Below are 72,089 nucleotides of genomic sequence, written 5' to 3'. Positions count from 1 at the left end.
CATGCCTAACCTTAAATTTGCGTTTACCCATGAAATGGCGACATACTTCAGTACCTTATATTTTCTATAAGTTATGCTTCAAAAGCCCTCTATAGATCATCAGTTTAGTGTTACAGAGGTCTTGTACTAGAAAAATTGCTTTCACTCTGGCGTGCTCACCGATATGTAACATGTGTATTGCAATTAACGTTTTCACGTGTAGGTGCCCCCGACACGTATGTTTACATTTGTTAATGCGTATATGTGTGGGTGGGTGGGGGGGGGCCTTAAAACATTTTTTAGAGAGGATTATATGTGCTTGGGTGTAACTTTATTTTTTTGCAAAAAAAAAATGTATTTATTTATTTTTTTTTTTTCATTGCATGTCTGCTTTGGGCTCCACTGAATGTATTGCAATGCAAGGTGACAGGGTGACCCAGAAGTGACATCATACACATTGCTTTCCAGGTGACAGCAAGAAGGGGAGGAGAGCGGATATGTGTCTGCTGTACTCACTCGCCGACACCCGTCATGTCGGTCCCGGGCTCACAGATGGGCAGGTGGAGCCCGGAAATACATGGCGGGGCGCTGGTACCGAGGGTGTGGGGGAGGCAATCAGACGGCACCTCAGCTGCCTCTCAGTTTTACACACAATTCCGGTGGTTGCGGCCACCGGACTGTGTGTGAAACCCCCCCCCCCCCCCGCAGTCAGGTCCCTACAACGTATGCACCTGGCAGTGAAAGCATTAAAAAAAATTCATCCTCCAGGAAGGGCGCCTGTAGGCACATGCCTACAATTCCTATTTGAAAATCTGGTCCTGCCAATGCCCTCTCCACCTGTCCATTGTATCACCGCTATCTCACTCCCACAAACGGTATGGCGTCCTCAGGTGCATTTGGCACGCACTCCATGCGTGTATTACACTTACCTCTTCTTCTTCCATACCTGTGTACAGGGTGGTGACCTCTGCAATGCTGATCTGCTCCCGTTGTTTAGGGAGATGGCCCTGCTCATGGAGAGAGTGCCGACAAAAAATCCTCCTGCAAGAAACTATCCCACTTGTCACATATACTGTAATTCTTCACAACATTCTGATAGAGAAATACTTTGTTAACCTTAGTAACCACCGTGTCTTCACACTTTATGAACCCTTATACTGCTGTCTTTATAACCCAATGTGTTTACCTGACCCAAGCTGTAGACTGTGTGTGCCGAGTACTGGCATTACACCCTTTGAATGACTTCAGACAAGCCAGAGGCAACGTTTCAGAAACTTTACCTAAATAATGGGGCACAACAGTTGAAAAAAGGCAACAATCTTTCCCTAAACTAATCCCTAACACCCTAGGCTTGTCGCTGCCCCAGCATACCTGAACAGGAAAGAGTCCATGATGGTGGTATCCAAGACTGGCATCTTCAGGACAGACTGCAGGTCCCAGCAACCCCTCTATGTTGTAGAAGGCTCATAAATTCAGATGCACATCAGCTAGCACTCCGGGTTTGGCATTCTTTAGCAGGCTAGCAGGCGGACTCTGGCAACGGTACCATGAATAGGAGCAATAGAAAGCCAACAGCAGTGACCGCAGACTCGCATTCACTTTCAGCGCTCTCAGGTCCAGACCCCTGGCCCTTTTATAATGCACAGAGCCAGTGGGTCGGACCCAAAAGCCCACCAAAAAAAAAAAAAAGGGAAACACACTTAACACTAACCTTCCCCACTGGGGCCGCATATCTCTACCTGCCTACACATATACAGTATGTTTTCACATTTTGCATTCCAGTCCCAAGCTGAGCAATTGGAGAGGGTTGAGGAAAGACCTGGCAACCTAAATCAGAAAAATTCAGAAAAAAAATTATATTTTCAGGTGTATCTGACATGGTGCCAGAGAGCTGGCCTAAATAAATAGTTTTTCTCCAACATCCTTGCAGATGAAAGGCCAATTCTTTGATTTGCTCATAAGGGCCAAGAAGTTTACCTCTGGCAAAAAAAAATCCTCTCCTGCCTGTGTCAGAAAATCCTTGGTAGCAGATCTTGAAGAGTTTAAAGTTATAACACAACACTGTGCACCAGACTGACAAGTAAAAACCAATACTCAAGCCAGTCCTGTACATAGTTTTTGCAGTTGCTGCTACTTTTTGGTGAACTTTGTCAAGGCTTACAGGTAATCCACTATTGCTGCACCAGCACCAAGGAATCATCTGTGCTCTAAACACTATTCAATTGTTGTACCTACTGTGCCCAATTTAAATTGTGATTTGCACCATATTTAGGGCCTGTACCAATGGGTTTTAGCACTGTGTCAGTGGCATCAGTTTGGGACACATCTGTGATTATTCAGAATTCATTGAGAGGTGATTTGACCTGTCGTTGACCTTCTGATATGAATTTGACCTGCTTCAAGCAGATTTTGCATTTCTATAGACTTGTATGGAAATACAAACCTGCTTAATGTGATCAAATCCTATTAACCCAGGCACCAAGAAATGGTGATATGCAGACCAGATAGGACAATACAGCCTTGTATCAGATGGGGGCTCATGAATCTGTGTCCTGTGATAGAGACCTATTTACCCATACGGGATAAAACAGATGTTCCAGAGGCGTAACTAGAACCTTCAGGGCCCCGATGCAAGAAACCATGAAGGGCCCCCCAGACCCCTGGCCGGGGCCCTTCCCTTTAAGCCCGGGGCTCTTCCCACTAATCCTGGGGCTCTTTACTCTCGTTGCAGGGCCTTTTATTATGGTCCAGCAGCAGGATCCCTTCACAAGTTCTGCAGTGGGCCCCCTTCCTGCAATCTTGGGGCCTCCCCACAGTGGTGCAATGCCAGGGCCCGGTCGCAAGTGTGACCTTTGAGATCCTGGAAGTTCACCCACTGGTTTGCTACCGGGCCCCCTGGAGCATGGGGCCCGGTAGCAATTGCAACCCCTGCAACCTCTGTAGTTACGCCCCTGAGATGTTCCATACATCCGTGTGCAGGCAAGTCAGTTGGGTGTCAGCAGATGAACAAACACAGCCGCTGCTCCCAATGTGACAATCTTTATGTTGGTCGCATAGCACTTCCATGAAGGTAATTTTGTACATTTTGTGCATAAATAAAAACTAAAGAATAACCACTATACCGAAGTCTCAATAGGGGGAATTAAAAGATGTCTGAGGCAAACCATGTCTCAAATAGAGCACATACAGTTGACTTTTAATTTTCAAAGTGGTGTGGAAAAAAAATGAAAGATAGAAATGGTATGAGCAATGGCACTTGTCTCAGACACTTTTTATTAATACCCCAGTGTTTCTGCTTGGATTTAAACTGGTTGGCATTTTGTAGAGCGGAATTAACAAAGAGTGGTGCAAGAACAAGCTTGCGCCACTTTTTTAAACATAAGAAACTAAACTAAGAAAAGGGGCGCAATGTTAATTAGGGGTAATAAGTTCTCTGTTCTGCCTGTGGGCAGGGCCAGCTCACCCTGCATGTGGGGTAGCTTTTGCGTGTGTGTGCATGCTTATCAAAGCCTGGGCCCATGCGGGGACTGTGCTCATGTGAGAGTCAAACACTGAGTTTCCTGAAGTATTGTGTGCAGTAATAAAAGTACGGGGTTCTCTGAGAAGTGCTGTCACGTGTTACTGCACACTGTTGCCTAATGTATGTTGCATATCGGAGGGACACCACTGATCCCATGCCCTCTTCACCAGTCAAGCGTATCTCTGTTAAATCACTCTCAGTGACACAATGGGGTCGGTCCCACTGTGCACATAGCAAGGACCTCATGCGTGCACTTGTTAATTCCTTCCCGTACCATGTGGCCAGGCTAAGGGCCTCTGTAGTGCAGGTTCGGTCCTGGTTGCTATTGGAGACCGACAGTTGAGGAGGGAGCATGATCACAAACCCCCTCATTACCAGCACCAGGCACCCCGTCCCATGGCTGGCTGCAATGTACTTTGAACTTGTTCTTAGTTACCCATAGCAACTGCATTACTTTAGAGTAGACCTTTTGTAGTGACTATGCTTCATATCCTACATGTTCTTTATTGACCCTGGTTCTTTCATACACCAGGAACCATCATGCAACCCTTTAAATGACTTCAGACCATGCTTAGAAGAACAGTTGATCCAACTTTTACATGAATTATCTGAAAAACACAGTCCAACATGAACAGAACAATTGAATGTCTGTAGCTAACTCTAGCAGACTTCCTAGGCATACCTCCATAAGGTAGAGATCCATGTTTGGTGCTTTCCAGCGGCTGGTAAATCTCTGGAATCTTGGTGCCTCAGATGGACTGCAAGGTGCAAGCAGTCCTGCTCTGTAGCAATCACATCTCCTTTTTAGGGGGAACCGGTAAAGGGCCCCAGACCTTTGCCTTGCCCCTTCTTATAATATCGGGTCGATAGGCTGGGTCAAAAAACTGGGTCTAATAAACTGTCAAATTGCATGACAAGTCGCATTGGTGTGAACTGGGGCCTAATAACCTTTAGACAACCTGCCTACATGTCGTGTGTGTGACAGTCAGCATAGAGAACAGAGCTGGAGCCGCTCTCCCAGAAGCGATCGCACCTGACATCATCTGTTGCACCAGGGCATGGGTCAATCCATATACAATGCTTTTTATGGTCCACCATAGAGCGCCATAATATTTGTTTTTTGTATTCACATACAGTGCTTAGTGGATTTTGAGTAACATGTTGGCTTCTAATATTTCTTGGAAATGTCATTAGCAAGAGTCCTAGCCCACTGAGCTAATACCCACATGTGTAGCTACCTGTAAGCGTTCCCGTTTTTATAGCCTAGGTCCTGTGTATCAGCACACATTTCAGGGATGAGGACAGAAATGGCCATATTTCCTGAGAGCTTGTTAAAGTGAATAGAGGGCAGAGGGATTAGAGCATCGGTCAGGTTTTTATTGCTCTCTGTGTCCCTATTAGTGAGAGTCACTGTCTATATCTGTCCTATTTACCATTATCACAGAGAGAGAAAGTAAAAAGAAAATACCAAATCTATGGCTGTCCCCAGAACAGGAATAGAGAGGAAATCTACCAACAGGGACACTAGTTCTGGTAACCCTGGTGAAAACTCCCCAATGGGAAAGAGATGGCAAAAAAAGAAAAGTGACAGGGGTTATAGTCTATCCAAAGTTGAAAAAAGTTTTGTATTTAGTTCTACTTGAACCACTTCTGGATCGGAAAGTTTTACCCCCTTAATGACGAGGCCATTTTTTGAGATACGGCACTGTGCGGTCGTACAAAACTGTACCCAAATAAAATTGATGTCCTTTTTTTCTGAAAAATAGAGTTTTCTTTTGGTGGTACTTGATCACCTCTGCGAATGTTATTTTTTGCGCTATAAACAAAAAAGAGTGACAGTTCTAAAAAAAAAAAAAAACAATATTTTTTACTTTCTGCTATAAAACATTCCCAATAAAAAAAATGTAAAAATCAAATTTGTTCATCATTTTAGGCCAATATGTATTCTGCTACATATTTTTGTAAAAAAAAATCCCAATAAGTGTATATTGATTGATTTGCCTACAAACGAAAAAAAAGATTTATGTCATTTTTTTTTTTTTTTTACTAGTAATGGCGGTGATCAGTGATTTTTAGCAGGACTGCGACATTGCGGTGGACAGATCGGACACCTAACTGACATTTTTGATACTTTTGGGGGGACCAATGACATTACTACAGTAATCAAAGCTAAAAATATGCACTGTTACTGTACTAATGGCCGGGAAGGGGCTAACACAAGGGGCAATCAAAGGGTTAAATGAGTCCCTGGGGGTGCTTTCTAACTGTGGGGGGTGGGCTTGCTGGATGAACACAGAAATATGTGTTCCTAAATAAGAGGAACACAGGATCACTGTGTTCATTATTGACATGGGGAGCGATCACAGGTGCCCAGTGAACATGGCGGACGCTGGACCTGCTGATTGGCTCTCCCTGTGGCCAATTGGCGCATGTGTGCGCCTCCGGCGGTGTGCTCGCGCCCCCACTAGCTGTCCTGCGAAACGACGTACAGATACGTTGTTTCGTGGGAAAGAGCCGATCTGCCACACTAAAAATACGGCGGCTGGTCACTTGCTGACTGCAATACATACGGTATACAGTATATACATCTGCAAGTGGTTTACCAGGGGTTTTTGGCTGAAGCTATCAGCCATAACGCTAGGGGTGCACCAATCTGACTTTTCCAGTCCCGATACCTGGCTTTGTGTATCTGTCGATACCTGATACCGACCCGGTACTATTGTTTTGTTATAACAACTGTGCATTTGCATTTAAATCTAAAATATGTAATCAAATTCTTAAATTAAAATGAATAAAATGTAGCCACAAGAAAAAAAAAAACCAGTTTATTGCTTGAGCAAACAATAGTAATCAAACAGTAAACATGTAAAAAATATAAAGTGCAAAATCCTGCAAACAGGAATATAAAATGCAACATAGCAGCTAAACCTGAGAATAAACTAAAAAGTTGGTCAAACAACAACTTGATCACACATACAAATAGCATTGTAAACATGTAGTCCACTGTCACACCACCATCACAATTTGTGATGGTGGTTTGACAGTGACACTGGACTACCTGTTTACATTACAATGCTATTTCTTTGTATGTGTGATCAAGTTGATTCACAAACATGACCTGTGAATACTCACTTAATCAGCAATGGCAAATTATTTCTCATGAAGACAAGCATTTCTGCTCTCTCTGCTGTAAGTCTATTTCTCTTTTCATCCCCAATGTTGGAAACTGTGCTGAACACTCTCTCACTTTCTACACTAGTGCAGGAGGCACAGAGGTATTTTGTGGCAGTGGTAGCATAACAAGGTAATCTGTATTTGTTGACTCCCTAGAACTGGTATGGGTTGTCTGAGGCAGCGATGGTTTTCTCTGCAAACTATCCATGCAGTTGGACTGCAGGGCTCGAGCTGCTTGCTGCACCGGGATCTTCAAACTCCTCCATAATTTGGTCAAACTCTTGCAAAAAGCTGCTCGTTGCTGCTGCTGCTTCCACCGGAGGGACCTTGTCTTGTGGTTCTGTGGCCTGTGATGCTCCAGCTGTGCTGCTCTTCAAGTCTTCCTCTGTCAGTGCATCTTTTGCACGCTTTGCAGATTGTGCACTTGTAAAGTATCTGAATTTCAGATTCTGAAACAGAAATAAAACATAGGTTAGGCTAAATATGAAACACCTGATGACACTAAAAAACCTGAGGCTGATAAAAGTAATATGTATATATATATATATATATATATATATATATAAATTATATAGGCTTACATTCTTCAAATTCATATATATATATATATATATATATATATATATATATATATATATACATATATACTGTATATATATATATATATATATATATATATATATATATATATATATATATACATATATACCGTGTTTCTCCGAAAATAAGACCGGGTCTTATATTAATTTTAGTCACAAAAAACACACTAGGGCTTATTTTCAGGGTAGGGCTTATTTATTTACGGTATGTACATTGAACAACATTTAAACAACATTTCTTCAAATACCGGTACAGTCATCTTCATTTTCCTTTGAACCATTGGTCCTAATCTCTAATTTACAGCAATATATGGTACAGTAGCTCTCCCTACCATAAACAACATTTATTCAATTACAATCATGTCATCTTCTTCTGGAATATCATCATAACTCTCCAAACCCTGATTGCCAGCCTGAATTTCTTGCATCTCCATTTCCTTTTGAACCATTGGGCCTAATCTCTCATGTAAAGCAATATAGCTCTCCTTAAACGAGTACTTCTTGTCCATGTAGCCTGCTCGTAGTGCTTTGGCAACACAGCTGTCAGTGATTTTATCCCATGAATTCTTCACCCATGTCACGACCTCTAGCAGTTTAGGCTTCACAAAGTTTCCACGCTTATTTCTGACCAATCTATTTTCAGTGTATTCATTGATTTCCGTGCGCAAATGGTCCTTGAATGGTTTGTTTATTGCAATATCAAGAGTTTGGAGATAAGCAGTCATTCCTGCGGGAATCATTACTTGATCTATTCTTCTCTCTGCAAGGAAGTTCTTCATGTCTTTTGCGCGGTGAGTGCTGGCTGAATCCCAGACTAGCAGACCTCTTTGGCCACCTCTCAGAACAAGTGGCAGCATTAAATCGATCCACTTTCTTATAACTGCTTGTGTGCACCAGGCTTTTTCAGTTTCAAGAACATAAATGCCTGAAACGCGTTCAATCTTATCTTTCTTGCCCTTTGCGATAATTAGAGGTGTGGCTTTTTTTCCATCCAGACGAATTGCCAAAACACAAGTAACACGTGCACTTTCATAACCAGTGGAGGGAACGTAGATTGAGGAGGCTCCCCTCTGATCAATTGTCGTTTGAGATCCTTGGCCAATATACACTGCAGTTTCATCCATCGCAATCATGTTTGGAGAGTTGGTATTTAGAAAAGTCTATGCCATCAATAAAGAACTTGAATGCAAGTGCACGTTTAACAACTTCATTATCTTCCAGCTTGAACAGTGTTGTCGATCTTCTTAGAGACAGTTCATATCGCTTAAGGAAGCCATCCAGCCAGTGGTGTGATGCTTTGAAATCTTCGGGGGATATGTCGAATTGTGGTGCCATTTCAAGGGCAAATGCTTGAATATCAGCCCTGCGCACAACCAAAGCCTTTGCTCTCTTGTCAGCAATCCATTCACAGATGACATCTTCCAGCTCAAGATATAATGGCTGGCGACCTGATCCACACTTGCGCTTCTTAGCATTTCCCTCGTCCACCTTTTGACTGAGGTTACCATACTCTGCTCACCATTTTCGGACCATTCGGAGATTTAACTTCATCTCTTTGCAAAAAGTGGTCAGATTCTTGCAGTGGGAGTCCTCCACGATTCCTTTCTTGTACTCGACAGAATAGCTCTTTCTCTTTGCACTCATCTTGTCTGGGGATCAAAATACCGTACTGTATTAATACCGTATACAGTACGCATAACGTGCGCAAAACGTCTCAAGATTGTCTGGCTGGTTGTTGCTTTAAGAAAAATCCTGTTCCTTTAAAGCATGATAAACAACACTGTGTCATTTATCCCTCTCTATTTTCTAAAAAAAACTGTTAAAATCTAAAAATTATGTGTCCTGTCTTCCCCTCAGGCAGCAGCAGACATCAGCCGGGAGGAGAGAAGAGGACCTCTGGCGGGGCAAACAAGTTTTTCTTACCGTACATATACCGTTTCATTAAAAAAACATTTTCACGTACCTTGCCTAGGTCTTATTTTCGGGGTAGGGCTTATATTGCAGCCCACCCCAATAATCCAGCTAGGGCTTATTTTCGGGGTAGGGTGTACATATATATATAACTGTAATCAGCCTCAGGTTTTTTTAGTGTCATTAAGTGAATTTCTAAATGTTTACATTTACAGCATGCCATCTCATCAAATAGAAGTGTTATTGTGGAGAGTAAAAAATGTATGATATAGACCATTCTCAAACTTTTTTGTACAGTTCTGGCAGTGCGGTCTTGCGTGTTCCAGTAGGCGACGGAAGCCCTCATCTTCAACAACTGACATTGGTTGAGCATCTAAAACAATGAATTCCAAAACTTTCTGTGTTATTGCTGATGCTTTCAAACTTTCCATCGGAAACTTTTCGTGTCGTTAAAATGCATCCTGCAAAGTTATATGAATAAAGCCGCCACACGAAAAGGCTTCTTCCAAGTAAATTTCTTTATTCCAACATGGATAGCGGTGACAACACGACAATGTCATGTTGTCACCGCTATCCATGTTGGAATAAAGAATTTTACTTGGAAGAAGCCTTTTTGTGTGCCGGCTTTATTCATATAACATTTGGTTTGGACGTTAAGCCTGAGCACTGACACTCTTATCTTTATCTTCCCACAGTGCGGTGGAGCTAGGGTGAGTTATTGTTCATCCTGCAAAGTTAGTTGCTGGGCTGTATTGTCCACTCCATTTGTTTTGTTGAGCTGCAGGAATTCAGCGTGCTCCTTAGCATGGTGTTTCTGGATGTGCTTGATTAAATTGGTAGTATTGAACTTTGCAGTAATACCACCTCCCCTCAAAACATTAACTTTGCAGACATTGCAAACAGCCGTCGAACTAGTTGGCGTGGCAAGCGTGAAATATCTCCACACAGCCGACTCTTTGGCTCGCTCCATGTTCGACACACACCTGAAGCTGACGAATGACGTAGGTTCTGCTGCAAATAAACCTGGATCGGCCTGTGGATCTGTTAATTTTTCTGATCCCAGATCCAGCTATTTTGTCAGTATCGAGGCCGATATCCGATCCTAACATCGGATTGGTGCATCGCTACATAACGCTGGTATTTTTTTTCAGCTTGAAAGTGGTCTGAGCGGCTCATTAGCCACTAAATCACTTTCAGAAGCGTCGGGAGAGGCCTTCCCTCACCACCTGCCACTAGCCAGTGTTTCTCGTGCTTAACATTTTCACTGACGCACCTGAGAAACGATCTGGCTGGTCACAGAGGCGAACAGAGACCAGATCATCTTTGATCAACTCTATTGCCTTGAAGGACCAAAGCGATGTCATAACGTCACATCCGGTCTAGGGTGGAAGTAAACATTTTTTTTTTTTGTAAAGCAAAAGATCAAATACATTTTTTTGTTGATATTTTGCTTTTAAAGTTAAAGGAAAGATTTTGGGTCTTTTTGACACCAGATCGCTCCACAAAGAAGACCTTATTTACTTTACTATCCTAATTTTTGTTGCATGTTTACATTCCTTGTAATAGGAATGAAAGTGATTAAAAAAAAAAAAAAAAGAAATATACTGTATGTAAAATTAAAATTAAAAGAAAAAAATAAATTTAAAGCACCCCCATCCCTCTGTGCTCGTGTGCAGAAGTGAATGCATACATAAGTCGGGCACACATATGTAAATTATGTTGGCAACACACATTTGAGGTATCGGCACAAACATTAGAGCGAGAGCAATCATTTTAGTGCTAGACCTCTAAACAGGTAACCTATAAACTTTTTGAAAGCATCACCTATTGAGATATTTAAGTACCCTAGTTTGTCGTCATTCCACGAGCGTGCACAATTTTGAAACGTGACATGTTAGGTATTTATTTACTGGGTGTAACATCATTCTTCATATTTTACAAAAAAAATTGGAGTATATATTGTGTTTTTTAACCACTTTAAGACTGCTCACTGTGCTGCTACTACAGCACAGTGGCAGCCCTGGGTCCAGCGACGTAGACCTGCTATCTCTGCGGCACTTGCACCGTCTCTCTTCCCCAATCATCGGGGAAAGAGTGAGAAAATCCGCCTGCTTGTGTAAACAAAGCAGGCAGATCTACTCTGTGACAGAAAGGGACAGATCACAGGATTCAGCATAGCTGAACCTGTGATATCTGTCTCTGTCACAGAACCCCCTCCCCCCACACACGTCAGTAAGCATGAGGCACACATTTAACCCCTTGATCACCAACAGTGTTAACCCCTTCCCTGCCAGTGTCATTATTACAGTAACAGTGCATATTTTTAGCACTGATTACTGTAGTAATGTCACTGGTCCCCCCAAAAGTGTCAAAAATGTCAGTTAGGGGTCTGGTCTGTCCGCCGCAATGTCAAAGTCCCGCAAAAAAATCGCAGATCGCCGCCATTACTAGTAAAAAAAAAAAAACAATAAAAATTACAAATCTTTCCCATAGTTAGTAAACGCGATAACTTTTGTGCAAACCAATCAAAATACGCTTATTGCAATTTCTTTTACCAAAAATATGTAGCAGAAAACAAATTTGCCTAAAATGTTAAAAAAATTTGATTTTTAAATTTTTTTTTGGGAATCATATATCAGAATGTGAAAAATATTGTTTTTTTTTTCAAAATTGTTGCTCTTTTTTTCAAAAATTAAAAATCGCACAGGTGATCAAATACCACCAAAAGAAAGCTCTATTTGTGGGGAAAAAAAAGGATGTAAATTTCATTTGGGTACAGCGTCGCACCATCACGCAATTGTCCGTTAAAGTAATGCAGTGCCGAATCGCAAAATATGGCCTTGTCTGGAAGGGGGTAAAATCTTCCGGTCTTAAAGTGTATAAACATACGCTCATTGAGAATTTTTTCGTCAAAGACATGTAGCTAAATACATTTTGGCCTAAATATATGACAATATTAATATCGCAAAAAAATAAAAAGCACAGAGGTGATCAAATACCACCAAAAGAAAGCTCTGTTTGTGGGGGAAAAAAAAGAGAGTAAATTTCGTTTGGGTACAGCGTTGCATGACCGCGCAATTGTCAGTTAAAGTCATGCAGTGCCAAGTTGTAAAAAGTGGCCTGGTCATTAAGCAGCAAAATCCTCCGGTCTTAAAGTGGTTAATCATTAATATGTTTTTTCCCAAAAAATGCATTTGAAAAACTGCTTCACAAATACAGTGTGACAAAAAATTGCAACGATCACCTTTATGTTCCCTAGGGTCTCTACTAAAAAAAAATATTTACAGTATATATTATGTTTGGAGGTTATAAGTAAGTTTCTAGCAAAACATACTGATTCAAACTTGTAAACAAAATGTTCCAGAAAAGGCTTGGTCTTCAAGCGAGCAATACACAGATATACACTAATACATTGTAGCTATTTGTGGCTCTTTGAGCCCACAAATACAGTGTATCTGTTTTTTTTGTTTTGTTTGTTTGTTTATTTTACACAGGTATTTGTAAGTAAGGCTACATTCACACCTGAGCGTAGCGTTTTTCGCGCGTTTTTTTACCGCGATTTTACCGCGATTTTTGCAGCGTTTTTTACCGCGATTTTACCGCGATTTTTACCGCGATTTTTGTGCAGGCGTTTTTAGATTGAATAGAGATCAATGGAAAACGCCTGTAATCTGCCCAAAAAGAAGCTCATGTACTTTTTTGAGCGTTGGGCGTTTTGTAAACAGCGTCAAAACGCTCAGATGTGAACAGGGGCCATTGAAATGAATAGGATTTGTCTTGTTGGGCGTTTTGAGAGCTGATCCTAGAGCAGAAAAACGCCCCAAAAACGCCCCAAAACGCCTAGATGTGAACGGAGCCTAAGTTTTCCAGGTTAGACAGTGTACCCATCTACAAAGATATACAGTAGTATCTGCTAGAGATGGACTGAACACCTCCCACTTCGGTTTGCGCCAGAAATTTTGAACATCGCAAAAGTTCGGAGATGAACAAAGAACCCTATAAAAGTGCCCATTTCGAAGGCTTATATGCAAGTTATTGGGCATACAAAGGGTATGGGGTTCTAGGTACTGCCCTGGAGGACATGTATCAATGCAAATTTTTTTTTTAAAAAGATAATTTTTAAATGAACAATGATTTAATGATGCCTAAAGTGAAACATTAAAAATTAAGAATTCCTTTAAATATTGTGCCTGGGGGGTCCCCTTAATCTGCCTGTAGAGTGGCACATCTGTACTGTATATAGAACCTGTGGCAGCAAAAATGCCATTTATAAAGAAGAAAAATGTAATTTTCCTTGCAAGCTTTCTCTATTTTAGGCCTAGGGAGATAGTTTGTGTGTGAAGGCCACAATTTAATGCACTCGGAACAAGATTCAAGATTTTTGGGATAAATTCTGGTGTCTGTTTCGCAGACTTTTGATAGAAGTAACAGGTGCAGAAAAAATTGGGCTTTGGGTGTTGGTGGTGCCTTCACATCATCATAACCCAATAGAGGTACTGCTGGTCAAAGCAAGAATTAGCAAACAGTGGAGGAAAAATTGGGCTTTGGGTGTTGCTGGTGCCTTCACACTGTAACCCTACATACCCTTACTCTTGATGAAAGCAAGAATTAGCCTTGCTGTATAAAAATTGAAATTATATGCACCTGTCAAACAGGTACAGAAAAATTCACCTTTGCTTGTTAATTGTGCCCATGAAACCTATACCAAAAAAAAAATGTATTTCAGATAAAATCAACACTCACAAAGCTAGGCAGAGATGCCACATTCCAAAAACACTTAATCGGCCACATCGGCATCAAGTGCTTGATAGTTGCTGCTAATCCAGGACGGTTGCTAACCAATAAAGATCCTTCTCCTTGATGCCACAAAGTCTCAGGTCCTTTCGCAGGCTATGAAGAGAGAGGGAGCCCATGCACCGTAAGTTTGCAGGAGGCATGAGAAGCAGACATCTTGGGGTCACTGAGGATTACAGTATCTAGAACTGCCTCCTCCCAGCCACATACTACTTCCAAGGGCTTTGGGGCTGGAAAACCCGCTCTTAAGGTTTGACGTATGTCTTCCTCTGCTTCAATGCCTCCAAAAATGCCAGAATCCTGAGCCTGTCCTTGTGCCATAGTCACACAGGTACTCGTTGATAGGCCTCTGCTGCATGTGCATCCGCTGCAGCATTGCCAATGTTGAGTTCCACCTGGTGGGCATATCACAAATCAGGCGATTTATGGGCAGGTGGAATTCCCCTGAATTTCAGCCAACTGAACACTGGCTGTGTATGACCGCCTGAAATGGTTGCAGACTCTTCTGGCCTGCCTTAAAAGATCTTGCAAGCCTAGGTACCTGTTTAAGAAATGCTGCACCAGCAAATTGAGGACATGTGCCAGGCATGGTACATGTGTCAACTTTCCCTGTAGAAGGGCGGACAGAAGGTTAGTGCCATTATAGTACACCACCATTCTTGGCTCAAGCTGGTGTGGCATGACCCACCTATGGGCCTGCCTCTGCAGAGCTTAAAGTATCTCTGCTCCAGTTTCCTAGATAGACCAGCTGAAGCACTGCATGGCATCTTTTAGCCTAACTCATTGAATAGCCCCTTAAACGCTTAGAGGGTACTTGTGGTTCATAGGACAATTTAGCAGAGGAGGGCATGGAGAAGGAGAAGGAGGAGAGCATGGAGAAGGAGGAGGAGAAGGAGATGGAGCTGAAAAATCTCACATCATCACCACCAGCTGTATAGAGATGTGGCAGAAAATAAAAGCTCCAGCACTGAGCCCTGTCCTGCATCCTTCCTAGTCGCAAGCAGAGTTACCCAGTGTACTGTGAATGAAATATAGCGTCCCTGAGAATGCTTGCTGGACCACGTGTCAGCGGTAACGTGGACCTTGCTGCTAGCTGCCTTGCCCAACAATGCCACAACATTGCCTTTCACGTGATGGTACAGAGCTGAAATGGCCTTTCGTGCAAAGAATTAATGACTGAGAAACTGCCATTGCGGTACAGCACATTTTGCAAATTCACTGAAAGGGGCAGAATCTATCAGATGGAAAGGCAGGAGTAGTAAAGCCAGCAATTTGGACAAGCTGGAATTTAGACACTGGGCAAGTGGGTGACAGGGATTGTATTTTTTTTTTCCTCTGCAGCAGATGGGGCAGAGAAATTTGCTATACTCTACAGCTGGTGGTGTGCTGCTGGCAGATGTGTTGCAAGGAGTTGTCTTAGCTATACCATCATCCCTGTCAGTGTAGGCTGCTGAGAGGTCATAAGATATATCAAGGGTAGACCTGAAAGGTGAGGAGTGAGGAGGAGAAAAATTGCATCCCCTTTTGTGTGGCTTTCAGTTGCTCCTGCTGAGTCAGAGTGGTGGGGGGTTAAATGCCTTGTCAAGCATGTGGTACCCACATGGCTGGTGTTTTTTCAATGCTTGATCTGCTTGAGGCAAAGTTTACAATTTGCAACAATGCGAATGGCTGCATATGTGCTAAAAAAGGCCCAGACAGCTGATCTGTGGGAAGTGGGTCGGAAGGTAACAGCTCCACAATCTAATGGAATAGGATGGCTGCTCTCTACTCTTTCATGATGGCTGCCTCGTTGGAGTTGTGCCTCATCCTCACTTTCCTCCTCTATGCTGTCCTGCACCCAAGTCACGTCAGTGGCCTCATCATTATCCCCTCCATCCTTATTATCACTGGAGCCAACTTGGCAAAACGCTGCAGCTGGGGGAACATGACTGCCAATATGTTGTTTATCAGTGTTCTCCCTCTCTGTAAGCTCAGGGTTCCTACCTTCCTTAACCTCCAAACCAACATCGGAATCAAGAAATGCATCGTCAAGGGGCAAGTGGCTGATGCTTACAACTAAAAGCATGATGCTTGGGCAATGGCAGGAGTAGCTGTGGATAAGGATAGCAGAATAAGCTGCTCTGGCAGCTGTGGGGGACTGCGCAACAGTCTCTGCTTTGGTGATAGAGGATAGGAGTATGAGGATGGTTTAGTAAGTCCACCACCTCCTCTGCATATTGTGGCTGGATAGCACGGACAACATCACTAAACAGAGAAAACGGGGCTCTGCCTAAGGACGGACCACATCCACCTTTGCATGTGGACACATACGCTGCTGGCCCCCTCCCAGTGAAATGGGAATGTCTGCCTCTCCTTGTTGGCCACCCAGCAGGGCCATGCAGAGACCTTTGGAGGGACAGGTGTTCAAAGTATAAAAGGGTCACATGGAACAGGGCTTTAAATAGAGCTGTGCTAAAAATATCAATAATACAGCAATGTATCGTGACACATTCCTTCCTGATACTTGTATCGATACGAATGATTCTGTATTGATAGGGCAGAAAATTGCTGTGATGCATCTTTGAAAAAGAAACAGAACAGAAAAGACTATTTTAAGTTTAAAAATTTGAAAATATTTTATGTCTTAAGTTGTACCAACCTGAAGACTTTTTCTTCTCTATTATACAGAATAATAAAGAACAGCTGTTATAGTAAACTCTGTGTAGGACAAAATCAACTTGGCCCATGTTTCGTACAGAAAGGTATAGTTTTATTTAATGCCATGTCATAATTAGACTGGGCACTTGGGCAGTCATTCACAAAAGGGCTTTTAATTACAAAAAAAAGGAGAGTAAATTTTGCCTTGACAGACATCCCAACCTGCAAAAACGAATTTCAGGGATGTGGCAAACTAATTTCAGGAATGTGGCAAACTCATTTCAGGGAAGTGGCACTCTGCGCCCTCCGTGCCCCCTTCCCCCACCAATTTAACACAACTAGAGGATGATCAAATTAAATTGTAATCAGTATACAGAGGTTTACTTCTTCTGAGAGAAATGAAAGGAACACTCTTACCACCATAACTACTTCAGTGATTTGAAGTGGTTATGGTGGTAGGAGTCAGAAACACTGCACATGCTGGGATATTTACAATTATGTGCTTGGGGCTAGTTGCAACCCTAGCACATGTGACTTAGGCAGCCAGAAAATGTCATGTCCTTGTTCATACATGTATGAACAAGGACATGACATTTTATTATGACAGGACACAACTAGGTATTAAAAACTTATTGCAACAATTTACACACGCTAATGCACAGACCAATCATGTGAAAGAGGCCTAAGGCTGCTTTCATATGGATGCACTGTGGTTTACCTGCTGGCTGGTACTGCTGGCTGGTACTACTCATGGGTACTGCTGGCGGGTACTGCTGGTGGGTACTGCTGGCTGATACTGCTGGCGGGTACTGATGGTGTGTAATGATGATAGCAGGTACTGATGGCAGTTACTGCTGGCTGGTACTGCTGGTGAGTACTGCTGGTGGGTACTGCTGGCTGGTACTGCTGGCAGGTACTGCTGGTGGTTACTGCTGGTTGGTACTGCTGGCGGTTACTGCTGGCTGGTACTGCTGGTGGTTACTGCTGGTTGGTACTGCTGGCGGGAAATGCTGGCTCCTCTGAGACACATCAACACTGGAGTATGAGGAGCGGCACTGGAGAAAGCATGCAGAGAGATGCATTTGATATCACTCTGCCTTTGACAGTGCGGAGCCAGAACTATACAGGAAGCATCAGCTCCGTTCTGACTGGGGGGATACGCTGACAGCTGACAACCGAGAGATGGTGCAGCACCTCACTGGAGACATGGGATGTCTGCCTTGACAAAAGGGCACTTTGGGCATCAAGGGGCAAAGGGGCAGGTGCTCAAGCCCCCTCCCCCCTCTGCATGTGCCTGCCTCCCAGACATGATAGGGGGATAGGTGAGGGTGTATTACCAAAATGTAACAGAGACAGGCAAATGTGTAATTGGTTGCACTTTATCAGTGAAAAGTTGTGTTTGGTGCACTTTATCTTAAGGACTGTCGCTAACAGATATGTCAAAACTATAAAAAAAAATAAAATAAAAAAGGGGGAACAACAGCACCAAAGGTCAGGAAAAACTGCAGCTCACAATATAAAAAAGGGGGCAGGCACGGGACAAAAAAACAAAAAAAAAAATAACACGCAGCAACCCAAAAAAAGTATTATGTATTGCGGTGTTAACCACTGCACTACACAGATACACTTCACTGACACACTACATTATACTGCAGTAAAACCGCATTGACACACTTCAATATACTGCAGTAAATCTGCACTGACACACTACAATATACTGAAGTAAAACTGCACTGACACACTGCAATATACTGCAGTAAAGCTGCACTGATGCACTTCAATATCCTGCAGTAAAACTGCACTGACGCACTTCAATATACTGCAGTAAAACTACACTGACGCACTACAATATACTGCAGTGAAACTGCACTGACGCACTTCAATATATTGCAGTAAAACTACTCTGATGCACTTCAATATACTGCAGTAAAAGTGCATTGACGCACTACAATATACTGCAATAAAACTGCACTGATGCACTACAATATACTGCAGTAAAACTGCACTGATGCACTAGAATATACTGCAGTAAAAGTGCACTGACGCACTTCAATATACTGCAGTAAAACTGGCCTGACACACTACACTGACATACCTCAATATATGGAAGTAATGCTGCCCTGACATACTACACTGACGTACTTCAATATACTGCAATAGAACTGAACTGACCCACTACAATATACTGCAGTAGAACTGCACTGATGCACTTCAATAGACTGCAGTAAAACTGCCCTGACACACTACACTGACACTACAGTAAAACTGCATGGTCGCACTACACTGACATTGCACTATCACTAAATTTCACACTACACTGACACTCTACACTCACAAAAGAATCACAATAGCGCATTAACTCGCTAGTAGCAATGAACAGAGCTCTGTTTTATCTATCTCCACTCCAACATCACACTGCAAACGGTTCCTCTGTGAAGGAACCTTTTTTGAGCCATGATTGGGCAAAGTCATCATGACTTTCTTCAATCATAGCTCTGACATTGCTCTATGCCCTGGTTGGGCAAAGCCTTAATTGCTTCAGCCAATCAGGGCTTTGAATGCACTGTGCGGTGCACAGTGCATTGTGGGGCGTTTGGCAGGCCGAACAAACGGTTGAATGCCCTGCCAATTCGGGTGTTCGCCGAACGGGCGAACAGCCAATGTTTGGGCTGAATATTTGCTCAGCTCGAACAAACTTTTACTGTACTATATCCTGATTACCTTCTTAACCTCTTACAGTGAAGTTTAATTAAAAGCATTCCATATGCAAACATTTAATCATAAAAATCCAATGGCATATTACATAGTTCATCTTACAGCCCCCATGTTGTACTCCAAGCTGGTCATTTACAGTGATGAATTATTCTGACTTTGTTATATAGGGACATTCATACATATTTGCAATTTTTACTATATACAGGTGCATCTCATAAAATTAGAATATAAACAAAAAGGTAATTTATTTCAGTAATTCAATTTAAAAAATTCATATGTAAGCATTTAATCATAAAAATCCAATGGCATATTACATATTTCATCTTACAGCTCCCAACGCAAGCACGTGACATGGTGTCACTGTGCTTGATTGGCCAGCAAACTCGCCTAACCTAAACCCCATAGCGAATCTGTGGGGTATTGTCAAGATGAAGATGAGAGACACCCAGGGCCGGTGCTTCCACTGGGCAAACTAGGCAGCCGCCTAGGGCGCATTGCCACCTAGGGGCGCAGCCATGTCTCCGCACTCTCTCTCCATCATGAATGATCCTTGTGAGCTGAGGGGAGGGGTGGCCGTGGGGGAGGAAGAAGGGGCAGTGGAAGATGCCAGGTGTCTTGGGCAGTGCGGAACTACTAGGCCCTGGCTTTCCACCACTGTTAGGGGGCCCAAAGAGGCAGGAAGTGAGTCCACCAGAGTGCTGCCTGAATGATAATCCTCTCCAGCTGGAGCTAAGCGGCCTTAACCCCGGGCAGGAAGTGACTCTCTGCACTGAGCTGATGGGCAGCCGTTTATTTCCCTATGTCGGTATTAAGCAGGGAAGTGAGGAGAGCTGAACCTGAGCCAGAGCTCGGCACTGGAGGGGGGAACCATTACTGGAGCAGAAGCGACGAGGCACCGTAAGGGTCTGAGGAAGTTGGCGATGAAATAAGTGTGTAGCTCTCCGAATGCTGCTTTTCCCTCCACCAGGAGCCAGTTGGAGCTGTGGTGAGCACTGTGGTCCAGGAGAGGAGTGTCCTGGGAGAAGGAATCAGCAGGATCACAGTGAAGGAGGGCAGAGTGCGGGCCACTCTCTTCATACTGCCCAGTGAGTGTGCCCAGAACAAGGGAAGGGGGTCCCTGGGTGTTACATGGAGCATCCCTGGTATGAAAGGGAATCGGGGTCATCAGGTGTGCCATGGGGAATCTGAGTCACCAGGTGTGACATGGGGGATAGGGGGTCACTGGGTGTAACAGGGGTTTGGGGTCACCAGGTGAGCAAAGAGGCATTGGGGTCCCTGGGTGTGCCACGGGGGAATTGGGTCCCCAGATGTGACACAGAGAAACATTAGGGTCCCCAGGTGTGACATGGATGAACATCAGGGTCCCCAGGTGTGACATGGATGAACATCAGGGTCCGCAGGTGTGACATGGAGGAACATCAGGGTCTGACATAGAGGAACATTGGGGTCACTGGGTATGACAGCATGACATGGAGGAACACGGGGTCCCTGGGTGTGACATGGAGGAACATTGGGGTCAGTGGGTATCACTGCATGACATGGAGGAATATTGGGGTACCAGGGTGTGACATGGAAAAACATCAGGGTCCCTGGGTGTGACATGGAGGGACATCAGAATCCCCGGGTGTGACATGGAGGAATATAGGGGTCACTAGGTATGAGAGCATAACATGGAGGAAGCATCAGATCAGGGTCACTGGGTATGACATAAAGGAGTTTTTAACAATTTCCCCTTTTTTTTTTTTTTCTTTTTTTTTTTGGGGGGGGGGGGGGGGGGGGCGCAAGTAGCTGGTCTTGCCTAGGGCGTAAAATGGTCTAGCACTGGCCCTGGAGACACCAGACCTAACAATGCAGAGGAGCTGAAAACCACTATCAAAGAAACCGGGCTTCCATAACACCTCAGCAGTGCCACAGGCTGATCGCTTCCATGCCATGCCGCATTGATGCAGTAATTCATGCAAAAGGAGCCTTGACCAAGTATTGAGTGCATACTATACTGTACATGGACATACTTTTCAGAAAGCCAACATTCCTGTATTAACCACTTAAGCCCCGGAGGATTTGGCTGCTAAAAGACCAGGGGGTATTTTGCGATTCGGCACTGCGTGACTTTAACGGACAATTGCGCGGTCGTGCGATGCTGTACCTAAACTAATTTGACGTCCTTTTTTTCCCACAAACAGAGCTTTCTTTTGGTGGTATTTGATCACCTGTGCGATTTTTTGATCATGCGCTATAAACAAAAAAAGGGCGTCAAATTTTTCACATTTTTTTTATATGAAATTCCCCCCAAAAAAAGTAAAAATCAAAATTTTTTAACATTTTCGGCAATTTGTTTTATGCTACATATGTTTGGTAAAAAAAATTGCAAAAAGCGTATTTTGATTGGTTTGCGCAAAAGTTATCACGTTTACTAACAAAGGGAAAGATTTTTGTTGTTTTTTTTTTTAACACGTAATGGGGACGATCTGCGATTTTTTTTTGCGGTACTGCGACATTGGGGCGGACAGATCGGACCCTTGACTGAAATTTTTGACACTTTTGGGGTTACCAGTGACATTTCTACAGTAATCAGTGCTATATATATGCACTGTTACTGTAAAATTACACTGGCAGTGAAGGGGTTAACTTTATTTGAGAGGGAGGGGCTGTGTGTGTCCCTAGGGGCGTGATTCTAACTGTGATTGGCTGTGGCTAGAGCTGTAGGAACACTGATCAACGGTCCTACATAGTAGAACCGTATGATCAGTGTTTCTACACAGGGGAGAATGACAGGCAGCTTGTTTACGCATCGGGTCCACCAGTCACGCACGGGGGGGGGCGTGACCGCGCGGCGCGCGCTCGCTCCCCAGAGCCTCACAGGCTAGTGACGTGCCAATACGTCACTCTGCCTGTGAGGGGCTGACCGCCGCAGTATATGTACTTGAGGCGGTCGGCAAGCGGTTAAAAATCCTTTTTTTTATTGGTCTTATGTAAAGTTCAAAAGTTGGGAGGTATGGTTATATCCATCACATACTCTATCTAACATAGTAGAACTATATGCAATTATTATTATTTTTTTTTATGTTGGATAGAGCAAGAGAGGGTTATAACCCCTGTCAGATTTTTTTTTGCCATCTGTGTCCCATTGCAGAGATTTCTCTTCACTTCTTGCCCCACAGCTAAACAGGAAGTGAGAGGAAATCCATCCCTGCAAATTAAGGGAATTCCTTGGGGAACCCCAGATTACCAGAACTAGTGTCCCCATTGGAACATTTTCTCTCTATTACTTTTCCGGGGACAACTGTTGGGACTTTCTTTTTACTTTCAATGATAATAGTAAATAGGAGAAATAGAGAGGTTGAATCTCCTTAACGGGGGCATAGACCGCAACCCCCCCCCCCCCAAAAAACAAAAACAAAAAACTGACAGGTATTCTAATCTCTCTCTACTCTGTCCAAAACTAAGAAATATGTTTTTCCTTAAGTTATACTTTAAGCTTAAAAGTATATTCTGGTATTATGGAAATGAGAGCTAAATAGTTTGGTAGAAGCCAGCCCTATATATACCAAATGGACACTAGAACCGTCCTTAACGGAGAAATAAATTTGGGCTCTTAAACGGTAACTTCTAAAAATCTGTCACAAATATAGTTTGTTTAAAAAAGTCTAAGCCCCCATTCACACTAGGGCGACTCACAAGGCGACTTGTGTCGCCCCAGGTCGCCCCAGGTCGCTTGACATGACCAAACCAATGTAAATGAATCAGTGCCGTCTTAATTGCCGCTATTAAGGTCGCTCCGACTTCAGAAAAGGGTCCTGTACTACTTTCAGGCGACCAGTGATCCGACCTGTCCCATATACTTCAATGGGAGTCGCCTCCTTATCTTAATTGAAGCGACCTGTAATCCGACTTGTCATCCGACTTTGCTAAAAAATGGCAGTGAACAAGAAAAGAGCATAATTTTCTTGCAGGCATTAGCGGTCATTTTTTTAGGCAGGCATGTCATTTTTTGGATTCCGTTTCTGGGGGGTCTAAAAAGTGTCCCTGTCAAGTTTCAGCTCTGTAGCATGTCCAGAACCCCTAAAAAAAATTCATTTTTCTTTTAATTTTTTGTAGTGTCTTTACCAGCTGTCTTTTATTCTTGCAGGCATTCATCAGCGGTCATTTTTTTAGGCAGGCATGTCATTTTTTTGGATTTCGTTTCTGGGGGGTCTACAAAGTGTCCCTGTCAAGTTTCAGCTCTGTAGCATGTCCAGAACCCCTAAAAAACAGCATTTTTACTATATTTTCAGGGATACGGCTTCTCTGCGGCTGGCTTTTTTTCTTGCAGGCATTTAGCGGGCATTTTTTTATGCAGGCATGTCATTTTCTGGATTTAGTGTCTGGGGGGTCTAAAAAGTGTACCTGTCAATTTTCAGCTCTGTAGCATGTCCAGAACCCCTAAAAAACAGCATTTTTACTATATTTTCAGGAATACGGCTTCTCTGCGGCTGGCTTTTTTTCTTGCAGGCATTTAGCGGGCATTTTTTTAGGCAGGCATGTCATTTTCTGGATTTAGTGTCTGGGGGGTCTAAAAAGTGTACCTGTCAATTTTCAGCTCTGTAGCATGTCCAAAACCCCTAAAAAACAGCATTTTTACTATATTTTCAGGAATACGGCTTCTCTGCGGCTGGCTTTTTTTCTTGCAGGCATTTAGCGGGCATTTTTTTAGGCAGGCATGTCATTTTCTGGATTTAGTGTCTGGGGGGTCTAAAAAGTGTACCTGTCAATTTTCAGCTCTGTAGCATGTCCAGAACCCCTAAAAAACAGCATTTTTACTATATTTTCAGGAATACGGCTTCTCTGCGGCTGGCTTTTTTTCTTGCAGGCATTTAGCGGGCATTTTTTTAGGCAGGCATGTCATTTTCTGGATTTAGTGTCTGGGGGGTCTAAAAAGTGTACCTGTCAATTTTCAGCTCTGTAGCATGTCCAGAACCCCTAAAAAACAGCATTTTTACTATATTTTCAGGAATACGGCTTCTCTGCGGCTGGCTTTTTTTCTTGCAGGCATTTAGCGGGCATTTTTTTAGGCAGGCATGTCATTTTCTGGATTTAGTGTCTGGGGGGTCTAAAAAGTGTACCTGTCAATTTTCAGCTCTGTAGCATGTCCAAAACCCCTAAAAAACAGCATTTTTACTATATTTTCAGGAATACGGCTTCTCTGCGGCTGGCTTTTTTTCTTGCAGGCATTTAGCGGGCATTTTTTTAGGCAGGCATGTCATTTTCTGGATTTAGTGTCTGGGGGGTCTAAAAAGTGTACCTGTCAATTTTCAGCTCTGTAGCATGTCCAGAACCCCTAAAAAACAGCATTTTTACTATATTTTCAGGAATACGGCTTCTCTGCGGCTGGCTTTTTTTCTTGCAGGCATTTAGCGGGCATTTTTTTAGGCAGGCATGTCATTTTCTGGATTTAGTGTCTGGGGGGTCTAAAAAGTGTACCTGTCAATTTTCAGCTCTGTAGCATGTCCAAAACCCCTAAAAAACAGCATTTTTACTATATTTTCAGGAATACGGCTTCTCTGCGGCTGGCTTTTTTTCTTGCAGGCATTTAGCGGGCATTTTTTTAGGCAGGCATGTCATTTTCTGGATTTAGTGTCTGGGGGGTCTAAAAAGTGTACCTGTCAATTTTCAGCTCTGTAGCATGTCCAGAACCCCTAAAAAACAGCATTTTTACTATATTTTCAGGAATACGGCTTCTCTGCGGCTGGCTTTTTTTCTTGCAGGCATTTAGCGGGCATTTTTTTAGGCAGGCATGTCATTTTCTGGATTTAGTGTCTGGGGGGTCTAAAAAGTGTACCTGTCAATTTTCAGCTCTGTAGCATGTCCAGAACCCCTAAAAAACAGCATTTTTACTATATTTTCAGGAATACGGCTTCTCTGCGGCTGGCTTTTTTTCTTGCAGGCATTTAGCGGGCATTTTTTTAGGCAGGCATGTCATTTTCTGGATTTAGTGTCTGGGGGGTCAAAAAAGTGTCCCTGTTAAGTTTCAGCTATGTAGCATGTCCAGAACCCCTAAAAAAAAATCATTTTTCTTATAATTTTTTGTAGTGTCTTACCAGCTGTCTTTTTTTCTTGCAGGCATTTAGCGGGCATTTTTTTAGGCAGGCATGTCATTTTTGGGATTTAGTGTCTGGGTGTCTAAAAAGTGTACCTGTCAACTTTCAGCTCTGTAGCATGTCCAGAACCCCTAAAAAACAGCATTTTTACTATATTTTCTGTAATATGGCTTCTCTGCGGCTGGCTTTTTTTCTTGCAGACATTTTACGGGCATTTTTTGGGTGTCTTTGGAGGCATGTGCTTCTTAAAAATTATAGGAAAAAAGTTCTTTTTTTTTTTTTACGTTTCTGGACAGACAAACAAAGCTATGTGAGACACACAACACTGCACACATGGGAAAAAGGAAATATGTAAAAAAAAAAACACAGGAAAAGGAAATTAGGTCACAAGACATCAGATTGTGATTGGCCAAATAAAAAGTTGCCTCGCGATTAGGTCGCGTCAAAGTCGCGCTAAGTCGCGCCAAAGTCGCGTCAAAGTCGCGCCAAAATCGCGTCAAAATCGCGTCAAAGTCGCGCTGGAAGCGACGCTACTTTAGTGGTAGCGGCAGTGTGAACCAGCACTAAAAAGCATTTATTTATTATTTATATCTAGTATCCAGTCAAAACAACTGGGCCATATAAATCCCAAACAATATTGCACACACAGTGACACCAACATATGGTACATCAAGACCAAGTACATCAAAGAAATGCCAAAAAAAAAAAGGAATCAAGAAATGCCATTTCTTTGCATGATTAGATGATGTACCATATGTTGATGTCACCGTTTGTGCAATATTGTTTGGTATTTATATGGCCCGGTCTTTTTGACTGTATACTACATATAAATAATAAAAGCTTTTTATACTTTTTAAAACAAACTATATTTGTGACTGATTTATGGGCGTTACCATTTAAAAGCCCAAATTTATTTTTCCGTCAAGGACGGTTCTAGTTTCCATTTAGAATACTTTAAAGCGGAGTTCCACCCTGGATTTTTTTTTTTTTTTTAATACCCCCGGGACAGTCAGGGCTAGTACATTCCACAATGGCTAGCCTCTGATCTGTCCCGGGTTGCACTTACCTGTTAGGACAAATACTTACCTTGCAAACGTCTTGTCCAGCGCTGCCATCTCAGATGTGGGCAGCTTGAAGCCAGCGAGATCCCCTTCGGCGTCTTCTTCCGCCTTCTTTGGTCCCACGATGCTCTGCGCCGGCCCCGACGTCACTTCCGGGTCGCGCGCGTCATCCCTCTACAGCTTCTGGGCATGCCCAGAAGCTGTTTAGAAGGGGATGATGCACGCGACCCGGAACTGACGTTGGGGCCGGTGCAGGCGCAATGATTCCTGGGAGCTATGACGTTCAGCTCCCAGGAATCATTGCAGAGCCAGGAAGTGACGACGGGCCGCGGCCGAGGAAGGAGGAAGAAGGAAGTAAGGTAAGTATTTTTTCTTCGCTACGAGGTAAGTAAAAAAAAAAAAAATATGCGATTATCCATTTCTTTTTCAGGTGACCCGGAGCGAGAAGATGGAGGTAAGTATAAAAATAGGGTGGAACTCCACTTTAAGCTTCCTAACACGCAATCAGTTCTGCTTTCTGCTGCTCTACTCTAATGTTAGCACGTAAACATACACAATGGCCGACACAAGAGTAACCACAGATCTATCCCTTGAAGAAGAAGTTATGTTATTTCAAAATGCATCGGGTTCCAATCGCTGTGATCTCTTGCTCTGACCAACATTCTGTATAACTGGTATACACTGCTTGTCAATTTTAATGAGTTATTAATTATTTTTTTTCATAATAAAATCCATTATTGTTATATTGTTGTTTGTGAATGTCTAAAGTGCCTTCAAAGTCCCAACATCAGGGGGATCTTCTTTTTCTTTATGGCAGACACAAAATACCACATCTCTGTCCCTTCTCTCCTTTCAGTCTCCTCGGTGGCTCTCTGCTACTTATTACAATAAATTCTCATGGAACAGATAACACAGCTAACTGTGCAATTTCCCAAATAGCCACGAGATGTCGCTCTGTTATGTGGAGTCCGGATGTGCTGATGATCCTCTCTAGCTCTGTTGTGATTGTCCTGAACACGTGTCTTCATTTCGGAGCCATTTTCCTGAAGCCAACTAAACGAAGGTGAATGGTGTACGGTCTACATAAAAATGGCAGCCACGAGTTTACTTTGGATTTGAAGTAGGTTTGTTCTCTAGTGAAAGCAGCGATGTATTGGGAAGACATGTAAAGATCATCACAATCTGGAGAGGAGATCTTCAGCTTCGTGAACTAAGGAGACGGAAATAGTTTGTAAGACTTTTTCTGTTCATACATTTATCTCAGCGACCCTGTGGCTGGACTTTAATGTGTATAGAAATGGTGTGTGGCTAGACTAGAGATCTTCATTTGATCAATGCAACTTTTTCTCCACGTTCTATCAGACTTAATACATGCTGACACTAAATTAAAGGGGACCTTCACTTCCATTTACATTATTACTTCATTTTACTTATCCCCTCCTCAGGTAATCTTAAAAAAATCATTTGGGTGGGGGAAATATATTTTTTGGTGCCGTACACCTTACGCTTCTGTCTTTCTGGGCGCCTGGGACATGTGACCTGGTATCCCAGAAGGCTTTGTAGTACACGCTGTGCATGAGCAGTGGAGCGTTATCAGGGGCTGAATAAATAACCAAAAACTAAATCATCGCAACCCCCTATATGCGAATATTGTGAAATAATATATACAAAAACTGTCAGCTATCACAAATCATGTTTTTTCATCACACAACAATATACTTCAAACCATAAAACAGTGTTGCGCCAAATATAAACAGCGAAAAAAATATATGATACAAATTTCATATACATATACATTCATGTATAGTGACTCAGTAAAAAGGAGTTGAGTAAGTCAAGTCAACGCATGACGTAACGCGTATAGGGGGGCGATGCCTGTCTGTCAGCGTCACATCGCGGCCACTATGAGTGATATACTGCAACGCATCTACAGCCCGCACTACTTATAGTGCTCTCCTTGTCAGTTGTTTGATACTTTTTCAATAAATTGATGATTTTATATAGAGAGCACTAGGTTTGCCTTTTATTCCCTGACCTATCGCGGATTGATATCGAGAGTTTGGGAACTATCTATGCGCATACCACCAGAGAGCCCCATCAGACTGCAATTATCCCAGAGGGGAACTGCTTATTCTGCCCGCTGGTGAAACAGGGGTCAGAATGTGAAGTGAGAGGCTAGATAGCACAGGCAGCGGATTATGTCGGCATGAGGCATATTATGTTCATATGCACAGATGGTGGATTATGACACTTGATTTTACTATGTTTATGGACTTTTACATCACATTATTTTTACACGGTTTAATTCTTATTCACGGAGTCACTATAGATGAATGTATATGAATTTTGTATCATATATTTCTTTCACTGTTTATATCTGGCGCAGCACTGCTTTATTATCAGGGGGCTGACTGAAAGGAGGGACAGCCGGCCTCCTGATGAAGTCGATAACAAAGGTGGTGGCGCAGGACGCAGCATGCAGTGGCAGTCAGTGGATTAGCGCAAGACAATGCTGGATTTTCTGGGTGGGTGAGTATCTTGTCTGTGCACAACTTAGCCTGAAAGGAGGGACAGCCGGCCTCCTGATGAAGTCGATAACAAAGGTGGTGGCGCAGGACGCAGCGTGCAGTAGCAGTCAGTAGATTAGCTGGGTGGGTGAGTATCTTGTCTGTGCTCAACTTAACCTGAAAGGAGGGACAGCTGGCCTCCTGATGAAGTTGATAACAAAGGTGGTGGCGCAGGACGCAGCATGCAGTGGCAGTCAGTGGAGTAGCGCAAGACAATGCTGGATTTTCTGGGTGGGTGAGTATCTTGTCTGTGCTCAACTTCGCCTGAAAGGAGGGACAGCCGGCCTCCTGATAAGTCGATAACGAAGGTGGCGGGGCAGGACGCAGCGTGCAGTAGCAGTCAGTAGATTAGCTGGGTGGGTGAGTATCTTGTCTGTGCTCAACTTAGCCTTAAAGGAGGGACAGCCCGCCTCCTGATGAAGTCAAAAACAAACGTGGCGGCTCAGGACGCAGTGGCAGTCAGTGGATTAACACAAGACAATGCTGGATTTGCTGGGTGGGTGAGTATCTTGTCTGTGCTCAACACAGCAGACCAAGTTAGAATAGAGGTATAGAGCAATGTGGGGAGATTACTAGTTAGGCCCCTTTCACACCTATCTTTTTTGAAAAGTAAATTTTTTTCATGCGATACGCACAATGCAGCCCGTAGATTTCAGTGGGCTGCCCTACATGTACCAAACGTGCCAGGTTAGCTGATGGAGCATTTTGCCGTGTCCTGGTTTGATTTCATAAAAAAGGGGGGGATGTGGGTGGGAGAAAGGAGAAACCAGAAAGTAGTGCTTGGTTACTGCTTTTAAACTCCTTTTGACTTTTTTTTATGAAAAGGCAAAACGTGTTTGGGAATAAGTGACAAAATCTGTTCTGTGCTGTGAGTGAATAATAAAAGCAGCTGACACAAAGGTAGTATAACAAACCTTAAAACAAATACACTGCTCAAAAAAATGAAAGGAACACTTTTTAATCAGAGTATAGCATCAAGTCATTTAAACTCCTGGGATATTGATCTAGTCAGTTAAGTAGCAGAGGGGGTTGTTAATCAGTTTCAGCTGTTTTGATGTTAATGAAATTAACAACAGGGGCACTAGATGGGCAACAATGAGACGACCTCCAAAACAGACTGGTTTTACAGGTGGAGGCCACTGAGATTTTTTCCCTACTCCTCTTTTTTCTGACTGCTTTTCAATAGTTTTGCATTTGGCTAGGGCCAGTGTCACTACAGGTAACATGAGGTGATACCTGGACCCTATAGAGGTTGCATAGGCATTCCTACTCTTCCAGAATGGCATATCAATACATGCCATTGCCAGAAGGTTTGTTGTGTCTCCCACCAGTCTCAAGAGCAAGGAAGCGATTCCAGGAGACAGGCAGTTACTCTAGGAGAGCTGGACAGGGCCAATAAAAGTCCTTAACCCATCAGCAGGACCGGTATCTGCTCCTCTGTGCAAGGAGGAACAGGATGAGCACTGCCAGAGCCCTACAAAATGACCTCCAACAGGCCACTGGTGTGAATGTCTCTGACCAAACAATTAGAAGCAAACTTCATGAGAGTGGCCTGAGGGCCAAACATCCTCCAGTGGGCTCTGTGCTCACTGCCCAGTACCATGGAGCTCGAATTGCATTTGCCATTGAACACCAGAATTGGCAGGTCCACCACTGGCGCCCTGTGCTTTTCACAGATAAGTGCAGGTTCACCCTGAGAACATGTGACATATGTAAAAGGACCAGGAGAAGTCGTGGAGAACGTTATGCTGTCTTTAACATTATTCAGCATGACCGGTTTGGTGGTGGGTCAGTGAAGGTCTGGGGAGGCATATCCATGAAGGGACCACAGTCCTCTACAGGCTAGACAATGGCACCCTGACTGCCATTAGGTACTGGGATGATATCTTTGGACCCATTGTCAGACCCTATGTTGGTGCAGTGGGTCCGGGGTTCCTCCTGGTTCACGGCAATGCCTCGCCTCATGTGACAAGAGTATGCAGCCAGTTCCTGGAGGATAAAGGAATTGATACCATTGAATGGCCCCCACGCTTGCCTGACCTAAATCAAATAGAACACTTCCGGGACATTGTTTTTTGATGCCACTAGGTTGCACCTCAGTCTGTTCAGGAGCTCAGTGATGCCCTGGTCAAGATCTTGGAGGAAATACCCCAGGACACCATCTGTCATCCCAAAAAGAGCATTGCCTGACGTTGTCAGACATGCATACAAGCAAGTGGGGGCCATACAAACTGTTGAGTACTATTTTGAGTTGCTGCAATGAAACTTCAGCAGAATAGGCTAGCCTGCTGCATAGTTTTTTCACTTTGATTTTCAGGGTGTCTTTGAATTCAGTCCTCTGTAGGTTGATCATTTTCATTTTGATTAAACAATGTGGCATCCTTTTGTTCCTAACACATTACCCAGTCCATATCAGAAAAGATATCCAGCATGATATTTTTCCCCATTGAGATCTGATGTGTTCTCAAAGTGTTTGTTTAATTTTTTTGAGCAGTGTATATGTGTAAATAGTGTAGCAACAAAATAGATATAGTAATAATTAAATCATAAACTTATACAGTGAAAATACACTATATTACCAAAAGTATTGGGACATCTGCCTCTACAGGCACATGACCTTTAAAGCGGTAGTATACCGCTTTTTTTCCACTTTTAACTACAGGTAAGCCTATAATAAGGCTTACCTGTAGGTACAATTAATATCTCCTAAACCGGCACGGTTTGCTTTGCTTTCTCTGAACCCAAAAACTTGCAGTGAATTCTGCAAACCTTTAAAAAGCATTGTACAATTTGTTTCAAAAGGGAAGAAATGATTTCTTGATCTCCTGAAGGCAAGGGCGGCACCTACTGCAGATGACCCTGCTCTGTCACTTTAGGTAAGTAAATTTGAATTTATCTTCCATTGCCTGTCTGGACCCAGGTATTGAACAGGGTATTGGCCATTATGCCTCACAATATACTCTGGAAGGCTGCAGTGCCCTAGACTATGTGTAAATAAGGGACTACAGCTGTAATAAAAAAAAAAAAAAAATGTGCGTCACTAAATGGCGGACCACCACGATGTCCTGTCCAGACCACCGTGATCCTGCCATTTAGAAGCCTGTTGTGCACTGCAAATGGAGGGTTTGCTTCCCGAGCTAACAGGCAGGTAATTTCTTGCTAGGTCGCTCCTAGCAACCAATCACCATCTTTGCCTCGCGCCCTCCACCCTGTGTGTGTAAGGTGGGGGGGGGGGATACGCAATGTAAAAAGGAGTTAGGGGGAGCTTTGGACAGTAATGGGGGGGGGGGGAGAGAGCTGAGGCCAATTATGGGTTGGGCTAAGGACAGTAATGTGAGGGGGGGGGGGGTTGAAGACAGTAATGTGAGGGGATGAGGGCAATTATATGGGGGGGGACTGAGTAATGTTTACATCTGTACGTACGTCACAGGGCAGCCCATTCCCTTTAAAGGGCTGCCCCACCCACGAAAAAATCAGGGAAAGGGCTCCCTGATCTTTTTTTTTTTTTTTTTTAAATACCCTGCATCGGCAATAGCCGAATGCTATTAGTATTAATGGCACCCCCTGCACATAACACTATATATATATATATATATATCTATATATATATATACACATACCACTATACTGCTATTGAAATAACATCTGAAGCGTTAAAAGATGTTTAAATTCTATACCGTTCAACAGACCGGCACACCTTTAATATTATTTACTGTTTCCAATCTGCAGATCATTTTATGCTAGTGTTTTGTGTTACATTTCTAACTGTTTGCCTTTGCTTTATGAATTTAACACAGAAGTGTGTCTCAGAAGTCCAGAAATGTCCCATAGAAGAGAAGAAAAGTCCCATAACACTCACAGGAGTCGCAAGAGAGAGAAGGACGATGCTCAAAGTCCAGAGAGCTGCAGTAGCAGCCATCATCGGGAAAAAGACCACAGTGACCGGAAAAGGAGGAGGAGCAGCAGTAGTAGTAGTAATCCAAACACACAGGAAATTCAGAAGATCAAACATGTTGAGATTTTGTAAGTGTGTGGAGTTTGTGAAACACCACTAGACATTATATATAAAATCATATTTTTTGTGAAGGGAAATCCCCTCTTAGACAGTCAGTGGAAGTGTCCCCACTATTCCTATTCCAGCGATAACTCTTTTTTTGTTTTTCCTCACTTTTTACAATGGTCACCATGACAATATAGGTGGCAATGCTCCCCATCATGAACACAGATGATAATTAAATCCTGGCAGAGGTTCTAACTCTTTCTCATTCTATTTAAGATTACAAAACCTTTTCGCTTTAAAAAAGTTTAAAACAGAAGCATGGCCAGAGAATTTTTATACTTCTCTTGTGGGTCACAGGAGTGCATATACTTGTATTCTCCTGTGACCCAGAATCAGCCATCAGTAGGCTAAAGTCCGCTGTCAGCTGACATGACCATATTGTCGGGATCCACCCAGATACCTGACTGCCAGCTGCACTCGCCCCCTTCCCAGCCTTGCACTCCAGTAAACGCTGGAGGGGCAGAGCAAAGAGCAGTGACCACAGTCATGTGATCTCAGTTCTCAGCCAGCAGAGGAAAGCTGCAGCAACAGACCAATGCTGCAGTATGAAAGTTAGTATGTATGTTCATTTTTTCTAACAATCCCAAATTCCTCCTTTTGAAGGATAAGTTCACCTTTGGGAACATGTTTCACCCGTTTTTAGGGTGGAACCTGCAACATGTTCCCACTGCTGCAGCAGCTCTCCAATCCCCCCCCCTCTCTCCCTGTGACAGCAGTATGGGGAGAAGTTCCCCATACAGCTGTCACTTTTTGAAAAGAGTGCAGCCGTGCAAGGCTCTGCCCACTTGGCCATGTCATTCATTCACAGAGTTCTGTGAATGAATCGGTTACAAAATTGACATCCTTTGCGGCTTTTAGCTTGTAGTTCTTAATGAACTACCATGCTGTTGAGTGCTCCAGGGGTTCATCGATTCTTCTGTCAGTGTGAATCTGCCTACCCGTATGATGTACGGGCAGATCGCTTACCTGAACAGTCTGTAGGAAATCATACATGGCACCAGCAATCTACTGATCGCTCATACAGCGCCTTCTAGGCTCCTACAGAAAAATAGTAAATGCACATTTCTTTACCTGCAAATAAATGTGCATTTATTATTTTATTTAACAGTGAATTTATCCTTTAAGGCTAATCCAACTGTAATAAGATTTCCAGATCTGCATGTGCATGTTTATTATGTTGGAGACCAAATCCTTGGAAAAATCATGGCACCTAGCCAAATGTATCCAAAACAGCCAGTCGCTTCCTTTTAAGAATGATCAGTGGGTGTGTCTGCTGGTACCCATAGACACAAGGTTGAAAGATGACTGCATCTCACATCCCACTGCACATTCCCTGCATCCCACCCCACATCCCTGATTAAGTTAAGCTAAAGGAGTTTAGAATATTCCCTCAAAGTTGTGGTAATATTCTCTTTAGTTATCCAATGGTGAAAAGCAGAATCCTTTTATCATCATGGCTGCAGTATACTGGTTAAAACTATATTTAAACAAGCACATCCATAGTTAGCCGCTTAGTCTATGCAGATTTACCTGTTGCTTGCAATAGAAAAACATAATCTAAAATAATTTATAGAACATGAGCATGCTTAATATGCAACTTTTAAAATGGGAGTTCAGTAGGAGGGATAAAAAAAATACTGTAACAAAAATTCTTATTTCTTTTTTATTACCGAACCCTCCAATAATTAAAAGCCTCCTGTTGACTTCTCTGTATCACCACATCAGTTTTTATATAGCAGCGGTGTGGGTAGAGGTAGTTGCTTTAATTACAAGGAGTTTTTTAATAATTCATTCACTTTATAATTATGAAGGCCATGTAAAACCAAACAGAGGTTACATAATTAATATTTTAACGTTGTTTGCTTTCCAAATGTAAATTGCATCACCCTAATACTAAACAGCATTCCGTTTTCACAGTTCCTGTTTCAGGCTTTAACAATAATGTAGAATATACAGTATATGGAAGGGAATTATTCAAAACTGGAGCAGATGAGCATGCCGGCTAGTTTGTTTCTATTGTTCATTTTCAAAGCCTAAAGTGTCTGTAAAGCCTTACCTATACCAAGTGATACACAGAGATGAAACAAATGCTCCTACATAAGTTGTATCTGTCTATCTGCAGTCTTCTCTTTACGTCCCTTCAATGTCTAGAATTTGTCTGAAATGTCAGAAAAAGGGGGCAGAGAGCTGAAATTGCACTTTAAAGAGTTCAGTGAGGAGAGGTCTGAGAGCTGATTAGAGGGAAGGGACATACCCCACTTCACACAGCACACATGAGAGCTGAGGCTGTCAATCTGCTTGAGGTCCCTCTCCTGTCACTTTCTCTGTCAACTTTTTTTCTCTTGGTGTCAGAAGTGATTCATGCTGATAGCAGAGGAAGGAAGCAGCATACATAAATTACACTTCGTGTTCTAGATTAAGAAAAGTACACACTATAGAGGGATATGCTTTGTTCATATTTTATGTCTGAGGTTTACAACCTCTTTAACTGAAAAAGCTAATGTTAGAAGCTTAATGGTTGTCATGCAAAGCTGCTCCAGTTTTGATCAATTTCCCCATATTATCCCTTAATACCATTTTGTTCTTAGTAATCTGAAATCTGATTGGGTATTGTGGCTAACTTTGTTTTACACTTCATTGTTGAACACCTGTAACAAGTGAACCTTTAATGGGATCTACAAAGACAAGTATAAGCATTGTCTATGATATTTCCAAGATGACCATTAAAAAGAAAAAGGAAAATGACGAGTTGTGTTAAAGAAAAAAAAAAGTGTGGGTGGGGGGTGTCCTTTTATTTTTTTATGATGTCAAACAATTTATATTATTAGAAGGGTTGGAAATTTTATAGCGTGTGCTACAGGTTGAGACTGACGAAAAATGATTTTGTCATTCATAGGTTAAAAACGGCAGTTGAAAGGATTCTTTCACCCCTTGTACCTCTCATAGATTCTGTTAGGGAAGCAGAAATGGGCCTTGTTAAGATCACTATGTGGAAGTCTGTCTACCTATACCGCTGAATGGGGAAACCTGCAATATTTACTAGGCTAAAGTGATACCATCTTGCCATGGCATTGGCAGGTGGTGCAAGAACTGTGATGCAGAGATTGCACTTCCAATTTCTGTGATATAGTGACCCATATCATTCCTCAAGTCTTACTAGTGGTGCATAAGTTGAAGATAACTTCACCTATTCACAGGTAAAGTAATATTTAGCATTTCAGATGATGCACATGAACAGTGAACTGTTGGTAGGACACTAGGACAGGCTCAGGAAACTCTGCTCTAAAACATAGAAGATTTTGGCAATGCTGTTGTGGCATCTACTTGAACCGTAAATTTCAGATTTTAGTACGAACATCTAACAAATAATTAAATGTATTGGTTTACTATCTCTGCATTATGTAGTTGGTCATGTTAGTAAAACATTTCCATTTTTGTCTCTCTCCTTTTAGCTATGAGAAACCTCCGCCAGGATTAATTAAGGTATTGTTTTAATGTGTCTGTAACGGTGAATGTGTAACTCAGCACATTCAAGCGTAGTATATCTACCAATGTTCTTCACATAAGCTAAACCTTTTGCATGCTGATTCTGTTTGCAATGTAACAATGTTTCAGATTTTTTTGGTGAGCAACTCAAAATTTAGCTGCCGACATACAAGCCAGATTTTCTATTAAGTAGGAAAATGGAAAGATTCTAGGCAAGCTGGGGCATCTACAGTTCTCCTGCAGCTCATCCAAAGTGATGTAAGCCTGGGTCTCTTGCTGTTATTATATTCATGGCTATTTAAATAAATTCATGGTTAATGAATCTAATGGCAGCAAGAGGACTAAACCAAAATATATCTGGGCTTCTTTATCAACCTACTGAGGATCATAGAGTTTGCCCCTGAACTTACCTTTGTAGTAAACCCACTCAAAAGGCATTTGATGTCTTTAGGTTAGATGTTTACTTTTTCCATCACTGGCTCTTACTTTCTTGTCAGTTTGTTCAGAAAGGATAGGACAGGGTAAAATATTGCTTTTGTATTTAAAACTTTTTTATGACATGGGTGAAGATTTGATGGCATTCCTGGTTTAGGCTCCATTCACACTTGTGCGACCAGTCATGCAACTTTGGAGAGGACAAGTCACAGCCTATACAGATCGGTGCGACTTAAAGTTGCAGCGATTTTGAAAAGGTGCCTGCACTACTTTGGTGCGACATTTGATGCAACTTAGGTCCAGAGAGTGGAAAGTCGGATCACTTGGCACTGGAAACCGTGCAAATTTTGAGTTGCACAAGTGTGATGGAGCCTTAATCATCCTTAGTAAATTTTCTATAATATCATGGTATGCATCAAACTGCATTATAATGGTTTCAGTTACAGGTAAATCTTGTATTTTAAGCATGCAAGGATCATTGTACTAACAAAAAAAAAAAAAGGGATGGCGCTCTAGGGCATACATATAGAAAAAATGCTGTATGGATAATAGACCAGAGAAAATCTCAGGATGAACCATAAAAGTTTAATAATATCAGGTGATAAAAAAATTGGTAATAATAATAAACATAAAATAAATAGCCAGCCAAACCAGTCCTAGGACGTCCGAATCCCCCTGGGGTGCTTTGGGGGTTCCTGGTGGTGGAGAAAGGGAAATCCAAACAACTTGGTGATGCCAAGATGAAGAGAGGCACTTGGCAGGGATTTGGCAGCCTTGGCATAACAGATTACATTTGGTCATAGCCACAACATCACACCAGTTGGACTTATGACCTTTTAGGAATCTGTTTAAAGGACTAGCGCCTGGACCTTTTTTTGTGTAAGGATCACTGTACCCTTGTCCGCTGCAAGGGTATTTTTTCCCAGCCAAGAGTTCAGCTTGTTCATATATAGTTCATAATATGCTAAATAAAGGAAAGTATACAAGGATAGAATAGTGAAAATATCAGTATATGCCTCTCTAAAGCTGAATTCTAGGCAGAGTTAAAAGATATTGTTTTGTGCAGTAAGATAACCATTAAAAATGTTAATATATTTTTAAATTATGTGTATTTATGCCCCCGCACCAAGAAAATGCAGTGATAAAATGTGGTAGAAAAATATTATAGTGGTAATAAACAATACTAATAATAAGTAGTGACAAAGCAGCCTCTCTAATGTGTAAAAAAAAATACACGCAGTAGGAAAGCCCGCTTTTGTTATTTTTACCTACAGGTAAGCCTATAATAAGGCTTACCTTTTAGGTAAAATGAATATCTACTAAATGTGCACCGTTAGGTGATTCACCCATACCGTGCTGGACCTTCAGGCCTTCTTACCGGAACCGAGTGACGTCATCGCAGCTCCGGCCACTCACAGTGCCGGAGCCCGCAAACCTGGAAGAAAGGCCGGGGGAACATGCCAGCCCTCACAGCGGTGACTGGATGCAGCTGGAAGGGCTTTGTTTCAAGGTAAGTATTTCATAATCTGCTACTATTCGATGCATACTAGCACATTATGCCATTGTCTTACAGATTGTTTCTTTATTTTTTTTAATTCCAGTGGTTTACAACCACTTTAATGAAATAAGAACAGCCAGGGGACTGATTACAATAGAGGTGCCCTATTTATATTATATTATATGCTCCTAAAATGAAATATTTTATACAATAAAGATATATCCCTTCTTCCAAAAACACATACATTTACAAATTCTAATTAATAGTGTCCATAAATATGCATATAATTTTCATCAATATTCTCCACTTTGTGCCTTCACCATGCAGTGCTACTTCACACCTGATGTGCTCATGTGACTAAATCACTCACCGGGCAACGATGACCTCTTTACATTAAAGAGGGTCACTATGCGCTTTTCTCTTTTAAATCCTCCTCTGCTTATATGTGGTAAAAGATATGTGCTCTATTGACCACAATGGTCTTTTTAAATGACCAAGCGATACTGCGTCAAGGTTTTCCTCAGCCCACACAAGGTTATGTTGTCTAAATCCAACAATGCCTCTGAACGTTCCACCTCTATGCATGTTTCATCAATCTGGCGTCATCAGGAAGCTCTTGAGAAACTGGAGAATATTGAAGAAAATTAATTGCATATTTATGGACACTATTAATTAGAATTTGTAAATGTATGTGTTTTTGGAAGAAGTGATATCTATCTATCCTAAAATATTTTGTTTTAGGAGCATGTAATATAATATTGGGATTTAAGGTACATGTATTGTAATTAGAATATTAGCGCCCCCTGGCTGTTCTTAATAATATATTTTTAAATACTTGAATTTGTCTTTATATCAGCTTACTGTAATACCTTGCATAGCAGAAAAACTGGGTGAAGGAAGACCACCAGTGTCAGAAAGCAGGCTCTTTTTCACTTCACAGAACCCTACGTCTAACACAGTGAACATGCTTCAGCAAGAAAAAGCTCTGGAATGACCTTGTGATTTTTTTTTTCCACAATTTATTTTGCTATATTAAGTAAAAAGACTTACTAACAGCATACAAAAAAGGGAGGAAGAGGGGTAAAGCAAGAGAAGGGGTAAGTTAGTACACCCAGACATCTGATGTGGAAAGTCCACATCAGAAAACCTAGATAGGCCAATGTCAGCTAGAACAAAAATCAGTTTCGGAACTCTAATCAGATTAGAATTTAGGAGTAATTCATACAGAAATCCAGAAACTCAGAGGGTTCCCTTCCCTTTTCGGAGCTAAAGTCAGGTTCTGAACAAATACTGTCCTTTCAATTAGCCCATGTCTCCTACCATTACTGCATTCCAGCCCTGCAGACTTGAATGTCTGTGTCCCTCACCACATGCTGTGACTGCCTTCTCCCACTCCTATGTCACTGTGTCCTGTAGGGTGCAGTGGAGAACACAGCCATCAGACACTTCTGGAAGTGTCAAATAATGAATATTATGAAGGAGGCTTCAATACTTAAAAATGAGGGAAGATAGGAGATTAGGGCCACCAAAGAATTCAGTGTCATACCTTTCCTGTTGATGAAACTTTATCTGGATTTTTTTACATCTTGACAGTCACTTTAAGGTTTCAAAGGTAGATCTTGTGATCCAAAAATTGAATATTTGCCTTGCTTCCTTCCTTACCTATAAATGGCAGGATCACATTTCTGTTTTTTCATTTTACCTAGGAGGATGAACCTAAACCAGAAGACTGTATACCAGACTTACCAGGCAATGAGCATGCTAGAGATTTTCTGGCTCATGCTCCTACAAGGGGTTTGTGGATGCCATTGGGCAAGGAAGTTAAAGTTATGCAGTGTAAGTTGCACGGAGAACTGTTTGGGGACATCTGCTTTTAGTGGATTTGTACTGTACTTTTAGATTTATCCAGTTCCCTGCCTGCCTCTGATACCAAAAACCTGCACAGGGGCACAGCTTTTATTGCTGCAGAAATGCTACTTTTCATAGAATGATAACAAGCAATGTCTGGCCTGTTTGTGACATGGCCTTAGGATGTTTCCTGCTGAAAGGCAGAGGGGGTCACATGGGACACAGTTGATCAATTAGGTAGCAGGGCTTGTGCTACATATTAAATGGTCTTTTATTTATAAAATGTTATACTTTTATTTTATATATATATATATATATATATATATATATATATATATATATTTTTTTTTTTTTTTTCAGATCTACTACACTTGGTGCTTTGGGCATTTCTTTTTGTTTTAATATAAAAAAAAACAAAGGCAAGACAGTCCCCTAGTAGCCTGTGAAGTGTTTCCAATTGCCTCTTTATGTAGCTCCTGTCAAGAGACGATTCATTTTAACAAAAATGTTCCCGTAAAAATTATATGTGCATGTAACCTCTTCTAGGCATGTTATTTACCTCCTAAAAGGTTCCGTTGTGTAGATATACAAAAGCCCTGAGACTACTGCTGGGCCTTTTCATCTTGGATGGAATGTTAACAGTCCCAGAAGGACCAGAGCTGTTACTCAAGTGATGCTCCATTGTATTCCCATTCGCTCCTCCTTGCTGCAGTCATATAAAAGGTTATGTAAGGAGGTGGGGTGTGGAGATGCTGGGCCAGCAGAGAAAGTAATTAGATCCTCCAAAAAGAGGAGAGGGCTGTCACCTGCTAGAAGAGAGGGGCTGCGCCAGGAAACTGTCTATTTCTGGAGTAGTCAAATTTTCTACAAGATGCATTGCAAGTGAATAAAAAATGTTTTTGGGAAGAAAAAACACTCTTGATTTTTTCAGTGTTTTACCTTCATTTTTTTTACATTGGTTACAGTCTCTCTGAATGACAATAGTGCTTTGTATGGCACTGTGGAAACCAGTCTATGACACGGCATTAAAGGCTAAGTTCACCTTTGGAACACGTTACAGGTTCCATCTCCTGCATCCCCTCTGCCTGACTGCCCCCCCCCCCTCGAGCGGGGGATCCTCTCCCCAAACCCGCTGTCCCATTCTTATCTAAAAACAGTGTGACTATACGGGGCTCTGCCAACATAGCCATGTTCTCCATGAACTTCGAGGGCTTTGGTGAACGTCCTTGTAGTTCATTGATTTTTCCTAAAATTAAAGTGGATGTAAACCCGATTCATGAAATTTGACCTAGGCACATGTATCTGTAGTGTTTACTTATCTCTCTCTAAAGCCCTAAGTCCTGTGTCTTTCTGCTGTTTCGTTTTTCTGTTATCAGAATGATCACTCCTGCCAAGTTCTCTGACAACCTAGATAAAACCAACCTGAAATTTTGTGTCGGGTTGGGTGCTATAAATGGATTAGCAAAGAGCTTGTCTTGTCACAGCACAGCTCTGCACATTCCTTCTTCTTCTGCCTATGTGGAGGGGGTGTGTGTGCCTTTCCTCCAATCAGCTGTCACACAGTGTATGCCAAGACTACACTCATCCTGCTGAATGAGGAAGTAAAAATTCTAACAGGATGTTGGAATTCTAAAGAATATAGAATGCTGAAGACAGCAGATATGCATGTAAAACCTATGTAGAGAGAATTGTTTCATCCCTGTGTATCATCTGGGGCTGTTCACTTCACTGGGTATAGGAGAGGGTTTACATCCACTTTAAGGAACTGCTTGCCCGTATCTGACAGTTTACTGAGAGTCTCCAGGATCCTGGCATTGCACCCGCAATCTATATGCAGGTGCAATGCTTTACAGCAGCAGCCCTCTGATGTGACCCGCGACCTCATGCTCATGCTCTGGGATGCTGGGTCGGCAAGCCCAGATACTGTAGCAATCATGGGGTTGCCAACCTGACATCCCAGAGCATCAATGCATAGAGCCAGTTCCAGCAGCGAAAAAAGCAGGCAGTTGCAGAAAAAGCAGGAATCGCAAAAGCCAAAGCTGTTTCTGTACGACCGACTCCGGTCCCAGGCAGAGTAATACCAAGTGGGTATTACAACTTTGCCTGGGACCTTTCTAGCAGCCTGGAGTGTGATGCCAGCAAAAGCTGAAAGAGGAAAAGGTCAGTGTAAAAAATATCAAATATACTGCACTTTTGCAATGGGCACATTAGCACTTATAAAAAAGGGGTATTAGGCTCTTTTCATACTGATCCGCGGGTGCAGTGTACCTGTGGCTTTCTTTTGGGTTAGCTTCACTGAGCCATAGACTTCTATTATATCCTGCAGGTTTGGTGTGCTTTCAGAAAGTGCACCACACATGTAAGATATATTAGAAGTCTATAGTAAATCGCAGCTAACCCACAGGAAATCTGCAGGTGCACTGTAAATAGCAGTGCATCAGTGGGAAAGCAGCCTTATAGGGGGCTCAAGACAGTAAGGACTTGTTTACATTTGTGGTTTGGGGGGGGGGGGGCGGTACAACCCCATAGTTCATTGTGGCCTGCAACTGGTTACCAAATCACTGAAGTGGCCCTCGCTCTTTAAAAGGTTGAGCACCCCTGCTTTAAAGTTTCGTGCATTTATTTACTTTATTTTTTTTTATATAAAAAGGTGAACTTATTTTTTAACATTAAAGTCCAAGCCTGCATAACTACGTATATCATTATAGGACTTTTGTGTGCAGGGGTTTTATTTTAGTCTCTCCTGATTTTTGTCTTTTAGGCTGGAGGTGTAAACAGTATGGGCACAGAACTGGTGATCGCGAGTGTCCTTACTTCATCAAAGGCAATCAGAAGATTGAGCAGTTCAGAGTTGTAAGGCTAGAGTTGTTCTTACATAGTTAATTGAATGTTGTCTTTTGTTCATGGTTTATTTCTATGGTGCCTAAGGAGCTCACAGTTTGTGGGTAAATGATACTAAAAAATATAAAGGATGGCAGCACAAACTAGAGGTTGACATGCATTTATACAACTGATTCTAAAAAACAAATCAATTGGGGACATGGAGGTGCAAAGTAATTAAGGTAAAGCTTGCCATACACCAGTAGAATTTCATTTGAAATGTAATTTTTAAGAACATTTGTTTAGTCTTCTAATTGTTAATGGGTCATATCGATGTTCGTTTTCAGCTGTAGTGACAAGACAATTCGTAGGAGCAGGTTGGGAAATTTTTTTCAAACAAATTTCTAACAGTGTATGTGGTTTTTATTTGGGAAATTATATTCCAAAACCAAATGTTAAAAGCAAACAAAGTGTTGAAGTACTTTCAAACGACATTCATCAAATAACAAACAGGGTGTGTGTGATCCCTGCGCTGTCTGAGGTGATTAGAGACTCCCTGCTGCAGCGCCACTGAAACTGATACTGAACAGTTGGATAGATATTGTTATGAGGGTAGTGGTGTGCTTCAGGGGTTAGATGTTAACTAGATCTCTAATTTGATGGGTAGGTATAAGGTGCAAATATGTCGGTGAAAAAAGTGCTCAGTGTTGGGGGTATGCTCAAATATCGTTAACGAGGTAATGAGTAAATAAATAATTGAATAAAAGTGCGTAGTGTTTCCTAGAACGATGTGTATATCAATAAATAAACCAAATGCCTAAAAGTCTTCCTTCACAGTTACAATGATGAAATAAACCATAAATAAACAAACACAATTATAAAACTAAAATCCCGTGAATGAAAATAAAATAGATATATGGGTGCTCATAAAAGGTGCTGCATGCTTCTTCCAATTGCCTTATAGAGTGTTATACAGTGATTCTAATAGGTGGAAACGATAAGTAAACAACGCTATTAAAATGCCTAAAATAAAGAGTCTTTTCAGAAATCAAGTCCAAAAAAAAATTTTTTTCCAAAGTATAAACTTGTGTATATTTTCTCCTTTGTGAACGTGCTTCAATGGATAAATAAAGTGACTTAGTCTCCTCCACCTTGTGTGTCACCTCTATGTGCGCTAAACTCTCACCTTCAAGGCAAGAAAAATATGCCTCTGGTATATATCCAGGTTTTAAATGGATGTTGTTCCCTTTGGCCTCTGTCTGCTTTAAATCCAGATCATCGGTCCTGTTTATACCTTCCTGGATTCCTATGGATGACCAGTTTGGTTCGCTGTCCTTGTCCTATCCTCCTTATTATAGCTCAGAAACAAAGCTATACCCGGAAGTGACGTTACGACAGAGCTCGATCTCCACATCGGCGGTTGTTTTGATTTATGCTCACTGATCTTCGCAACATTGTAAGTGCATTTCTGTAGATATGATAATAAAAGTTTGAATATACTGCACCATGATAGCCCTTTGTTTCTGAGCTTTTAGGTATTCGGTTTATTTATTGATATACACATCGTTCTAGGAAACACTACGCACTTTTATTCAATTATTTATTTACTCATTACCTCGTTAACGATATTTGAGCATACCCCCAACACTGAGCACTTTTTTCACCGACATATTTGCACCTTATACCTACCCATCAAATTAGAGATCTAGTTAACATCTAACCCCTGAAGCGCACCACTACCCCCATAACAAAATGACATTCATCAAATAGTTGAGTGTACTGAGAATTTTCTTACAAACAAAAATCTACTAGTGCATGGCCAGCTTAAGAGTAGGGGGATTGTCACATTAGCCATAGGAGTATGGGGCATAAAGGAGTGACTGCAGTGGTAAGAACAGCAGATTTGAATGCAATATGACCGACTACAAAATACATAAAGCATTCGTCAGTCTTACAAATGGGAGACTGTTCATTAGCTTTCTTTTGGTGATATTGGCTTGCCAAAAATATTTTTTTTTATTGCAAACCATAGACGGAAAAAAAAAACCTGAGCACACGTGTTTCTACTTTGATAAATGTTAGGCTTGGTTCATATGACTTTGATTTTGCTGCGATTTTCAGAACGACTCTGTAGTATGACTCAGCTGCGTTTTTGCATATGGTATGGGGCAAAGTCACACTGTAAATCGAACCAAAGTAGCACAGGAACCTTTTCAAAAATTTCACTGTGCTAAGTCGCATTGCTAAGGAACAGGCACTTGATTTTAACTAAGTGGATATCCCTTTTCACACTAATTTGAACCAGCACTTGGACAACGTTCACAAAGAACCACTCTGTTCATTGACTGCAGTGGCTGTAATAGCTGCTGTATTTACAAAGCAACTGTATTGCCAGCAAATAGGGGGGGGGGGATTGGCTGCAGGTAAAAAGAAAAGCACAAGCCCGGTGTACTTTAAAAAAGTTTTTATGCGGGTGTGTAGCACACAATGTCCACAACTGGTAAAATGCATTTGTTTTATATCCATTATTAAAGCGATTGTAAATCACTCTGAGTCCCCGTTCACACTGGGGCGACCTGTTAGGCGACCTGCTCGCCTCACAGGTCGCCGTAGGTCACCTTCCATAGAGAAGCTGCGGACCCGTTCTAATAGGAGCGACACAAGGCGCTCCGACTTAGAAAAAGGGTCCGGAGCTTCTTTGGGGCGACCCGGAGCGACCGTCATAGACTTCAATGTTATGAAGTCCGTGCCGGCCGCTCCGAGGTCGCGGCGCGCTGCTCGCACTGCGACCTCGGAGGTCGCCCCGGGAAGTCGGATCGCCCCAGTGTGAACGGGGCCTGAAATGTAAAATGTATGAAGCATATTCACTAGGGTTGCACCGATACGTTTTCTCTTTCGTGCATTGACGGACACAGCTCCATAATCATTGGGTTATACTGCCTCCTACAGGAGTAGGACACTAGGCAGAAAAATAATCTGGCCTATGGGCAGTCCCAGGGGGGTATACTCCCTCTCTCTGCTATAGATACTCAGTTTTTTTCTGCCTAGTCAGGAGTAAGGACCTAGTTCCTTGCTGGGATCTTTGGTTCTGGCAATTTTCTTTCTTTTTGATTACATTTTTTTCTTATTTTTTTCATGTGAGATCTACAATCAACTACCGGGCTGGATAATCTAGATCCAGTGGTCTCCCCAGTCTGGCCAGTGAGCAGACCTCCACTCTGTGCTAGGTCGGCCACGACATAGCCCCACTGCACGGGGGCTGGCCTGCGAGTTGAACACCTCACAAGGTCACATACGACCGAGTCTCTGCCCAATTCGTAGCATTTCTCCTGGCTGACAGCCCCCCATTTCGATGGCTAGGAGTTCTGTCTGGAGTGGTGCCCACCTGGTACCTGGTATAGTGAGTAGCTGCCCCTCCTGTCCGACTGGAGGGCTTTGGGGTGGATGTGGGCCCATGCTTAGGACGGTCGTACCCCCCTCCCCCGGGTTCCCCTCCTTCCTGTCAGGCACCCCCCTTTCATCTGTCCCCATCCTAACCCCCCCCCTCCACTTATGCTGGGGCTGTGTGGGTGGTCTGGTCCACCTCCTGGGGTGGGGGCAGGGCGCTATACTGGCAATAGGGGCCCGGGGGGTGAGCCGACAGCGACCAGATGATCGACTGTGCAGAGGGGGAGGATTTGTACTTTGTGGGGGCTCCTGCTAGGGCCCCTCCCCGTCCTGCCTGGGCCTGTTACTGAGGCCTAACTATCCCTCCTGGGTCCCTGGGAGCCTCATGTTGCGGCGCAGGGCCACCATTTTGCTGTAGCCTGTGTGCTTCTATGCACAGCAGCCATGTTTAAGTAGTCCTGCGGCCATTTTGCGGTGGTTTGCAATTGAAAATAACAGTGGCCATGACAGTGGAGCGCTGTGGGCAGCGATTTCGGAGGTGGGAGCCCCTCATCATCCCCCTGGTGCTGACTCCTCAATCTTTTCACTTCCTGATCGCCGCATGTGGAGTGCGGATTATCCTTGTGGCTGCAGATGCCTGTTTCTGCTGGGTGGTGAGTCTGGTGGGGTTCTATCCTTTTCTGCTGAGGATCACTTGGTGCTTTGTGCCTGGCAACTGGGTGCTGCTGCCAGCGTGGTGGAGGATGTCACTTTGCAGTGTTTTACACTTTTGTGGGGCCCCCCTGGTGACTCATGGTGTCTTTGGAGCACATATTCCCACCTGATCCCCTCTCTGAGGCTACGGGGCCCTCGCGGTCTCAACCATCCATCGATGCACTGATGGCAGTCCTGGAGTCCTTTGTGTCCCATGTGGAGGTGGTTTTTGGGCAACAAGTTGGTAAAAAGCGTCCCCTGCCTCATCTGTCTCATCAGATCCTGAATCTAATTCGGCTGCCGCCGTGGACGGGGTCACCCTGCTGGGTCTGCGACCATGCGCCTGGAATTCTCAGATAGTGAGAATGATTCCTCCACATCTGCAACCACGTACGATAAGGTGCTGATGGAAGCACTGATTGTATCTGTGCATGAGACTTTAAAGATGGAGGACGCAGCTGCGACTGGGGCGCAGGTTCCCTTTGGCACTCACAAGCCATCCAGAGCATTAAAGGAGTTTCCTTTTCCTGCGTATTTTGACAGAATTGTCGCTAAAAGAGTGGGGACGACCAAACGACCAAAGCGTCCCCTTGGGGTCCCTAAGCGATTTACTAAACATTTCCCCTTATTAAGAAGTGGACTGTTCTAACGGTGGTGGGCCCTCCAGTTTCCGGAGGCAAGACAACCATTATTCTGGTTGAAGAGTCCCTGGCCTTTAAGGATCCCGCTAACAGGAAGGCAGAGGCTGTGGCCAGCAATATGTACACTCTGGCTGGTTTGGCACTGAGGCCGGTATTCACCAATGCCCTAGTGTTGCAACCTCTGGCCTTGTGGGCTAAGCTTTTATGCCGTGACCTGGAGGGAGAACCGCTCCCCCCTGCCTTTGCTGAGCTGGCCGGACCAGCTGGTCCAAGGGCTGCAGTTTATCCGTGACGCCTCTTTGGATGCGGCTCCCCTAGTGGCTCGGTATCTGTTTCGGCAGTGGTCCTTTGGTGTGTCTCTTGGCTTAGCTGCTGGTCTGCGGACCAGACTTCTAAAAAGGCCTTGACTGATCTCTCCTTTCAAGGGGATCGCCTGTTTGGGGCTACCCTGGATGACCTCATTTAAGGTCCCACAGGGGGAAAGAGTACTTTTCCTCCGCAGGCCTCTAAGGGCAAGGAACCTCATCGTAGACATGGACCCTCCTTCTTGGCTCATAAGTTTTTTTTCGTCCCTTAGGGTCAATTGACAAGGGCTCAAAATCTTTCAGGGCCCCCTTCTGGAGGATCCAAATGAACCTGGCCTGGAAAGCGGAGAGCGGGCTTCTCCAGACCCACAGACAGGGCTCCTTCAGCATAAAGGTGCGTCCTCACCCGTATCGGGTGGGGGGACGTCTTGTTTTCCGGACCCGTGGACTTCCCTGGGTCCACAAAGTAATTTGGACCGGCTAGAAGAGCAAGTTTTAGTCTTGTCCACCGGCAATGTTCTTTCCTTCCAACTTGCATCTGTTCCCGTACCGCGCACAGGGTCTGTTTGGGGAAGTACAAGACCTGTTGCTTCAAGGAGTGATTGTCCCGGTTCTGACTTCAGAACATTTTCAGGGTTTTTACTCAAACCTTTGTACAGTTACCAGGAAGGAAGGCAAGGTGCCTCCAATCCTAGACCTCAAGGCGCTGAACTGCTTTGTGCGGGTGCTGAAGTTAAGGATGGAATCCATTCGCAAGGTGGTGGCATCCCTGCATCAGGGGGATTTTCATTCCACTATCGACATCAAGGATACTTTCCTTCACATTCCAATATGTGCCGGTCACCAGCGCTTCCTCGGCTTTGCCGTGAGAGAGGAGCATTATCAGTTTGTGGAGTTCTCTTTGGTCTTGCCTCTGCTCCTCGGGTCTTTACAAAAGTGCTAGCATTGTTATGCCAACGGGGGATCGCGGGACTGGGCTACTTAGACGACCTCCTTCTGCAAGCGGAGTCTCCTATTGCTCTGGTGGAAAACCTGGAAATCACCATACGAACTCTGCGGGCGTTTGGCTGGATTGTAAGTTTTCAGAAGTCTGCTCTGGTTCCGTCCACAAAGCTGGACTATCTGGGTCTGACTCTGGACTCAGCCTTAGCCAGAGTGCTCCGTCCTCTGGACAAACTCCAGAAATTGCAGGCTGCAATTCGTCTCCTGCTGTCCACCAGATGGTCATCCCTTGCATGCGGTTGCTGGGCCTGATGGCGGTTCCTTTGCACAGTTCCATACGAGGTCCCTGCAAAGGGAAATCCTGGCCAAATGGGACAAGACTCCGCAGTCTCTGGACAATCAGATCCGGCTGAGTCGGGGAACAAAACAGTCCCTGATATGATAGCTTCGTTCTCCGGAGCTTCGGCTGAGCAAATCCTTCCTCCCCTTGTATTGGACAGTGGACACCACGGATGCCAGCCTGTCCAGCTGGGGAGGCGTCCTCTGCAAAAATTCTGCTCAGGGGATCTGGACACTGGAAGACTCCAGACTACTGATCAATGTCTTGGAACTCCGAGCGATCGGTCAGACTGTGCCTGGCACATTGGATGGATTGTCTTCAGGGATGTCCAGTGCGCATTCAATCGGACAGTGCCACAGTCGCGGCTTATGTCAATCATCAAGGGGGCACAAAAAGTGTCCTGGCGGCCCTGGAGGCAGCCTGCATTCCTTTGAATGTTGACTGGTTATAAATAAAATAAAAGGAATCTGCGCTAAGGAAAGAAAAGGAGGGATCAGGCTGCAGCCCATCTCAAAATATAGCCCTGAATGGGATATATAGTAGGTAAAATTCGGGGGTGTGAGGTAAGTGGCGCTGCCTGTATTATGTCAATAAAGGTGTAGTTAATTAGTGTATATATGTAACATACCCCATATATTGTAAACACATAAAAGTAAAAAATCACATTAGATAAATAATATCACATGGACCATATATACAAAGGCATATATATATATAAAGTGCAAATAGTGCGGTAAGGTGAGAGGTGATCGTTCCTGAAAAGATATATGCTGATATTTAAAAGTATATCAAAGTGACTCAAATGAATAAAGGTGCTAAGTGGTAGTGCAAAAATGCTTAATTAATATAAAAATAAATTACAATGGATAAGAACAATAAATAATCCGATTGTGGTAAAGGTGGGGTATAGTAGTAGGGTGAATAATAAGTATAAGAATAAATAAGCAATAAGGTGCAACAGTACCAAATCAGGTATTAAAGTGACAAGTGTGGATATCGCCCCACTATATCCACTGGTTTGTGGGTTAGCCAAAAAACAAACAACAAAGCAGAAAAGGGGGTAGTGATAAATAATGGCAAATTAATTAGTGACTGAGATAATAGTCAAAAAGTCCATAAGTTGTTATTTAGTGCCAAAGTCCAAAATATTGTATTGGACGATTTCTTGAGGTGATCCGGAGTGGATGTGCGGGTGAGGAATCTTGTGCTCCCCTCTCAATACAGCCCGCACTTACCAGAGCTATGTACCCCTACAGGGGTGGCAAGGGTGTGGTTAAAACTGGGGTTCTCTCCTGTATGGTAGGTATCCTGGACCCTGATAACACTAGCTGTGGTCCTCCAATCAGATCATCTCTCAAGGGTAGTAACTTAGACTCATTAGGATCGGTGAACATTAGTATGCCAAGTGTATTAGAGGGTAGGTCCAGGTCATATATAAGGAATGAATGCCTCATATAGTGAAGTATTGTAACTAAATGTTCTTTTTATTAAGTTTAAAAACAGGTACTCACATAACATTAGGGGATAAAGAAACGTGCATGTAATAGGAGCCGCAACTTCCTCATATAGCGGTGGACTTCCGGAACGCCGTGCGTTCCAACCGCCGGATGTGCGTTCCAAACCAAAAGCGGAAGTGACATGGTTACACTCTACGCGTTTTGTCAGAGTGACATCATCAAGAGCAGCATGAACAAAGTCAAATCCAAATCTATAAGGTTATAGTGTCCCTATCCCGCAGGGCCCTCCGATGACGGAAAACCATGGCCATTTGTGGTGCTCACAGGGCTGGAGGAGATGTCCGCCCCCAAGGAGACATAACTTCTGCCTTATACCCATGTGTGCACTCCAAGCTGGTTTACAAGGGTCCCAGAACTTCCTAAATCTCCTTCAGCCCTGTGAGCACCACACACGACCGTGGTTTTCCATCTTTGGAGGGTCCTGTGGGACGGAGACACTATGGCTGTGCAGATTTGGATTTGACATGTGAGATCTGTACTTTTCTGGTACAATGTTTTTATTGACATGTATAGGGAAACCAGATGCCATAATCCCATGCAGTGGATAAAAAACAGGAAACATAATACAGAAGTTGACACACTAAAAAAAATTGCTACAAGACATAAATAAAAAATGAACAGTGACCCACAGGCAGGGCCGGCGGTCAATGCAGAATGCCTGAGCTTGCAGACTCTGGGCTGAGGTGGACAGGGGGAGCGGAAATTTTAACATGTGAGTTGTTATAACATTTTTTAATAAACAGTTTGCCCATTGCTGCACTTTGATAGCGTTTCCCTGTCTTTCTATACTGGGTTCACACAGGAGCAAAGGTATTGGTTTCAGTTATTGGAGCATTTGTATGAGTATTGGCACCGGTGTTACCCTAATATCCACATATAGTGTGTACTTGCCCCAATCCATAGTGCCTAGTGTGGATCCTGTCGGCTGTCTCCTTCCTATATCTGCGTGTGTCACTTCTGACAGTTTGCTGTCACCATGGATTGCCTGTTGTCAGAACAATCTTCCACCTCTAGTGTACAGAAGGTGACTGATGGCCTCAGATGTGCATGCTTCCCTGTGAGACTTTGTAAAGAGGGGTATGTCCTTTCCCTCCTATCAGGTCTCAGAATATACTCCACTCTGTGTGTGACATCAGATCCCTTCCTCCTGGAAGCTGATTAATACCATCTGATCTGTGTACATTAGAGGGTTCTGAAGGAGAGAGGGCTGAAGATAAACAGGCACAGCTTGTGTTGGAGAATGTGCGCTTCATCATTGTTTAGCACCTGAGGCTAGTCACTTCAGAGGGCTTATGTAAGGGTCTATTATCACTTTAATGCAGTTTCAAATCCTTCTTTATTTATTTTTTTAATTGAAATATATGTATATATTTGTCATGTTTTTGTATCTTAAATTCAGTGTTTTTCTATAATGCATTGGAACACTAAGTGTGTATACTATGTTCTGTAGGCTCATGAAGACCCAATGTATGGCTTATTAAAGGAAAAAGAAAACCAAGAAAAAGAACTGAGGTAATGAGTAAATAGAAACTGGGCCATCTTTCCTGTACCCTGAAACTGAATAGATCTTTACTTCTGGTAATTATCTTTTAATGCTTTCGGTGCCAGAGACGTTTATTTATTTATTTATTTATTTATTTTGCACACATGCATGAAAATCATTTTAGGCCTGAAGATTACATAAATCTCCCAACACATTATATATTTTCTGAAAGCAGACACCCTAGACAATAGAATAGTGGTATTTCCATTTTTTGCCACATATTACCGCAAAGGTCTAGGGAACAAAATTTAAATACACTAAAATAAAGTTTAGGGCACACAAATGCAATAAATTACTCATTCATTTTTATTTTTTTGTAAAATATAAAAGATGAGGTTGCACCGAGTAAATAGATACTCAAATGGCAACAATATTTAGTACCCTATATTTCTCTTTCATTCATGGACTGGACACTGCTCTCCATTATTCCGAACCACAAGTTATATTGCCCCTTAATGGAGTAGGAATCTAGGCAGAAAAAAGACTTGGCTGTGCCTATGGACAGTCCTAGGTGGTATACATCCCCCTCTCTGCTATAGGCCTTCAGTTTTTTCTGCCTAGTCAGGAGTAGGGTCCTAGTTCCCTGACAGGACCTGTGGTCCTGGCAATTTTTTTTCCTTTTTAAATAGCTTTTTTTCTCCTGTTTTTTCTTCCTGTGAAATCTACAATTAACTGCCAGACTGGGCGACAGGCTGGCTATCTAGATCCAGTGAGCACGCGCAGACCAGGGTCTAAGTCCGCTGCGACATAGCCCCACTGGAAGAGGGCTGATCTGCGAGTTAAATGCCTCGCAAAGTCTCGGTCTGAGTCCCAGCGTTCCTCCTGGCCGATAGCCCCCCCCCCCATTTCGATGGTGAGGAGGTTCTGTCTGGAGTGGTGCCCGTCTGGTTCCTGGTATGGTGAGCAGCTGCCCCTCACCCCCTGGATGGGTTTGGGGTGGAAGCGGGCCCCTCCCTGGGACAGTTGGACCTGCGGGCTCCCCTCAAACCCCTTTTGTTTGGTGGTCCCTGTGGGTCATCTTGGTACCCACATATTACCCCCCCCCCCTTCCCTTTGGGGTAACGTGGTGGGTTGGAAAGTGGCAGGGGATAGTATGCTGCACTGTACCGATGGGGAGATGCACCACCCGCAGATGGGCTTCACAGCTGGAGGGGAGGGGGCTGGCTGCTAACAGTGGCCCTGTGCCTGGATCCCCCCTCTCCATGGTGGCTGGTGTAAGGGCTCCAGGGATCTCTCCTGGGTCCCTGGAAGCCACATGCTGGAGCCATTTTGCCATAGCCGGCACCATTTCTTTGTGGCCTATGTCTTTCTAATGGCCGGCGGCCATGTTTGTGTAGTCCAGCGGCCATGTTAGGTTGGTCCAGCATGCTGGTAGAGCGGCAGCCAGGACAGGGGAGCCTCTGGGTGGCGATTTTTGGTTTTCCTTTTCCTTGGGTGCCGCATGTGGAGCTGAGTTATCTCTGGTGCAGACCAGTGCTACTCTGGTGGGGTGGTGAGTCTGGTGGGGTCCCTCCCTCTCTCTGCTGCAGGTTGTGGGGTGCTCTGCTTACTGGTGACCCTGTGGTGCTGCCGGCGCAGTGGGAGTGTCCCATAGCAGTGCTAGACACTTTTTGTGGTGGGTCTCCCTTTTTACTTTAGCAGTCTCAGGAGCATGTTTCCCCACCTAACCCCCTCTCAGAGGCTGCAGGTCCCTCGGGGTCCCAACCACCCATTGATGCACTGACAATCCTGGAGTCCTTTGTTTCCCAGGTAGAGGTGGCATTTAGGCAGCGGGCTAGCAAAAAGTGCCCACCGCCTTCCCCTGCCTCATCTGTCTCGTCAGATCCCGAATCTGACTTGGCTGCTGTGGATATGCCCACCCTGCAGGGTTTGCAGCCACTCTCCTTGATTTATTATATAGTGAGGATGATTCCCCCACTTCTGTAGCTGCACACGAGAAGACGTTAGTTAACGCACTGATTACATCTGTGTGAGAAAAAATTAAAAATGGAGGACGCCGCTGAGGCTGCAGTGGAGGTTGCTAGTCCTTTTTAGCACCCACAAGACGTCTCGCACAGCAAAAGTGTTTCCTTATTCCTCCTATTTTGACAATTTTGTCTATAAAGAATGGGAGCGTTCAAAACGCCCCTTTGTGGTTCCTAAACGCTTTGCTGTGAGGAACCCCTTTGAGGAGCCAGTCCTCAAGAAGTAGACTGTTCCACCAGTGGTTGTTTTGCTTGCGTCTATCTAGCAAGGTTACTTTGTGGTATAATCAAGGAAGCTCAGACCTCTGCAGTGTATAAATGTGCTTTTACTATACAAAAGCAATCTGTACATACAAAACTATTACAATATTAGGAACATAATACAAGACTGGCAGATACAGGTAAAGAGAAGAAAATATAACAAGAATACTTAGCTAAAGATGTTTCCCGCCATGGAGTCCCATTTGCTATTATGCAACATGGCACAGGTAATCAGGACCAGACACTTGCTTCATAGATGTTCTGGGTGAGACTAAACTTTAGCAGCTTGGGCAGTGGTATTTAGACTTGTGTATTAGGAATATACCATCCCCCAAGCTAACACCCTTGTAAGCAACAATATGACATTCACGTTCCTGAGGAGAAAGGGCTCGCTTATCCATTGTTTAGACAGTGACTTCACCTTTTAAGGGGGAAAGGTGGGCTTGGTCATACTGCATTCCTCAAGCCTTACATCAGAAAGGTATAAGCTATACATATAACCTTATATGGCTTCTTGACCAGGACTTGAAGGCTTAGAATGCAGTGAGCCACTTCATAATTATTTGCATATTACATATTCATAAGAAAATATGTAATATGCAATTTCCACAACACTCCACCCCCTGGCTCACAAATATCATATAATGCCTTCAACTTTACATAAAGGCAAGATGTCCTCTATCAAGTAGATATAGGAGGAGTCCCCTGCAGTGCATTAGCACACCTTCCCAGCAAGGAGCGTTGTCTCCAAGGGTAAGAGAGGCTGGATTCACCCCTTTTTTATGGATAGTGTAGGACCCACCGATAATGGGGTACTTTGACGCAGTGGTGGGCTTGAGCACGATATGGCCATATGGTGGAACTAAATCCCCATTTTTATTTAGGGATGGTCTCCATATTTGATAGTCATTTCTTTTGCATGGTTGCGCTATTCTTTTTTAATATACATGTTGCTTGGTCCATAGCTGCACCGGCTTTAGATATACATGTTCAGGGTCTGCTCCCCCAATTTTTTGCTTGTTTAAGATGTCAGAAAACCCCTGATAAGTGTAAACAAAAAGAATAATTCTCCCACCCCCTGGTTTATCGTAAATAAAAAATGGGGGAACTAACTAACAACAATAATTTGCCTTGAATACAACCCCCTCCTATAAATGAGAAGGTGTTTCAGTCTTTGGCTAAAAGTTCATTAGAAAAGTCCAATCTAATGTTCTTTAGAAACAAGTCCAGGCTTGTAATACATCAAAGGCCTTGCTCTCCATAGCTCTTGCGGTCTTCCATCATTTTGTCAATCATGTAACCACTTTCTCTGGTCTTCCTATAGATCAAATCGGAGACAGCCTGTGGAGTGGAAAACAAAGCGGATTATCTGTTCCTTCTAATAATACAGATACAGTAGACCCCGGGCCTTCAGCTACAATCTCTCCTCTAACTGACTTCTTGCTTGGATCTCTGACCAACACTTTTCCACCTGCCTGTATCCACTTCTGACCCTCCCAAAGAACATCAATAGGGAGGAGAGGGAATATACTGATATTTCCTAGAAGATCCCTGCTGTTTATTTTGGAAGGTTTGATATTATAGAGCCTCACCTTCCACTCTTGCTGAGAAGTATCCACTAACCAATCAGAGTCCCAGCCACTGTCTTGAAGCTCATCTGCCAATGCAAATATAACTTCAAACCTTCCTGCCAGATTCCCTCTCATTCCTAGATAGGCTTCAGCTTCAGATACGTCACTCTTGGTTTCTGTCATGGGAAGCAGTAACTTGGTACCTGTTAAACCCTGTTCTTTCAGGAACCTTGTGTAAATACTGAACCCTGCACTCTAGCTGTGGAATCTGCACCCCAGCCCCACCCATCCTTTCATATGGTGTGCTTTTGGCTAGTGGCCTAGAATTTAACAACATGACTGCCTGTGTGAGGACCCGATGCCACCCCCTTAGTGTACGTGTGGGTGTAGGTTTGTGTATCTGGTCCTTCAATAGCCCATTGTATCTTTCAATCAAACCAGCTGCCTGTGGATGATATGGGATGTGGCACAACCAGTACACTCCAGAATCTTTGGCCCATTGCTGTACTGTTGATCCGGTGAAGTGTGAGCCGTTATCACTTTGGACTTGTTTGGAAAAGCCATAAGCAACAACAATTTTCTGTAGCAGTTGAAGTGTTGTGGCTTGATCTGCACGTTTGAAAGAATGAACAAAGAAAAGTCCTGAATAGGTGTCCACTGCAGTGCAACAATACCTCTGTCCATTGTTTCCCTGGGGCAGGGAACCGATGAAGTCAATCTGCCAAAACTCTGCAGGCCTCTCGCCCCTCTTAATCGACCCGGTGGAGTACTTTTGCAATGGCCATTGTCACACTTATCCACACACTGTACAGTTCCCTATTACAGTCCTTATCATGTCCATTGATCAGGGCAATCATCTGTGCTGTGCCCATTCAAATGTTGCTTTCTGCCCCAAATGTCCAGATTGCTTGTGGGCCCAGTTGGCCAAGTTCATCAAGACAGGATCAATTGGCACAACTGCATTCACCTTGGCAATTTCGTCTGCCACTCTGTTATAGTTCTCAGAGGCTGGGACCAGGGGCACATGTGCATCAACATGCCCCACTTTTATGGTGCGGGAGTGAGCTTCCTTCCAGGTGTAGTCCCATACTTCCTCGCCTCCCCACACCACCTTTCCATGAATCAACCATTCATTGGACTTCCACGTGGGCAACCAAGTTGTCAGTCCTTTAAAGACCGCCCAGCTGTCAGTGTAGATAGTGACATGGGAAGAAAGATCCTCCCGAAGAGTCATCACTGCAGCTTTCAACTCTGCATACTGACTGGACCCTCCAATTCCGGTCTCCTTCAGGACTGTGTCTGTACTCTGGTTGTATGCTGCTGCTGTCCATTTATGCCCAGACGAGGTGACTATGGCTGAACCATCAGTGAACCATGCTGACTCCTTCATCTTATCTGACAGAGACATAAAAGGTGGAGCCTCTTAAATGGGGGATGACTGCAGCACAGGAATTTCTTCTTCTGTATGGGTGCTGGTAAAAGTGACAAGCCCAGCCAACTGTTTTGAAATGTCTCTGACATTCCCAGCTGCAATACCCCCTCTTTCTTGAAGGTACCATTTTCATTTCATCAGTGTTTGGTTCTGGGCTACAGCTGCCCTAGTGGTCAGTCCATTATCTCTCACCCATCCTGCTATTGGCAATGCAGTATGGATGGTGACTGTGTCCTTTCCTATAATGGTCTCTTCGTGTTGAAGTGCTGTGTAGGCCCCAAACAGGTACTTTTCTAGGGGCGTGTATCTCTTCTGTGCCCCTGTCAGTTGTTTGGACCAAAATCCAATGGGTATTGCTCTCAGTCCTTTCTTTTCATTTGGCTGCCACAGACTCCAAGATATTGTACCATCCTGCTCAACTACATCCAGCTGAAATGGTACTCCTTGTCTCACGGGTCCCAATCCTTGATGCTGCAAAAAGGTTTCTTCAGCAGCCAGGAATGCAGTCCGCTGCTCTGAACCCCATGTGAACTCAGTCTTTTTCCTTGTGACATTGTATATAGGCCTCAGAATCAGTCCAAGATGTGGGAAGAACGATCTCCAGAATCCCACAACTCTTGCGCCTCCTTTTTGGTAGTAGGTGGCAACAATACCTGCATAGTTTGCACAACTGTCTCTGGAATTTTCCTCTGTGGCCCAGTCCACATCATTCCCAGGAATTTCACCTCTGTGGCAGGTCCTTGGACTTTGTATCTGCACTCCTCAAGCCTTACATGAGAAAGGTATAAGCTATACATATGACCTTATATGGCTTCTTGACCAGGACTTGGAGGCTTAGAATGCAGTGAGCCACTTTATTAATAAGGAAATATGTAATATGCAATTTCCACAACAGTGGTGGACCCCCCTGTATCCAGGATGAACAAGGCAACCATGATTCCGGTGGAAGTCGGAGTCTGTGGCTCTCAATATGTTCACTATTGCTGGATCGGCCCTTAAGCCAGTCCTGGCCATTGCCCTGGTGTCACAAACACTTACTAAATGGGCAAAACGTTTGCACCGTGACCTAGAGGGTGAGCAGATTCACCCTTCTTTTACTGAGTTGGCAGACCAGTTAGTCCAGGGGCTGAAGTTTGTCTGGGATGTCTCTTTGGATGCGGCTCCCCTGGTTTCTCAGCGATCTGTTTCAGCAGTGGTGCTTAGGTGTGTATTCTGGCTTAAGGGTTGATCTGCGGACCAGACTTCTAAAAAAAAAAAAAAAAAAACTCTGACTGATTTACCCTTTTAAGGTTATCGCCTGTTTGGTGCTACCCAGGATGACATCATTAAAATTCTCACAGGAGGGAAGAGTACCTTTTTTACAAAGCCTGGGAAGGGGAAAGAACCTTGTCGCAGATGTGGCCCGTCTTTCTTGGCTCACAAGAAGTTTTTTTCGTCCCTCAGGGTCCACTGATAAGGGTTCAAAACCTTTTAAGTCCTCCTTGGGAGGTTCCAAGTGGCCCTGGTTTGGCAAGCCAAGAGCAGGATTCTCTAGACCCATGGACAAGGCTTCTTCAGCTTGAAGGTGCGCCCTCACCCATGCCTGGGATAGGGATATGTCTTCGCTGGTTTCCGTGCCCGTAGACCTCCTTAGTAAATGACAAATGGGTCCACTAAGTGATACTGTCCAGTTAGAAGATAGTTTTGTTCTTCCCTTTCATTGTGCATCTGTCCCTGGACCGCTTGCAAGCTCTCTTTGGGGCGGTGCAAGACCTGTTGCTTCAGAGTGTATTGTCCTGGTTCGGGTATTGGTACAGTTTCAGGGTTTTTATTCAAACCTGTTCACAGTCCCAAAAAGGAGGACAAGGTACGTCCGAACTCAAGGCCCTGAACTGCTTTGAGTCGGTGCAGAAGTTCTAAATGGAGTCCCATTTGCACAGTGGTGGCATCTCTTCATCAGGGAGACTTTTTTTTGCCTCTATCGACATCAAGGATGTTTACCTGCACATTCCAATATGTTGGTGACACCAGAGCTTCCTTTGTTATGCTATGTGAGAGGAGCATTATCGGTTCATGGCATTACACTTTGGTCTCACTTCTGCTCCTCAGGTCTTCACAAAAGTGTTGGCCCCAGTTCTGGCATTGCTACATCAGCGGGGGATTGAGGTACTGGGCTACCTGGAGGACCATCTCCTGCGAGCGGAGACCTCTGCTGCCGGACGATGTAGAGATCACTATACAGACCCTAAAAGAGTTTGGTTGGCTTCTAAATTACCAGAAGTCTGCTCTGATTCCATCCAGAAAATTGTATTATCTGGGTCCTACTCTGGATTCAGCTCTAGCCAGAGTGTTCCTTCCTCTGGACAAACTCCAGAAGTTGCGTGTTGTGATTCATCTACTGCTGTCCAGCAGGTGGCCCTTCCTCCAGACTTGCATGTGGGTGTTGGGCCTGATGGTATCTACCTTCGAGGCGGTTCCCTTTGCACAGTTTCATAGGAGGTCCCTTCAAAAGAAGATCCTGGTAAAATGGGACAAGTATCTCTGGACAATTTGATTCGACTGAGCCGGGAAACCAGGGGGTCCCTGGTCTGGTGGCTTCACTATCTGGCTCTTCCTCAGGGCAAATCCTTTCTCCCCTTGTATTGGACAGTGGTCACAATGGATGCCAGTCTGTCCAAGTGAGGAGGTGCCCTTGAACTGAGCTCTGCTCAGGGTTGTTGAACACCGGAAGAGTCCAGACTACAAATCAATGTCTTGGAACTTCGGGCAATCAGGCTGTGCCTGGATCACTAGACAGATCGACTCCGGGGGCTCCCTGTACGAATCCAGTTCGACAATGCCACGGTAGTGGCCTATGTCAATCAAAAGGGCGGAACAAAGAGTGTGTTGGCAACCCTGGAAGTAGCCGGCATCCTCGGGTGGGCAGAACGCTTTGTTCCGGCCTTCTCCGCTGTACACATTCCAGGAGGGGAAAACTGGCAGGCGGACTATCTTATTCAGCAGGCGTTGGACCAAGTGGAGTGGTCCCTTTACCCGGACGTGTTTCATTAGATATGTCTTCGGTGGAGCACCCCCCTAGGTGGATCAGTTGACATCATGACTCAACAGAAAGGTACCGAGGTTTGTGGCAGGGTCATGGGATCCTCTGGCAGACCCTCTGGTGGCCCCATGGGGCCAGTTTAGTCTGATCTACGCCTTTCTTCCTCTCAAGCTTCTGCCGTGGCTTTTGCACAGGATGGAGGCCGAAGGGATTCTGGTCATACTAGTGACGCGGACTGGCCCCGCTGGTCTTGGTACAGTGACCTGGTGCGATTGGTCCCTGGTGCGACGTCCCTTGGAGATTGTCTCTCAGGGAGGATCTACTGTTCCAAGGGCTGATCTTCCATCCTGCTTTACAGTCGCTGTCTTACAGATGGCCTGGCTATTAAAAGCAAGGTGCTGAAGGATAGAGGTCTGCCTGGGTCTGTGATTACGACACTACTGAAGGCTACCTCTAAGAAGATCTACCATCGTACGTGGAAAGCGTAGATTTTGTGGTGTGAGTCAATTGGTGTTTTCCCTTCGTTCTTTTTTGGTGGCTCGGATTTTGATCTTTCTTCAAAGAGGTGTTAAGCAGAAATTGGCCTCGAATACCATCAAGGGCCAGGTGTCGGCCTTAGCATTCTTCTTATAGGGACCCCTGGCCATGCACTACTTGGTGAGTACCTTTAGTCAAGGGTTCGACATCTGACTCCACCGGTGCAGTCTCCTCTACCACCTTGGGATCTGAACTTGGTGCTTTCGATTCTCCAGAAGCCTCCCTTTGCAAATATTCAGGAGATTCCCCTGCTTGCACTGTCCCAGATGGTGGCATTTTTGGTGGATATCACCTCTGCTCGCAGGGTGTTGGAGCTGGCCATGTTATCTTGTTGTAACCCCTACTTGGTGGTCCTCAAAGATAAGGTGGTTCTTCGCCTATGTCTTTCGTTTCTTCCTAAGGTAGTCTCTGATTTCCATTGCAATAAAGACATTCTGTTGCCTGCCCGGTGTCCCAGGCCCAATGTGGTTTGGGTGATTCTGGTGTATTTGGCAGCCACTGAGTCTTTTTGGAGGTCAGACTCACTTGACGGCCCAAGAAAAGGACTGTCTGCTTCTTCTGTGACCATTTCCAGATGGATCAGACACACGGTGACTCAGGCCTAGTCTGTCAAGGGTCAGGTTCCTCCTTTTCTTGTAACAGCTCACTCAGGCACTTAGTGCTCCTTGGGTCTTCTGTCATCAGGCGTCAGTGGCGCAGGTTTGCAAAGCAGCCACTTTGTCGTCGGTGCACACTTTCACTAAATTCTACAAAGTGGATGTGTTGCCATCTGCGGATGCTTCCTTTGGCTGCAAAGTTTTGCAGGCTGCTGTTTAGAGGGTCTGTTCCCTCTTTGGGGGTATATTGTTCAGGCTGGGCTCCAGTCGTTTTTTTGGTTAGCCTGTTTACCTGGTTGGCTATTGTGTTTTACCCTTGAGATTTTTTTGTTGTTCCATCCCTCATGTTTAGCACTGTTTGGGAACATCCCTGTGGTTCTAAAAAATGGTGAGCTGTGTCCATCCATGAATGAAAGAGAAAATAGGATTTTTGTACTTGTCGTTCATTGACGGACACATCACCCACCCCTCTATGGAGTTTTAATATTTCTGACACTGTTTGTTACTAAACTGAAGGCCTATAGCAGAGATGGGGATGTATACCACCTAGGACTGCCCATAGTCGTAACCAAGTATTTTTCTGCCTAGTGTTCCACTCCTGTAGGGGGCAATATAATCCGTGGTTCTGAATAATGGAGAGCTGTGTCCGTCAATGAACTCAGAAAAATAAGTCCAAAAATCCAATTTTTTTTATAGGTTACGCTTTAGAAGCCCCCTATATGTAATCAGTTTAGCATTCTGGAGGTCTGGTGCTAGAATTATTGCTCTCTGGCGTGTGCGGCGATATGTAACTTGTGTATCACATTTGGCGTTTTCATGCCTAAGCGCTCCAGACGTTTGCGCTTCTGCTCGTATATGTGAGAGTGGGGGGCCTCAAATTTTTTGGGGGAGATTTTATGTGTTTGGATGTAACTTTCATTTTTTACAGTTATTAAAACATTTTTTTTCTTTAACCTTTTTTTTTTTTTTTCATCACATGGGGCAAAAATATTTTTTGGGTGCTCCACTGAATGTAATGCAATGCAGATCGCATTGCATTAAATTGTTTCCCGGAGTGGATGTGGGACCTTTTTAGGTCAATAATTCAAGTTGGGGAAACACAAGAAAAAAGATTGTCTATCTTAACCCATTCTGCTGGGGGCACTAAGTTCTTCTGTTGCTTTTTTTTATCTCAGATCAGCTAGGCAATGTAGTGACTGTATGTGGTTTTTGTCATTTTGTAGGATTGCACAGCTGAAAAAACTGCTTGAGGATTCAACATCTGAAGAAAGCAGTGACAGTTCTAAAGAAAAACATAAGAAGAAGAAAAAGAAAAAAGACAAAAAGAAGAAAAAGAAGAAGAAAAAGCGAAAATCTTCTTCTCACAGAAGCTCTGATTCAGACTAATTTCTAAAAGAATGATGCAAAGTAAATACAATGAAAGAATTACAACGTTCAATTATGTGGACAAGATAACTTTAGAGTTGGCAGAATAAGAAAGGTTGCCATTGCAAAAAAATGCAGGCTGCTGGACTATTAAAGCTTTAAAGTCTTGTGATCTACTGGAATAGCTTGTGCAATCACAACTTCTGATCTGCATAATTATTCCAGGCCATTGACTCCCTATATAGGGTAACACAGATGAGGATGACCGCTCCAGAGCTTATGCTTTAAAACTGTGAACTCCAGGCAAACCACTAAATACACAGATGAAATGCATACTGTATATTGGTGGTGTTTTACCTGCCAATGGATTTGTATTGTTGTTTATCTATTTCTCAGATTGACATATCTCTGATAAGTCTACTAAATAGTTCTAAGTAACTGTAGCTGGACAGTAAATGGGAAGCAGCACACCCATGACATTGTTTTTCTGTCACTCTGCTCTCTCCAATTAATTTATGTGAATTCCGCGCCAGGATATCTGAGGACTATAAAGGCTGCTGCCTACATCAAATATCCCTAGGGGGTATAACAATATAAAAAGAAAAAAGGTATGGTGGCGCTGCCTAAAGACAAATTGACATATGTGCAAAAGGAACAGAAAAATAAAAAATATTCTGTATGTGATGTGTGCTCAAATGTGCCTTGAAAAAAAAAAATCATAAAAATAAATAAGTACCAATCAATTGAAACCTGATAATAAATAGATACAAAACTAGTATCAAATCAATATCAAATAAATAATTATAAGTCCAAACGTCTCAATATACAAAAATTATCTAGTGCTGAAGATCAGTTCATCATGTGTGCAAAATCATAAATATAAAAATCAATAAATCGAATGATAAAAAATATATAAACAGTGCTAAAAATCATGAGATCAATTCTAAATGAATATCACATAAATAAATAACTTATTAATGCCAGATAATCCCAATGGTGCAAAGTGCAAAATAGGTGTAAAAAATTGTCCATAATTCTCAAAGTCAATGCGTGCTGATAGGTGCAATAGTGTAATGGTGCTCCCCCAATAGGACTGCACTCACCAGATGGAAGTACCCCTGCAGGGGTTGAAAGTATACAGCCAATAACCAAGGTCAGATGTCCCCAACCACTATTGCACCGATCAACCCAGATGAAAATTCATATATATAAAAGGGTAGCGCCTCTCCAGCGATTTTTACGGAGTAATCCTCCTGGCTTGGTCACTGCATATTTGTCTGGTTGAGTTGTCTCCATGGGTACCAATGTGTGGTCAGAGGGAGTTGCTTTGGATGATGCAGTAGAGCTAGCTGATGAAGGTCTGTTGACGTCAACAGAATCCTCAAGGTTTTTACCTGAAACTTACACAGCGGATAGATGATGCAGCATGTCCGAGCTCACTATATATATATATATATATATATATATATATATATATATATATATATATATATATATATGAATTTCCATCTGGGTTGATCGGTGCCATAGTAGTTGGGAACATCTGACCTTGGTTATTGGCTGTATACTTTTGAGCCCTGCAGGGGTACTTCCATCCGGTGAGTGCGGTCCGATTGGGGGAGCACCATTCCACTATTGCACCTATCTGCACGGTTTGACTTTGAGGATTACGGACAATTTTTTTGCACCTTTTTTACACTTTGCACCATTGGGATTATCTGTGCACATTTGAGCACACTTTTGTTTACACACATCGCATACAGAATTATTTTTTATTTTTCTGTTCTTTATGCACATATGTCAATTTGTCTTTTAGGCAGCGCCACAATACATTTTTTCTTTTTATACTCTACTCTTTCAGTTTCCCAGAGTGTTCCTTTTTAACATATAAACACTGCAGAACAGCTCCTTGGGCTGCTTTTCTCTCTCTTAGTCTGAACTGAGGGATTGCAAGATGTTGATATGGAAATGACCTACACTGCTTGTATAAAAAAAATAAATGTAGTTATGTATTTAAAGCGGAACTACACTGCATCTGAGCACCACAAAACAAAAATGCTTTTTAGTTTTTAATTTCTCTATCGTTCATTGATAGAGGCAGCTTCACATCTTCTTGACCATTGGGTTATACTGCCCCCTACAGGAGTATTACACTCGGCAGGAAAAGGCTTTACCACCCCTATGGGGCTTGCAGGCATAATCCCCACACACTCTTGCTGCTTCAGCCCTCAGTTTGTTTCTGCCTAGTTTAGGAGTAGGACCTAGTTCACTGCTGGGACTTCAGTCTTAGCTGTCTATTTTTGGGAAGCTTATTTTGTGATTAATTTCTTTTAGTTAGAGTTCCTGGAGAACTACAAGCAACAGCCGGCTGGATTTCAGACTGGATATTCTAGATCCTTAAGGTCTCCCAGCCTGGCCAGCAAGCGTGAGCAGGTTATAGTTCAACACTAGGCCTCGCCACGCCAGAGCCTCGATCCACGGGAGACGAGCCTGCGAGTGGATCGTCTTGCTGGCACGCGGACGACCTGGGATGCTCTGAGTCGCAGCGTTACCCCCTGGCTGTCAGCAACCCCACCCCGGGTGGGAGGTGGTCTGTTTGGAGTGGCGCCCACCTGATACCGTGGTATGGTGAGTAAGTGCCCCCCCCCCAATTTCCTGTAAGGCTCAGGGTGGACGTGGGCCCCCTCCATAGAATAGTCGGACCCTCGGGTATCCCTCAGTTTCCCTGGCCTCTCGGGTGTACCAGGTCCCCCTTAGCTGTTTACCCCCTCTGTAGCAGGTTCAAACCTCATGGGGGGTGGTTATATTGCGGCCGCGGCAGTTCTGCGGGGAAAGGCATCTGTTCTAGTGAGGTCTCCTTCTGGGGACCCTCCGATGCCTCTGCTCTGATGACCCCCATGGGGGTCCTGGAGACCGCATGGCACGCCGTGGGGGGTCGCTATTTTGCTGTAGACCTGCTCTGTCTTAATGTAAAACGTTTTCTCATTACAATACTTAGGTGGTCATGTTTTGATAGTTCCCTATAGGAATGCATGAGGCGGCCATTTTCTTGTAGTCCACGATCGCTGGACAGCAAGGGGAGACACTAAAACGCTCTAGGCATGACCCAGGTGCTTTTCATTTCCTGTGCCAGATCGTTTCTATCTTCAGCAAGGAACATTCCTGTAGCTTCCAGTTTGGTGGTAATGTTTTTGGGGTTCCTGTAGGCATTCCTCACACTGCTGCAGGCTGTTAGGCTGGGACTTGTAATACCGCTGGTGCAGCGGTGTGAATTGCGTTTTTGCGACTTTTTTAAAGTGACACTGCATTTTTTTTATTTTCAATGCTAATGGAGTCCCAGGACAAAATTTCACCTACAGACCCCCTCTATGTGGCTGCAGGACCCTCTACGTCACAGCCCCTGTCTACTTTTACAGCAGTTTTGGAAAGCCTGGTGTCAAAAGTGAATTTAGTTTTAAAAAGTGCCATTAGCCGAAAGCGCCCTTTGCCTTCATCTCCCTCTGTGGTATCCTCAGATTCTGAGGCAGATATGGCCGCTGCGGACACACCCCACCTTGGTGGATCTGTATCATCGCATTCTGATGGCGAGGAGGACATTTCCTTGTCAGCTGCCATGCGTGAAAGCGCGCTGGTGGAAGCACTTATAGTATCAGTGTGGGAAACATTAAAAATAGCAGATGAGTCTACAGCGTCCGAGACGCAAGTGTCTTTTGGCGCCCGCAAATCTCAGAAGTCGGGCAAGGTGTTTCTTTGTCCGGAACCTTTTGACAACATTGTCGATGTACTGTGGGGTCGCATCAAACAGATGTTAGTGGTGCCCAAGCGCTTTAAACGGCTTTACCCCTTCAGGGATGCGGTTTCCACTAGGTGGGACCATACCACCTAAGGTGGATCATCCAGTTTCCAGACTGAACAAGTCTACGGTAGTTCCGGTGGAAGAATCCCCGGTTTTTACTGATCCTGTGGTTCGCCGGATTGAGTCTCTGTCCTGCCATTTACATGTGTTAGCGGGCTCAATTTTAAAACCGGTATTTGTGATCACATTGGTGTCATAGACCATTATAGAATGGGTGAAGTTACTTAAAGGTGACTTGGAAACAGAGCAGCTCTCTCCGGGTCTGATGGAGCTAATGGACCAGATGGGTCAAGCCCTGCTGTATATTTAAGATGCGTCGCTGGATGTGGCTCCCCTGGTGGCCAGAGTGTCTGCGGTGGGGATTGCTATTAGACACATGGTGTGGTTAAAGAGCTGGTCTGTGGACCAGGCTTCCAAAAAAGCTCTTTCTGACCTTCCCTTTACGGGGGACAGGTTGTTTGGATCCTCCTTGGATGAGCTAATAAAAGGCCTTACGGGTGGGAAGAGTACTCTTCTTCCACAATTACCCAAGAGCAAGGCACCACACACTAGACGGGGGCCCTCTTTCACTGCTTATAGGCAGCCCTTTCATACATCCGGGTCGCAGGAGAAAGGAGCAAAGCCATTCCGCTCTTCTGGGGGTTCCAAGAAGACATGGTCGGGTAAGCAAAAATCTGGCCAGTCTGGATCTGCGGACAAATCCTCGTCTGCATGAAGGGACGCCCTCACCCATTTCTGGGGTGGGGGGGACGTCTTCGATTCTTTCCGGAACCATGGACTTCCTTGATTCAGGACAAATGGGTTCACGAACTGATCCGTTCGGGTTACAAGATCGAATTCCGGTCTCGACCGTCGGACAGGTTCTTCCCGTCCAATCTACGCCTATCTCCAGACCGGTTAAGGGACCTATGAGAGGCGGTATATATATACAGTAAAACCTTGGATTGCGAGCATAATTCGTTCCGGAAGCATGCTTGTAATCCAAAGCACTCTTATATCAAAGCAAGTTTCCCCATAAGAAATAATGGAAACTCAGATGATTCGTTCCACAACCATTTATTCATAAATCCTTCAATTTATAGTCCATATAAAAAGATTATAGCAATGTGATAGGTTGTGTAACCATAAAATGTCCATCCACAAATAGCCGCTTCCACAAGGGGATTGGAAGCAAAATCCAGCAGGAGCTACAGAGTATCAAAAGAGAAGAGAGGCGCCTCTAAGTGTAGCAAAATGGTTCCATTTAATGAAGGTACAACATTTAGCAACTCACATGGTTAATGAATAAAACAGGCACATCTAAGGATGCAGGCATCCGGGGTAAAGCTGTCCACATAGACCATCTTCTGAACCACCGGCTGCTAGTCTGTAATCCTGACCGGGAAGACCACCCTGGAGTAAAGCGATCTGATAGCGAGGGGCAGCATGGAAGGGATGACGTAGATGGTGGTGCGGAGGATGGTCTATGTGGACAGCTTTACCCCTGATGCCTGCATCCTTAGATGTGCCTGTTTTAATCATCAACCACGTGATTTGCTAAATGTTGTACCTTCATTAAATGTAACCATATTGCTACACTTAGAAGCGCCTCTCTTCTTCTTTTATACTCAGCTGTGACTTGAGGCTACTTGTATATCAAGACATTGCTTGTATATCAAGTCAAGTACCAAGGTTTTACTGTATGTGTATAGTATATGTATGTATGTATGTATGTGTATATATATATATATATATATATATATATATATATATATATATATATATATATATATACACACACACATATACACATATATATATATAATATATAACGCATGAATTATAATCTAATCAATAATATAATTTTATTATATAATATATATATATTATATTATATAATAAAATTATATTATTGATTAGATTATAATTCATGCGTTTGTGTTTCAAATTTATCACATCTGGGATGTCTACTAGAGTCTTGTTTTGGTCAGGTTTAAGTCAGTAATTACTAAGAATTGTAGGCCTATAATACATAACGCCAAATTTCCATGCAAAAAATTTTACCGTTTTTGGTACATAATTCCTGACATAATCATACCGCCAGAGAGGTTATTATGCCAAGAAAAAAGCACTAAGCAGTTTTGTTAATGTTGAAAAAAAAACAAAACCTTTCCTGACCACTGACTTTTAACTAATTTAAAGGTGAAAATTGGGGTAGATCAGTATTTTTGACTTGATTTGTGAATTGACCAAAATAAATGACTTGACTTGCTTGACTTCTAGCAGGGACTCGGCTTGACTTGCTTGCTTTTCGCCACAGTAACTTGGGACTTGCTTGAGACTTGAAGGTTAAGACTTGAGACTTGCTTGTGACTTGCACATGTGTGACTTACTCCCATGTCTGGCACTAGGAGACTAGCTCATAAAAATTCTAAGTTTATTTTAAATCCAAAGTGATAAAACAAAGTAAGCCAGATCTATACAAAAAAAAGTTCCACTAATGCAAAATTGCAGGGGATAGGGTACCTTTTAAGAAGGGGAAGCCTCGATCCGTCCTCCGCGATGGAGTCTGCACTGGAGCCGTATGGAGTAGCAGGCAGGAGGGTATTCTCTCAGGTGAAGGAGGAGAGGGGGGCGGGTGCCGAGTGTCGCTTGATGGAGGAGGGGGGCAGTCCTGCCGAGTGATCGGGATGAATGTACAGTGCAGCGTGCCTCAGCCATGGGACGCTGCGGTCCGGTCACTGTTCACCTGTTACTGCGCTGCATGATGACGTCCTCACCGCGATTAGGCTCCGGGCATCAAGGGGAGGAGACAGGAGAAGAGAGCATCTGAGGTTGTCTTGTCACTATAGCAACATGTTTTGCTCACATGAGCCTTGTCAAGCTAAGCGACAGGACAGGCCAACCTCAATATATATAGCTGGTAAAGGGGTGATAAGGCTAAGGGGATAATTTGAAGGGAAACACCCACTAAAAGGGGTGGTGGTTTCAATGCAGACTCCATGCGCGAGGACCTGCAAGTATAGTGGTAAAACATTTAAAACAGTTACCAGAGCATGTACATTGTGACATACGGTCATCAAACTAAAAAACAAGCAGTATAGGACTGATGGGGCATGTCTATATGTTGATATGCACATGTATAAAGGACAATAACAGTTGGGGGAATTGATTGAAATTGAAAATGGAAATTAAATAGTAATATAAAAAAAATTATATATATATATTTAAAAAAAAAATAAAATATAAAAAAATAAAATAAATAAAAAATAATATATAAAAAAATGTATAAGAAATAATAAGAAAAAAATATTAAAAAAATACATATATCAAAAAATGAAAAATTGAAAAATATCCAAAAAATAATAAATAATGATGAAGAAGAATTTAATAGTAATAGTTTAAAAGTAATAGTAATATATCATGAATAAATTATATTAATGAGAAAAATGTATTAATGAAAAGGAAAGAGATAATGGTGGTAGTAAATATATTGCCTCGTACTCCCATAGTAATGTTTGCGTAGCATGGAGCGAAATTAGCTCCGATCGCCGTGCCTTTCAATTGAAGGTAAAATTTATCTAAAAAAGGAAATAATTGTGTTGGAGGCAGAAGGCAGTACCTTCAATTACAAATTGAGCCTGCCGGGAGTTGATGGAGATATCACTGTAGAGAAAATAGTGTAGTGCTTTCAGGCCTATATCATGAGGGATCTATGTATATAGGAAGCATACATCTAGTGAGGCCCACCGGTAGTTGTTCTCCCAGGTGTAAGACTTTAGTGGATCGAGGACTTGGCTGGAATCTCTAATGAACGCTGGAAGATTGTTAACTAGAAGCTGTAGGAAAAAGCCAATGTATTGTGATAGTCCGCTTAAAAAGCTGTTCGTACTAGCCACAATTGGCCGACCTGGTGGATTCTCTAGGGATTTATGAGTTTTAGGCAAGTGGTAGAAATATGGCGTGCTGATAGCTGAAGGTAATATGGAAATTTTTATCTTTTTTGTCAAGAACACCATCTCGGAACGCCTCATTAACCAATAGATGTAGAGCCTGTTGATATTCTGGAAGAGGGTCCTTCTTCAGAGTGCTGTAGGTTGTATCATCAGCCAGGAGCCGATATGCCTCCCTTAGGTAATCTTCTTTGTTCTGGACTACTATGCTTCCGCCTTTGTTGGCCTGTTTGATAACGATATTTGCGTTTTACCTCTAGTTCAACAAGTGCTTTTTGTTCGGCTGTTGAATGGTTCTTGGATATATTATTATTGTTTTGGTGTTTACAGGCCACCATGAGGTCCTGGTATACAACCTGAAAAAAACGTCTCAATGAAAGGGCCTTTGGACTTGGTGGGAAAGAAGGTAGACATGGGTTTTAGCCCTGTATGTTTTAACTTCTGGATCCACGAACCATTCGATGGGCTGGGAATCTGTGTGACCCAAAGGTCTGCTAGTGCCCACTGGTTAGGGCACTGCTAGTGGACACCAACTTCAGGTAGCCTGCTCCTGTCAGCGCTTTCTCTCTAACTGTTTAGCTTTTTTTCAAGTGTCGGCTTTGGCTGTGATTTTCCAACGCCCTTAGCTACGCATGCCCTGATTCACACTTTTATTCAGGGGGTTTGACATATGGCTCCCCGAGGCGATCCCCCCGCTACCTCAGTGGGATCTGAATTTGATACTATCTGTTCTTCAAAAACCTTCATTTGAAAACATTAGGGAGATTCCTCTGCTTACCTTGTCTCAGAAGGTTGCCTTTTTGCTGGCCCGCAGAGTATCTGAGTTGGCGGCGTTGTCCTGCTGCTCACCCTATCTGGTGGTCCACAGAGATAAAGTGGTACTCCGACCTAATCAGTCTTTTCTTCCTAAGGGGGTTTCTGATTTTCATTTGAATGAAGACATTGTGCTGCCTTCACTTTGTCCTAAGCCCAAGCATTCCAAGGAAATTGCATTGCATTCTTTGGAT

General features: G+C 43.5%; 1 protein-coding gene across 2 annotated transcripts; it reads left to right on the top strand.

Moving 5' to 3' along the window:
- The first annotated feature begins 27,595 nt into the window (after nt 1-27,595).
- On the top strand, nt 27,596-63,402 carry RP9 (RP9 pre-mRNA splicing factor). 2 transcript variants are annotated; one of them, XM_082257479.1, is made up of 7 exons: nt 27,596-27,698; nt 32,845-33,057; nt 36,547-36,577; nt 40,220-40,349; nt 43,123-43,214; nt 52,457-52,518; nt 63,153-63,402. In XM_082257479.1, exons 2-7 carry the CDS (start codon nt 32,855-32,857, stop codon nt 63,313-63,315), a joined length of 681 nt encoding a protein of 226 aa, XP_082113605.1. In that variant the 5' UTR covers nt 27,596-27,698; nt 32,845-32,854; the 3' UTR covers nt 63,316-63,402. The 2 variants fall into 2 exon arrangements, with proteins under 2 accessions (XP_082113605.1, XP_082113606.1); XM_082257480.1 differs by having other exon boundaries at nt 27,619-27,672; nt 32,835-33,057.
- Nucleotides 63,403-72,089: the final 8,687 nt, after the last annotated feature.

Source organism: Pelophylax lessonae, assembly GCF_965119305.1.
Source record: "Pelophylax lessonae genome assembly, chromosome: 5".
Lineage (NCBI taxonomy): Eukaryota > Metazoa > Chordata > Amphibia > Anura > Ranidae > Pelophylax > Pelophylax lessonae.
The sequence above is the reverse complement of the archived record's forward strand: the minus strand, read 5'-3'. Positions and strand labels throughout refer to the sequence as shown.

Coding starts and splice junctions, on each gene's coding strand:
- RP9 (XM_082257479.1), top strand. CDS start 32,855: ATGTCCCATAGAAGAGAAGAAAAGTCCCATAACACTCACAGGAGTCGC. Junction 40,350..43,122: donor GGAAGTTAAAGTTATGCAGT/GTAAGTTGCACG, acceptor TTTGTCTTTTAG/GCTGGAGGTGTAAACAGTAT. Junction 43,215..52,456: donor AGATTGAGCAGTTCAGAGTT/GTAAGGCTAGAG, acceptor TATGTTCTGTAG/GCTCATGAAGACCCAATGTA.